The sequence below is a fragment of the Pristis pectinata genome, chromosome 21 (assembly GCF_009764475.1).
Source record: "Pristis pectinata isolate sPriPec2 chromosome 21, sPriPec2.1.pri, whole genome shotgun sequence".
Taxonomy (NCBI): Eukaryota; Metazoa; Chordata; class Chondrichthyes; order Rhinopristiformes; family Pristidae; genus Pristis; species Pristis pectinata.
The window spans coordinates 28,420,388-28,492,476 of record NC_067425.1 but is presented as its reverse complement, the minus strand read 5'-3'; positions in this window follow the sequence as shown (position 1 = coordinate 28,492,476).

Genomic DNA, 72,089 nt, shown 5'->3' with positions numbered 1-72,089 from the left:
TGGGCAGGGGAGTCAATGGTAGTCGGACAGATTGGCTTATAAGAGTCAGGATCTCCTTCTTCTTGCACCATGGAAACAGCCACTATACCAAAGATTGGAACTGAACAATTATTTTCATTATATATTTCTAAATGTCATGTGACCTGGCATGATATCAAAGGAGAAGGTTCTGGACTTCAGTAAAAGGAAGACGTCAGGATTTTTTAGAATAGTTGCAGCCTTTGGGGGAAGACCAGAGAACTCTGAAGCTGACTTATCAACCTGAAATGCCAGCTCTGTTTCTCTCTTTTCAGAGACTGCCTGACCTACTGATTATTTCCAGCATGTTTTGTTTTGTTTAATGAAAGTAAAAAATGAATTTTGATCTCAACAAAGTTCCAGTTAAAGGTGAACTTTCAACCAGTTGCTCCTGTGAAGGCCCCAGTAACACTGACATCTGAGAACTTGACCATTTTCTAAGGAGGAGGTCCTAATACTGGGAATGCACTGAGAATGAAGCTGCTGGTGACTTGAGGAACGAGATCCTATTTGTTTGTTCTCCGTAAAACTTTTCCAATAGGACGTAAGACGCTATGGCATGGATTCTATCTCTCTTGGAATGAAATAGCAAGGTCAATGATGCAGGAGTTTATGTTTACAATCATACATCAAATCACGATGTTTCTAGCTTTGAGAGAGTACTTCTGAGGGAAGCCTATGCGACCTTCAAAGACACAGACTCGGTCAGGATAAGTGTATAAAAGTGTACATTTCCTGTGTGTGTAGTTAATTTCCACATCCTCAGGCAACAGGAGATGAATGTGACTTCCCCCACTAATGGGCACGGTGCCAACATTGGAGACAGTGCTATCCTCAAAGCTGTGACAGCATTTACTTGATAAAAATGATAAAAGCAAAACCCTTCTCATGTTTGTTTCAATGAGTTGTCATCTCTCCTCATGGTGTGAGGAGTTGAATCTGGTACTTTTGATTACAATCAGGACACGCTGCTCAATGCACTTGTCCATCTCTTTTGTTCTTCTCCACTTGTTGTTCGTCAGATACTTTTCCTTTCACATGGAATGTAAAGGAAGATCTAAAGTGCTTTATTCAGCATAAGAAAGTGAAATGAAAATTACTAATGTCTGGATATAAAGGACGTTCTATTTAGGTCAATGTTAACCAAAATATAATTTATGGATGCAACTTAATTGCACAGTTGGTAATTTATTTTACACACATGGTCTTTTCTCATTGCTCTGACCTATGTTTGCTTCACAGTTCTAACACTAAGTGATGGTGCTCTCTGCATGGCTAATGCCATCATAGTGCCTTCTAACCTTCCTCCTCCTCTTCGGCTTGGACCTCTGGGAATTTGTGACATTGTCTGATGAATCTACAATGATAACAACAAGCAATAATGTGGCAAAACTGCAGCATGGTCCATTTATGTAAAGTTATGGCTCATAATTTAGACAGAAGGTATTTTAATAAGAGAGGGAGTGTTATGGATGAAGCAAAAGATACTTGCACATCATGAGACTGCAAGCCTGCTCTGTTGACTGCGGGATGTGGGGCTGAGCTGCTTCTCTGTCCAATGGGGGAGGACCCCTCCTTCCGGCTGGTCAGGTATAGCCTGAGAGGGATTTTTCCTGTGTGTAGTCACAGGTGGAGGGTTTGTGCAACCTGGGCTGTAAGACAAGGAGGCAAGTTTGTGGTGTAAAGTCAATACGTGGCTGCTTTATTTGATGAACTGCCTGCCTGGCAATTAATGTGTGGTGGGATGGGGGAAAGAGGTGTCACTGGCTATCAGTCAGTGTGGGGTAGTGAGAGCTGATACTTGACTGGTCATAGTGTTGCAGCTGAAGGAGCATAGGCCAATAGCACATGTAGATGTAGTGGTCTCACCTTCACATACCATATACTTTGTCCAATGTCACTCCATGGTTCAGTGTGTGTCACTTCTGGAGGTCTGTTGCTTCCTTCACCCATATGTGCTTGATCTTAGTTGGTATCCTGGACCTTTTGACTCAAAGATGGAAGTCTCCATCAATGAATCTGCAGGTTCACTCTCCCATCCCTCCTATCTACTTCTCTGCCACTTTTAACACAATAGCACTCGGTACAAGTTACATCAGTGTTTCATGGTTCACTTCAAGGGCTGGAGCGTGGATGTCACAGCTGCCTGGCTGGAGATGAACTGAGTAATTTTTTGTGCAGTGCCCAGTTTCATGTAAGGCAGTTTATGTTCTCACACAAGGATTGAAGATTATGGCCTTTTGGCAACATTTAGTTCTGCATTCTCTGGTTTCAAGGCAAAGGAACTTCTGGGCCACAGAGTCACTCAACCATCCTCCCCGCAGTGTGATAGCAATGAATATCTTCACTGGGTGGGTGTTCTAGTCATTCACAGGAGTACAAAGGTCACCGCTGCAATTATCAACTCTTTGCACCAATGAACAACTGATGCTTTGATCCTGCGCCAACAAACGTATATTTTAACAAAAACCACCAACATCCAGCAGCAAAGGTAACCATGGTTTCAATGTACTTCACCCTTCCCTGAGTACAGAGCATTGTATATAAATATTCACTCAGGTCATCTGGAATGCTTCCTGTAAATATAACGAGAAAAGGTGATTATTGCCTCAGAATGGAAATACAACCTTCAGCAGAAGGTAATACACGTCAATCTACAGCTCCCAGGGACTCTGCGTGATGTTTTCATTCTCAGGTAATCAAACGTGAAATGAAGAAATGATGGACTGCTGGTTCCTTTAAGGTGTGAGCTGCCTGATAACCCCTCTTCTTAACTTCTGTGTCCAAGAAGGAATTGATTCAATGAAGCCACTGAATAGAGACAGTTTATTCAAAGTAGGGTCCAGTAGTATGCCCAGAAGGAGTAAGCTAAATTATACTCAGTACCAGTTGTAACTGCAGTCCTGAGCATAGGTTTGGAGGATCAGCAATTGTTGAGGTGAACTAGCAGGCTGTTGGTGTATAGCAACAATCTGCAGCAGACCAAGCATGAAGACAGGCAGAAGGATCTATTGCCCAGCTCCCTCTGTAAGCTGTGCAATTGTATACTGTTATTTCTATTGAACAAATTTACAGCCAGTGAACTGCAATTTGTTTTCTCTGTCTGTTATTGAATCAGAATACATATGTTCTGCAAAGACAGCACACTTATCTATATGGATGCAGCAGTGATATTTATATGTACTCATATGCACTTAGGCACAATACGCTTGTGGACAGGGAGATATGACAATTTGTCAAAATAACAGAATATCTGAATATTTGTTATTCCTCTGAAGGCCTCTCACAGCCAACCATTCCCTTATGAACAAATCTATAATAGCTCTTTCATAAGTTTCACACTCACATTGCATGCAGTGTGAGCACAAATTACATAGAGTGCAGGGCTAGAAACTTAATATAGCACAACGTTTTGTGCACTGTCTAAAAGAAACCAGACTGCTAACCGCACTGATTTCAGAGAGGTATGCCTTCATTCAGAACTTTGCTTGGCGTTTGCTTTGATTAGGTTGTTATTGATTTCTTTCCATCTTCACCTTCCTGCTGAAGTCCTCCTGTCTCCTCAGATCATCTTCCTGACACTCTCCAATCATCCCCCTCGGGAATCACTGCCTCGCTAAAGCAGCCAACATAATCAAAGGCCCCTCCCACCCCAGTCATTCTTTTTTATCCCCCTTCCATTGGGCAGAAGATACAAAAGCTTGAGAACACGGACCATCAGGTTCAAGACAGCTTCTATCCCACTGTTATAAGACTCTTAATCGGACCTCTTGTATGTTAAAGATGCATCATCATGTTGTTTTCCAGAACACTGTTGATAATTAGATTTCTAGGCTCAGATCTTTGTTTATTCATCCAGATTTCATGCTAGATGTTTGTTGAATGTTCAAATGTGTATTCAGTGTATCAATAAATGACACAGTACTGCAAAATGCATTTGGGTTGGTATCCATGCATCATGAGGACACCGAAGCCCTGAGTTAATGGTACCACCTCACAAGCTCCTACCCATCTTCCCTTGCAGGAAGCTCTTTCTGTGTAAGAGTCCACGATTCCCACATTGGCACCCTCAGTCACCTCAAACTCCACAAAACTGGCATGTAAGCAAGTTATCCTTGATCCCAAGACACTGCCTAAAGAGAACACAAAGTCGTACACCTGCACCACATTCAATATTAGGAGAGTGAAATATATTCAATAATACGTTATCTTCTGAACAGGAGAATCGATTCCTCGAGTCTTCTACAAGCAAGGGTTCTGCCACATCCTGTCCAAAGTTATTGGTGACAGAGATCTGCCACCTTCTGTAGGCAGGGATCCCGTCCCACCTGTGCCTGGCTGGCTGTGGTTCTGGATATAATAGTCACTGTCACCCTTGGGATCTCTCCTGGTGGTCCTGGCTGTTATTTGCCCAGCTATTGCAGCTTGAGGCACGTGACTGCACTCATGGTGCTAAGGAGGCCCTTTACTTAATGCGAGGAGAATTCATCTCATTCTTCTTCAGAAGCAGAAGGCAGTGTGGGCACGTGGAGCTGCTCTGACTGTGGAACTCCCAGAGCTTCTGGTTGTGATTGTGTTTGATAACATCCAGAGAAGATTGGCAAGGATTTTGCCAGCACTGGAAATTTTTAGCGGTGAGGAAAAATTGGATAGGTTGTGTTTGACTTCTTTGGAATAGAGGAATGATTCATAATCCATGCGAGCGTGATAATGGTAAACAATGGCTGAACTAATGAGATGTTCACCAGGGTGGAGTTGAAATATCGCCTGAGGTCTTAAATTGTAACGGCAATATTGACCACCAGAGGTAATGAAATTGAGTAGACTCTGTTAAAGACCATATATGGACATTGAATGAGCGGCTTTTGAGGATTAAACGATGAGCTAAGCATGCAGAAGGAAGATTCAGGCTTAAGGACTACATGGGAAGATTGAAAAGAGGAAAACAGACTGAAGACAACGTCACTCATTTCTGACGGTCCCTGAAGACCAAGGGCTGTGAGCTGCCTGTCAACAATTGCCTCTTGCTTAATATAAAATTTTGTACTAAATAAATTCTCAATCCTTTACAGATATTACTGATCCCTGTCCATTTTGTCTTGTTCAACATCTATTCCAATCTCTCAATGATGGGAATCAAACTGTGCGCAAAGACCTGTGAAAGGTTGGAAGTAGTTTGCTGTATGTTTGTTGAAGCCTCCACCATATTTTCAGGCTGCCCAAATAATGCATCATGCACCTCCATGTGTATCTACATAAACCTGCATTTCAACACTGAACCATCAAAAACCTCATCAGAGTCTTCAAGAGCACAACTGCTGTGCCACTTCTTCCTCTAGGATTTCCACAATTCACCAGGTGGACCCTGCCCAGGTAGGATGTCCCATGATTGTAAAATTAAGAAAGGTTCAGAGTATGGAGGAAGTGAGGGAAGCAGACAGAGGAGAGGTTTAGGTTAGAAAGGTTTAAATGTTGCCAGACAGAAGGGAGCATATGATAAGGGATGGGATGTGGGATGGTTAATTAGATATGTCCATACCCTCACCTACAATGAATTCTGATCCACAGAGCTATTGGCTGTGTGGCAGCGATTGCAAACATAGTCTCTGCTAAATGACGGTAGTGTTGAGCATGTTTGTAGCTGAAGTTGCTGTTGCAAATTCCTGTTACATGATTGAGAGTAGTCACGAGCGTGGTTCAACATGTGTCAATGAAACGGCTGGTTTATTTGAATAGTTGAACCGTCGAAGAAGCAAATGCGACATAAATTACGAACTGAGGAATGCAAGAGAAGGGTTGATACCTTTAGTTACAGGCCAAACCAGTGAGTTTTTATTAACCTCTTGTTTAACCCCCATAGAAGAATACTGCAAAAATGTGAAACTAAATCCAGCTTCACTGTATGAAATATTTATAATATTGAAATGAATTTCATTTATCTTGTGCTGCTATAAAATTCATTGTGAAGAGAATCTAATATATTATTGATCATTTTATTATTCTCTGTATTCTCTCATAATTTTACACATTTAGTTTAATAGACAAAAGTCTATCTAGATCATTCAGAAAGTAAAATGTCCCACAACAGTCATCTCAATCATGAAAGGTAACAGTACACATTTTATCAATGAATTTATAGCCTGTTAAAGTAAGATCATCCATCTATTTTACAATTTTCTGTATTTACATTTTCCAGTCATGACCTGGATCTTGATTTAACATCGTTTCTGAAGGTTGCATATTCAACAATACGGCTCCTTTAATACTGGAGTGTCAGATCAGATTATGCACTCAGTTCCTGAGGGGATTTGAGATTATCAATGAAATGCTCATTAATAACAGAGTATTTAAATCCCGATAAGCAAAAGACAAAACAGGATGCATTTAAATGCACAAAGAAATGAGGTCACAATAATCCTCAAGACATTCAATCCAGAAATATCTACCATAACTCAATAAATTCAGGGTCAGTTGCTGAAGAATGGAAATTAGGTTGTGTGGCTCTAACATTATTAAAGTTCAGGAATGTGATCTGGAGTATTACAAGCCTAATAGTCTTATGTTTGTCTATAGGGGACATATCACAAGACATTGCAAAGGAAGCAAGTATATTTCACTCGTCAGAGAAATTTGTTCCAAACCAAATGGATGGATGAAAAAAAACAAACTTATTGGATTCTCTGATTTAACTGCATAGCCTGATACAGTTGAGTGTTTTGCAGTGACAGGGTTAGAGATTTACATTCGGTATGTTAAACATCAGAGGACAAAGAACAATGGTGATAATCGGTCATCTATGCCTCCAATATGTGGCTAGGATGCACTTGTGCATCTCCCAATGCAATGCAACAATGTAATTTAACTGGCTTTATAAGAAGAGGTAAATGAATAGTGTGTAATGCACAGGCCTGAAATTGGTTGGTAGGCTCTTTGAAGGAGCCTAACACACTCTGCAAAGTTGTTTTGCCTCTGTGAAAACAGTCCTGAGGAATAAGATCTATCAAAAGGGTAAGTTTTTGAAGCTTCCTCAGCAGCATGTGGAGCGGAAATCCTTGGCCTTTAATCTTGCTGGCCCTGCCATGCCCACTTTCAGGTTTTCTGCTCATTCTATTTATGGGAGCTTGCTGTACTCGAATTAACTGGCTTGATTTTCACATGACCACATTGACTACATTTAAAAGGTATCTCATTGGTTGTAAAGTATTAAAGGACATTCTGAAACAAATGCAAAAAGCATCAAGTAATTACACATCTTTTTTCTTCCAACTATTCTCCTTCATTGCCATCCTCCCTCTCTCCTCCCTTATTTATTCTTTTAACCACACTTATTTTTATCCATTAATTTGTATCCTATTTTTGCACTTTATCTTGTAAAAGAATTCAAAGTAACAGATTTCTTTTTTCTGCTAGTTACCATATTTGTTTTAATTTGCTCCCAGCACTGTCAGCTTTGGTTAAATTGAAAGCCAGCTGCTTAAGGCAGGGGAGCAGCAACCTGCTCAATGCACCACCCTATCTTGCGTGTCACTGCAGGGTGTCCTTACTACTCTGTGGGGCCCACACCTGCCTCAGGCATCATGCATGCCTCTTTTGTGTTGACACTGTAGATGTTTTGCTTTCTTTACACTGATAACCATTCTGAACATATCTGATTAACTGGTGGAGAGTTATTATTCAGGATTTCATGCACGTACATACTGGAAATTCATGCAGTTATTAGACAGTCTCTGGATCTGACAGAGACAAACTGCACAGACACTTCTTTTCTGCTTATCTGGACTCCAGTAATGGAAATAATAAGTCTTGTAACATTTTTTTTGTTGTAGTACTTGAGAATTTACACCCTCCCTCAATGAACCTTACCTAAACCTTTTCAATTTAGATTTTAAAATCCATACTCGCTTTATTGTGTAACATCGGAATACAAATGGTTTGTGTACCTCGCTGGTGCTGATCTTTAAAAGAGGAGAAATGGGAGATTGTGGATCACTTTATACTTCATTCAGTAATCCAATGTATTGTTGTTTTGAGGGACTTGAGAAATGCTGCTGCAAATTTTTAAAAGGTTAAGGTCTGCAATTTTCTTCCATTTGACAAGCACAAAATAGGGTCACGGACTGACACAAAGGAGCCTCAATCTGCGCCAAGTTTACGATGAATAGTACAAAGGGAGAGTTTTTTTTAAATATTCTGGTAGCTTTTCAGTGGCAATGTGCCCAGTAAGTTGAATGATGTTTCGTTCTGTCAAAGTTATTATAGCATGTAATTCATAATTTTCCGGAGCCATGTTTACATTAGCCTATCTTTCCAATGCCAGATGGCTCCTTCAAATGCTGAAAATAAACATAGACTAAGGTCACTCTGATCTTAATTGCTTGATCAAGATTGGAATATCTATTTCAGGATACTTTGCATTTTAGGATTCTTTTGCATCTCTGGGAGAGTATAATACTTTGAGCGTGAGTTTGCACAAGCTGGCATACATTAATTTGTCACAAGTGTAGTCATGGCATTTCTCATGGTAAATGGGTGAATATGCTGGGAAAGTTTTTGATGAGGATGCAAGATACGTACAATATTGACAATGCAAGTGCCAGAAGGTTCAAAGCACTTTCAGGTTTGGGCCTTATTAATATTTTGCCAGTGACCTTCAGACATTACACAGACATCTCACTTATGTTCAACAATTTCAGCAGTAGCACTGGTAAAGAAGGGACAGAATATTGGAAGGGTACGAAAGGGGTGGCAGAGTTGGAGTAGGAGAATTGACCAGATGAAGGAACACGTTCACGTCCGTGCCAATGCAAAGTTGCTTTAGTTCACTCAGAGAAGGATGAAGAGAAATAATGTTACACAGATTAAATCCTTGTGATTGAGAACATAAGGGGTACCAAGGGTTATATTTATTTATGGTTAATAATTTATGTTTCATTTACATTTTTCTCATGATCACTTTGATCACTTTGCACTAAAATGGACTTTTTTTGTTCTAACTGTGTTCTTTCTTGTAAAATTGTAAATAATTTATGTTTAACTTATGTCTTTTCTTGTGAATGCTGCTTATATGATGCTGTGTGCCTGTGATGCTGCTGCAAGTAAGTTTTTCATTGCACCTGCGCACACATGTACTTGTGCACACGACAATAAACTCAACTTTAGACTTTGACTTTGATCAACCCAGGATCAGATATGATGACAAAGCTGGAGAAATGTCTGGCTCAGCCAGAGACAGTGACCAGGGAGCCAAGTGTAGGGGTTGAGATGGATGGGGTGAGATGGAAAAAGAACAGATTCTGTTTTCCGAAGGCTTAGCTAGAGGAAATTGGGACTCATCCATGGTTGGATATTGGACAAGCAGTATGACAAAACTAAGGCAGTGTACAGAGGCTGGAGAGTTGGAGGATGGTGGCATTGCATGGAGATATGAAAGCTCTCATCGTACCTGTGACAGATCTTGCTGAGGAGCGACATATAGTGAAAGGAAGGAGCCTGGGATAGATAATTGTTGGGTTCCATGAAGCTATGGGGTAGGGATGGAAAAAGAAATCATTGGTGCTGGTACTTTATGTTTTGATAACTCAGAACAGAACCAAGTGAGTCAGAGTAAGGAAGAATATCAGTGCATCAGGCTGGTGTGCTTGACTGTCAAATTTGCAGATGGATTGAGGAAGAGTATGTACCACCCATACTGATCTTTATCTCTTGTAGATAATGTAGCTCAGTGACCTCAGTGACCACATATGAAATGCAGATTTCATCTAGCACAGAAAACTGTGCAAAAGCATGTATTGAGGAATAGTTCTGTTAAATCAAAGATTCAGATGATATATAAAAAAGCAGTTAGTTTCCTCTAACCATATATGTTGGGTCAAACCTGCTCTTTTGAGGAAATTAGTACCATCTTTTGATGAATGCTATTTGAGGTGGAAGGGGTGCTTTCATATTGAAGAGTTCTGATTTAGAGAAACATAGAAAATAGGGTTAGGGATAGGTCATTTGACCCTTTGAACCTGCTCCTCTGTTCAATACAAACGTAGTTGACAGTCTATATTCAGTAGCGTGTTCGTGCTTTCTCCCTGTGTCCCTTGATCTCCTTCGCCTTTACACAGCATCTAATTCCTTCTTGAATATATTTAATGATTTGGCCTCCATTACCTTCTGTGGCAAAGAATTCTACATGTTTACCACTCTTCTGGGTGAAGAAAATTCTCATCTCAGTCTTAAATGGCTCAACCTCTATCCTGAGGCTGGAGTCCCCAGTTTTGGATTTCCCTGTCACTGGGATCATCTTTACCCCTCAACTTCTAATCATCTGGGCCACTTTTGATTTGTAGTCTTGCAGGACTATCCACCACAATCCCTTGGCTTCTTCTGTGGTTGTTGGTCTCCAGTGTTATTGCTGTCTGTTATCCTGTGAGGCACCTTTTTATCCACTTTATTGCATACCTCCCAGACATTGCATTGGTTTTATGGTCAATTGCATGTCTATAAATCCATAACTTTCCTTATATGTACTTGTTTCTTTTAATTCCTTCAAAGTCCTGCTGGCTTCACCTTAGCCACCTGGTCCACAACTATCAGAGATCAAACTTGTACAATTTACTGGACTGTCCTTGGTACACAGTATCCCGTAATGTTAGTGCACATCATAATACCCTGGTCTGCAGTCCTCTGTGTTCAGTGATAGTAGGATGTTCTCAGGGCTGTAAAGCTGTCTCAGCTATGTTCCCATGCCAACACTAACCAGATGTCCAAATGTCAGAATGACTCCGTCTCGCAATCCCACTTCTTGCTGACCTGTCCTTTTTGTTTCTAATTCTTCCGCTTAACTCTTCTTTTCTCTTGACTGTACATCCCTAACCCCATTTTTCTGATTTTCTTCAGTTCCTCCCTCTCAATTGACTCTAGATTCCCTGAGGGAAGTTGCTGGTATCCTCCTTTGTGTAACAGTGTAATGAAGACTGAACCAAGTATTTGCTCACTTGGTCTGCCATTTCTTTATTCCTCATTTCCTTGTTTCTGACTGTAAAGGGCTTACATTTTTCTTCATTAATATTTCTTGCTTCACATATCTAGAGAAGCCTTCACAGTCGGTTTTATGTTCCCTGCAACCTCACTTTCTGTTTCCCCCTTTAATTAATTCCTTGCTTCTCACGCTATCAATAATTTACAATCCTAAATATGGTGCTCACACCTATGAATGGAGACATCCATTATAGAATTTTTAACAGAATAATGATGTCTGTCAAGGAGGGCCACATACTCTGAGCCCAACTACCTTTTCCACCTAAGACAGGTGGAGGGACTGAATGGACAGGATCTTCAGTCAGATCATGAGTGTCACACACTTTGAAGACCGAGGACTCCTGAGCCCTGATTCCATGGCAGGGTCAGTTATACAATGAAAATGGAAGATATCCTGACCTCTCATGATATCAATGTACCTGAACTCAATCAACTATCCCAAACTCATACCAGCCATACTGGTGATAGCTCAGCTAAACGACCTCTGGGCCAGAAAAGTTGGCAGCCATGCCTGCCCTGGCTGGAGCTCCAAAGAGGTCATTGATCAAGGACCTAATGGACCCTTAACTGAATCACAGCGGCCTTTTGCCATCTGTCCAGCAGCCACTGGGGAGTGGTATGTAGGGCATTGTGTGGGTCAACAACTGCAAAGTTGGCACTAACACTTCACATCAGGGTGTCAGAATAAATGTAAAAGCATTGCTGTTAGTCAATAGCATCAGAAGGTTTTGTGAAATCTTTGTGTGTCTGGGAGTGTTGTTGTATTAGCTATTAAGCTGCAGTTATAGTTGATTTGGTTAACAGTCTTAGCCTGAAAGCAGATGTAGTTTCTTGGAAGATGGAAGAGCTGAGAGATGTTGAACTTCCTTGTAACAGTTAGCAGCGGGGAAGTAGGATTGCTCGGCTAAAGTACTCCACTGATCTGCTGTCAATTAACTGATTACCAGTAACCTATCTGTAATTATCTGTAACAACAAGCAATCTGCTGGAGGAACTCAGCGGGTCGAGCAACATCTGTGGGAGGCAAGGAATTGTCAACATTGCGGGTCGAGACCCTGCATCAGGCCCTGCATACTAGCTTCCGTGAGCTTCATGCACATCCTGTATTCCCTCCATATCCACCCACAATACTGAAAGACCCTGTCGAATAGCAAACAATTTCCTTTCCGTGTCACATTATTGCAAAGCAGGCAGCAGCTGTGGAGGGAGACTCTTAGTTAACGTTTCAGATCAAGAACCTTTCATCAGAACTGGGAAAAGTTAGGAAGGAAACTTTTAAAGTTGCGGTGAAGGGGATGGGTGGAAGGAACAAAAAAGGAAGGTCTGTGACAGGGTGGAGACGAGGAGGGCTTGCCTAACTCTACATTCCAACATTTCACTTGTCTCTATAATTGCTTGTTATACCTATATTTCTTTTTTGCAAAGTCCACAACATCATAATTCCCTACTTTGTACTCCATCTGCCACCTACTTGCTAACTAACTTAATTGGACTGTTTTTCAGTTTTTGCAGACTCTGTGTGTTCTTTTCATTTTTCCATCTATGTTTGCATCATCAGCAAATTTAGATACATTTGTCTTCTTGTAATAGTCATACATACACAAATCGTGATTATCTGAGGCTCCAATACTGAACTCTGTGACATCCTACAATTAATACTCCACCAGACTGAGAAACACTGATTAATTCTGACTCTAATTTCTGTTCTTTAATCTATTTTCTAATGTAATCCCCAACCGTGTGAAGCTTTGTGATGTAATAGTCCATCAGAGTGGAAGGTAGCAAATATAACACTGCTATTTAATAAAAGTGGGAGAGTAAAAGTAGGGAACTGCAGACCAGTTAACCTGATATCAGTTGTTAGATAAATACTGGAATCAGTTATTCAGGGTGTGATAACAGTGCAGCTAGAAAATCATAGTATGATTACAATATGACATCATAATATGACAATCAGCATGGATTTATGGAGGGAAAACCATGATTGACAAATTCAACAGAGTCCTTGAGAATGTAACTAGCAGGATAGAAAGGGGCATAGTAGGTGTAGTATATTTAATTTTTTTTAAAAGCAATCTAATAAGATATCTAAAATGTTTCCTGAAATGGAGTGATCAAAATTGAATGCAATACCCTAGATGCAGCCTAACCAGAGTTTTATAAAGCTGCAACATAACTTCCTGACTCTTGAACTCAATGCCTCAACTAATAAAGGCAGGCATGCCATATGCCTTCTTTACTGCCCTATCAACTTGTGCAGCCACTTTCAGAGAACTATGGACTTGGACCCCAAGATCTCTTTGTGCATCAACATTCTTAAGGGTCTTGCCGTTAACAATGTACTGTACCTTTACATTTAATCTCCCCAAGTGCAACACTGCACACTTGGCTGGATTAAACTCCATCTCCCATTTTTCTGCCCATAACTGCAACTGATCTATATCCTGCTGTATCCTTTGGCAGTCTTCTACGCTATCCCCACTGCCACTAATCTTTGTATTGTCTGTGTATTTACTAACCCACCCATCCATGTTTTCATTCACGTCATGTATATAGATCACAAACAGAAGAGGTCCCAGTATGGATCCCTGCAGAACATTACTAGTCACAGACCTCCAGCCAGAATAAGTCCCATCAACGATTACCCTCTTGTCTTCTATGGATAAGCCAATTCCGAATTCAAACAGCCAAGTCACCATAGATCCCATGAAACTTAATGTTCTGGATGAGCCTACCATGAATAATCTTGTCAAACGTCTTACTAAAATTCATAATGCATCCATTATCTCTACAGCCCTTTTAGAATTCTGGGAAGCAGGTTATCAGGTTCAAGGGATTTGTTGAGGTTTAATCCCCTTCATTTCTCTTTAGAGATATTAATTATCTTAAGTTCCTCAATTTCATTAAACCCTTTGTCCCCTTCCATTTATGTTACATTTCTCGTGTCCTCTACAATAAAACAATGTAAAATTCATCTCCCATTTCTTTAACTCCCACAATAATTTCACCCTATCTCAAGGGACCCAGAATTATATTCGCTACTTTTTTTCCACATAGCTGTAGAAGCTTATATTTGATTTTATATTCCTTGCTAATTTATCATAATCTATCCATTTGCTGTCATTTTTTGGATTAATCATTGCACGTTCAATGAAAGTTAAAGGCCTCCTTGATTGTTTTATTAACTTTGCCATAAGCACTTTGTGAATTATTTCTCTCTCCACTGCATTCCTATTGTTGGGGCCCTATAAACCCCCCCCCCCCCCCCATTCAGTGTTTTGAATCACTGATTATCAATTATCCATCCATATTGATTTTATATCCATACCTTAGGGCAAAGATCATTGGTCACCATGTAACCACATCTATTTTATTGGGTCAAAGCCATTTATCAATATTTGTACCATTGATTTATCTACTTTGTTTAACATGCTTTGCACATTCAGATATAGCACCTTTTAACATTTTATTTTTTTTCTTTGAACTGACTTTATTTATTGGTCATTCTATTAACACATTGCTAATCAATAGCTAAATTATTATTTTGCCCTCTCCTTTTATCAGCTACTGACTTTAACTGCAATCTTGATTTACATGAAGCACCATCAACAGTTTCCACCCACCACACTTCATCCACCCTTCACCCCCTACCCACCTCCTTGATTAGTTTAAAGCTTTGTCTATATCCCTAATTATCTAATTTTTCAGGATAGTGGTCCCAGCCCGGTTTAAGTGGAGCCCATCCTAATGTAATAGCTCCCTCTTTGTCTGTTCCTGTGACTCACCTCAAGATATTTTGGAAGGTTAAATAGAGTTTTATCGTTGTTGCAGTGGGATTGAGCAAGACCCGGTGTAGAGAATGGTGTACTTACGAGGATACAGATGGTGAGACAGAGCAGTTCAATAGCATAGTAGTTAAGTTACCAGACCAGTATCCAGAAGCCTGGACTATTCTTCTGACCACACGAGCTTGCGTGGCACATGAGAAATGTAAATTCATGAGATTAAAGAACACCTGGATTTAAACAGCAGATTTAAAATTTGCCCCTTTTCATTTTGCCTCAGTTTTTTTCCCTTCTCCCTAATGCTGTTCCTGTTCCTGAAGTGGAAATCTCTGCAGGAATTCTGCAAAGTACAAAGAAGAATGGTGGAAGAAGCCTCCTTTATGGCTAAGAACATCCCACTGAATCTTGGGAGCCCTCTCAAAGAACTGAAAGAATGGAAATACAAAGGAAGGAAATTGCCTCTCAAATACTCCACAGTTTTACCTGGGAACAAATGAGGTTTATCTTAAATATTCCTGACACCTGATTCATAGTGCCTATGCTAGGTAGGGCTGGGGGGGGGGGGGGGGGGTGTGGGGGGTGGAGACGGGAAGCATTAAAATTAAGCTGGGGTCCCTATCCCTGTCATTTGAGCTTCCTATCTGGATCAGGTTGGAACTTGGGATGCCTGGGTGAGGTCTGGCTGGGAACTCAGAACAGAAGGTAACTGCAGTAAGTCTGCCTTGTCATTATTCAGCAGTAATCCAAAAGCAAAATCCTGCAGATGATGGGAATCTGAAATCAAAACCAAGCATGCTGGAAATCCTTAGGGGGTCAATCAGCGAGAGGAACAAAGTTAACATTTCATATCAATGAGCTTTGAACAGAATTCAGTAGTAATTTTTGTTCCTTGCTGCCTGCTGTACAAGAAGCAGAAGTTACGCTCCAAGTGAAGTTCAGGACTGTGCATTGTATAGCACTGTTGGTCATTGCACTGATTGTTTGACAAAATAATTAATTGCACAAAGCCAGGCCATACCTTATGTTGGAAAAATATTTTCCTGCTGGCTTGGGTGGTTAGTGCATTGTGGAATTAAACTGAACAGCCCATAAGAATCTGTGGTGCTGATCTAGCACGAAGCCATGTGTGCCGTAAGGGCCTCCAGAGGAGATGGAAAATTCAGGGTACTAAATCCTGTGCAGCAACATCTGATGGAGAATAAGCTCCAGACACACGGAGCAGGCAGGAGCCAGGATCGGCAATGATGCCTTCGTAAGCAAAATAGTCAAAGTCAAAATGGAGTCAAAGTCAAGTTTATTGTCATATGCACAAGTACATGTATGCACAGGTGCAATGAAAAACTTACTTGTAACAGTGTCACACGAACATAGCATCATATAAGCAGCATTTACAAGAAAAACATAAACCAAACATATATTATACACAATTTTTACAAGAAAACACAATTAGAACAAAAAAAACCAAGTCCACTTTAGTGCAAAGACTTGGGAAGGGAGAAGGGTGGATTGAAGGCAGCAGATTGAAGAATTTTGTGATGTAGTTCTGTATTTATGTACTTCAAATGTTGAACACCTGCTCTCTGGTGCCAATGGGGTCACTGAAACGCAATGGTGAATGACTGCCAATTTGTACAAGCTGAGGTGTGTTGGGTGTGGGGTGCAAATTCACTTCCTTTGTTCATTTCCTCAGCAATCGTTAAACGACAAGATATATTTTCATCAATTTGCTTTTACGTCAATGACGTCTGATGATCTTGTAACATTTAATCCGACCCTTAAATCAGCCACACTTCCACGACCTCGGAATGTTTTTGCCTAAGGTTTGTGTTGGAATTTCACTTCATTTTATTTCAAGCACATGTCTGTGCAACGTTTGCTCCCTGTGTGATTCTTTTCATTCTTACAGTGTTTCAGACAAGTGGCTCATTCAAATAGAAAGTGTTTGGCAATTGTGTCATGATTTACATTGAAATGCACTATTGCATCTCAAATCATCATTGTGCCACTCATATACAATCTCACCATAATGAAAGCAATGCAAGGTTACTCTCTCTTTTCTTGCTCTCCAACAGTCTACATCTTGTGCAAAAAATCTCTAAATTTCCAGTGCCTCACTGAAATATCTGCAGTAAGGGACAGTTTGCTGTAATACACTTCCAACTCAAGTGAAATGACCGCTGTTCCTCCTATACATTGTGGAGAGATTTGTCTGCCCTCTGTGATCCGTGGTTTAATTTTAATTAAGTCCTTGGGTAGTGGAGTAGATAACAGAAGAGACTGGGCTACAGATCCTGCATTGAAACAAGGAGGTAGTTCAGAAGCTGCCTTCAAGTTGTGACAGTGCCCTCTTTTACTGCTTCCCAGCTCTTGAACATTTATTATATTTAGCCTTGATACATATCAGAGTGTGTGCTATAAACTTTTTGATAATCCTGTTACAGAGGTTGTGTGTCCATAAGGTTCAACCGACTTAATCCAATTCTGTGGGTGGATGATTTGTACTGAGTGTCTTTCTCTCTGTCACATGCAGACATGCACAAGATTTTCTCCTATGGCATTGCATACAAACCAAAATCTAAAGGAGCTTTCAAGTGAAGTAGGTTAAAAGGGGAGTAAGTGGCTTAAAACATGTAGATGACATTCAGTTTCCATTTCAATATCAAACAGTCTCTTCTTATCCTTATTTATTCAAAATTATTCTATCCTTAATAATGATGGATATCCTATTTAAATGTCCTCCTATCTGCCAGTGGTGGAGACTGAACAGGAAGAGGAGGGAGGTAGCTGAACATGGTAAGGCAAAGACAGAGAAGCAAGGTGGTGAAGGGGGAATGGCAAAAGTTTGGGAAGAAGAAACAATGAAGAGGGGAAAGGACAATAGGGACAGGCCATAGGAGATGGGAAATGAAGGGTGCAGGGAGGAGAAACAACTGAGGAATGAGACAAGAGGTGGGGCAGGAATAGAGGCAGAAGAAAGTGTGGAATTAGGCGACAGTGTGCAGGAGATAATTAGAGAGGGAAAGAAGAAAGGGAATCCTTTGCTGTAGAGAAAATAGGAGAGAAGGGCAAGAGCGTGGTGTGGTTGTAAGAATGTCTTAAAAGGAGGAGGAAGAAGATGGGAGAAATGATGAAGTGAGGGAAAGGAAAGAACAAAGAGTAGGAGGAAGAATGGGAGAGGTGACAGGGAATAAGGAAAAAGAAAGTTTAGAAAAAGAAGAGAGATCACTGGCAGAGGAGATGGGTGGCCTGAACTGCTCACAGGACAGATGTGGAAAACAAGGTCTCAAGGTCTTTGGGAGCCACACACCTGAAAAAGGGTTAGTGAGATCGTGGGGCTGGCATGAGCGGTGCCTCAGATCCAGCAAACTCCGGCCTGCTGATTTACCTGGGTGCAGGACTTGTGCTTCTGGGAAGTGATTCCTTAAAACTCTACACATTGAATAGCATGCCTTGGCACTGCTGAGTCTGCTGTGAATGAATCGAGAGATTTGCTGACAAAGTCTCACCAAGAGAAACAAGAATATAGATAGCAATCCAGCTGAAGGTGTAAAAACATTAATCATTGCACTTCTCTCCGGGAATCTTTAATGAGACAAATTGATTGGGTTTAATGATTCTATGTTGAGAAATCCTCTTGAGTATAGCTTTTGCTGAGAAATGTATCTCTGTATTGCTTTTGTAAAGTCAGAAGCCTTAGCATATTTTGGCTTTTAATGTAAAGAATCCTTTTCAAAGTAAGGAAGTGATTTTTTTTCCATATTCCAGAAATGCTTGAGAAATGGTAAGGATTGGGATAACGTTGCTGGTCATAGTCAGAACAGAGGAGGTGGGTTGCAGTTTTTTCTGCAGGTACTGATCAGAGACTGGAAAAGTAACTGTTGATGAGGTGTCCAGCTGATGGAGCCCAAGTTATGCAATAAGGTTTTGCCATGGGGTCTTGGACAATGAATCCAAAAACCAGCTTGAGTCGAGACAGGCCATCATTTCCCCAAATACTGGACACAAAACCACTGGAGTAGGGTCCTCAGAGAATCTGTGGGTAGAGGGTCTCCTTCCATCACTACCTGCCAACACTCTGCTCCCTCTCTGCCTCCACCACCTCCTCTGCTCCTGTCAGTGGGCCTCAGACAGGGGCTGAACCCCCCTGAAGACATGTTCAGGAGCATGCACCAGGTGACAGTGACCGCTGCCCCTGGAGACTATAGCAGGGAGCATTGAATATAAATAGTAGGAGCAGGAGACAGCCATTTGGCCCTTCAAGCCTGTCGCACCATTCAATATCATCATGAATGATCTGGCGGCCAGGCCTCATCTTCTCTTCTGTGCCAGTTCCCCATAGCCCTCAATTCCCTGATCTTTCAAAAATATATCTACTTCCTCTTTAAATACCCCCAGTGATCTCACCTCTATCACCTCCGGGGTAGAGAATTCTAGAAAATCAAAACCCTCTGCCAGATGAAATTCCTGCACACCTCAGTTTTAAATGACTGATCTCCAATTATGTGACTGTTTTCCCCATGTCTCCCACTGGTGGAAACATCTCAACATCTACCCTGTTGTGCTCCTTAAGGATTATATTTGTTTCAGTTAGATTTCCCCTCAACCTTCTAATTGCCAAAGAATATAGATCCAATTTCTTTAGCTGCTTGTGATCGAAAAAACCTCTCGTTCCAATGGAATCTCATCTTCAGCATTGACTCTCTTCCAGGCTCCGTTGGTCCCACGACAACTGTTATTGAGGCACTCAACCTGATCAGCTTAAACAGTTTCTGAAACTAAGGATGGAGAGGAACCCCCTTGTCCTCCAGGACTCAGTCCTCTGTGCAGGATGGCAGTTGAATTATGGCAGATGACATGAACTGTCGGAGGAGAGATGTGCAAGTGCTCCAAGTACCTTGGTTACAACGTTGCTGATTAGCCTATCCTGTGGCAGTTTATCAAAAGCCTTTGGAAGTCCATGTACACACACTGATGTCATTACCCTATCAAACTGTTAAACATAATTTTCCTTTAACAAATATGTGCTAGTTTGCCTTAATTAATCCATTGATATCCAAGTGACTATTAATCCCAATCTAGGTCAATGATTCTACATGGTTTCCCACCATTGAGGTTAATCTGACTGTCCTGTAATTGCTAGATTTATCCTTACTCCTTTCTTTGAACAAGGGAGGAACATTTTCTACTTTTGAGTCCTTTGGCACCATGCCCATATTCAAAGATCATGGGAAAGTTATGATTTATGTTCTTGCAATTTCTCCTCGTACTTCCCTCAAAGTCTGAGGATGCATCCCATCTGGTCCTGGTGATTTCTCCACTTTAAGTTCAATTTTTACAATACCTCAGTGCTGTCAGTTTTTAATGAATCTTGTTTCTTTATTCACATGTGCACACAGCAGGTGACCTGTCTAGAGGACATCACAAGTCTCTGTCATCACCGAGGTCTGGGACCTCCTCCAGAAACATTGCTCCTTAGAGGGTTGGAACTACATGGGAGAGGATCTATTGACATTAGCATTTCCCCTTCCTTTGGAGCCTACCTTGTGTGTCCTACCTTTGCCTTTCTCTTTAGACATTTATGCATAAACATTGCATTCTATGTCTGACTCCCTGTGGCATGCACTGCTTTGGGTGATGGTGGAGGCAAATACGATAGGGTTCAAGAAGCTCTTAGGTAGGCACATGAATGTGAGGGAAATGGTAGGATATGGACATTGTGTAGGCAGAAGGGATCTGTTTAGTTGAACGGCACAGTAGTGTAGCGGTTAGCGTAATGCTATTACAGCACCAGCGACCCGGTTTCAATTCCGCTGCTGTCTGTAAGGAGTTTGTATGTTCCCCCCGTGTTTGCGTGGGTTTCCTCTGGGTGCTCCGGTTTCCTCCCAAGTTCCAAAAAGACATGTAGGTTAGTTGCTGTGGGCATGTTATGTTGGCGTTGGAAGAGTGGCGACACTTGCGGGCTGCCCCAGCACATTCTTAATGCAAAAAGATACATTTCACTGTGTTTCGATGTACATGTGACTAATAAAGATATCTTATCTAACTAATGTAATAGGTTCGGCACAACATTGTGGGCTGAAGGTCCTGTCCTTGTGCAGTACTGTTCTATGTTCTATGTTCTATAACAAATGGGGCAGATTTTCTGTGGACCCTGAAGTCGTGGTCAGCCTACTGTAGACCATGGGGTTCCCTCCAAAGTGGCTCCAGGAGCAGTTTACAGAGGGAGACATTAATGTTACCCAGGTCAGTGCAACATAGCAAAGGGACCTCTCCTAACATTGGTGGCTGACTGCAACCACAGAATGGCCTTCTCAGACAGTGAGGCCCCTTCCCTTCACCTCCCTTCCACCAGGATTACCACGTCATTTAAAGTAAATGTTTGGGAATGTCTTTGACAGTCACAAATGTTCAAAAAGACCTAGCAGGTACTAAAAGTTGTAATACTTACAAATTAAAATTATTGTATGAAAAAAATGAAACATTAAAAACATTCATACAAAACAAAAGATTTAAATTACAATAACTAAGTTAAATCAAATTAAAGAAGGCTGTCTATCCTGCTGCCCGGGTAGCAGTTTTTTTGCATTGATTTTCATGCCACATAAGCTCCAGTGATCCAGTATAAACCTGCCTCCAGGCTCTATGCGGAGTTTACACGTTCTCTTTGTGACCACATGGGTTTCCCCTGGGTGCTCAGGATTCCTCCCACATACCAAGGACATGCTGGTGGTTTAATTGGCTGCTCTAAATTACCCCTAGTATAGGCCAGTGGCAGCAATATTGGAGTAGAATTGATGAGCATGGGAGAGAAAGTAATTACGGAAAAATAAATGGGGGAATGGGATTGCACTGAAAAGCATCACAGAACATAGAACATAGAACAGTACAGCACTGGACAGGCCATTTGGCCCACAGTGTTGTGCAAATTCTGATGCCAATTTTTACTTAATGTCCTCTTCTTGTGTATAATCCATATCCCTCCATTCCTTTCATATTGTTCATAAAAGCCTCTTTAACTCAACCACACTGCCTGCTTCCACTATTACCCCTGGTAACCCATTCCAAGCGCCTACCACTCCCTGCATCTCAAAAACCTTGCACCTCATCTCACCTTTAAACTTCCGCCCTCTGTCCTTAAAAGCATGTCGTCTGGTACTTGACATTTCTACCCTGGGGAAAAGATTCTGACTGTCTACCCTATATCAGAATTTTAAAAACCTCCATCAGGTCTCCCCTCAGTATCTGACGCACTAGGGAGAACAACCCAAGTTTGTCCAACCACTCCTTTTAGCTCAAAGTCTGTAATCCAGGCAGCATCCTGGTAAACCTCTTCTGCACCCTTTCCACAGTCACCACATCCTCCCTATAATGGGGTGACTAGAACTGCACACAGTACTCCAAGTGCGGTCTGACTAAAGTTTTATACAGCTGCAGCATGATTTCCTCACTCTTATACTCAACACCTCTGCCATTCTGCCCCAGACTTGATGGGCTGAATGGCCTCTTTCACTGTCATAGGAGAATATAAGAATATGAGAAGATTGCTGTGACCAGGTACAGGAATGGATGGCAGATTTCCCAACCAAAAGCTGTAAGTCTGCAGCTCCCAACAGTGTCCATGGGGAGTCTGCTGATACAGGGCAGGGTCAGCCAACAGAACTGGCAACACAGTGGAAGGTACCATCTCCAGCTTAAGCCTGACCTCAGGACTGCTGGAACAATTGAAACACATGATGATGCTGGAGGAACTCAACAGGCCAGGCAGCATCCGTGGAGAAAAGCAGGTGGTCAATGTTTCAGGTCAGGACCCTTCTTCAGGATTGAAGATAGGAAAAGGGGAAGCCTAATATATAGGAGGGAAAAGCAGGGTGGTGATAGGTGGACAAAAGAGGGGAGGCAGGGTGGGCACAGGGTGGTGATAGGTAGATGCAGGTGAGAGATAGTGATAGGCAGGTGCGGGGAGGAGGGGAGACTGCTCACTCAGACTCAGTTCCACAACAATGTGACCTTCCTCACTCTGTGCCTAAGCCGCCATCTTGTTCCATGTGGATTCCAGGTCCATCTCTAGGCCTTCCAGTTCAGCTCCAGCCTGGATCTCTGGTATGTTCACTCTATCCATCTCTCCCTTCCTCCCACGCACCTGCCTATCACTATCGCTTACCTGCATCTACCTATCACCACCTTGTGCCCACCCCGCCTTGCCTCTTTTGTCCACCTATCGCCACCCTGCTTTTTCCTCCTATATATTGGGCTTCCCCTTTTCCTATCTTCAGTCCTGAAGAAGGATCGTGACCCGAAACGTTGACCGCCTGCTTTTCTCCACGGATGCTGCCTGGCCTGCTGAGTTCCTCCAGCATCATTGTGTTTTTCATCTAGATTCCAGCATCTGCGGTCCTTTGTTCCTCTGCAAGAACAATTTGTGGGCAAGTCCGAAAGAAGGACTGGTGGTGTGCAGGAGGACTGCCCCAATGCCGTTTAGAATTGTGGAATCGTGGAGCTGCACAACACAGAAACAGGCCCTTCAGCCCACCAAGTCAATGCTGGTCATCAAGTAACCACCTATACTAATCCCAGTTACTCGCATTTAGTCCGTTATCTTCCATGCCTTGGTGATGCAAGTGCTCATCTGAATATGTGCTAAATGTTGTGAGAGTCTTTGCCTTCGCCATCCACTCCGGGTGTTCATATGATAACGAGCGATTGCTGTAACATAGTCACAGATACTGAGATCAAGACAGTAGACGAGGTGCCGTATGTTGATAAATAGCACGCTTAAAAAAAGATGAACCAGTGTGTCAGAGAAGCGGTGTAATAATGGAACCTCCTGCTGATTTATTGTTGGTCAACCAGTGGCAAACTATGTTTGGAGCCACACACCGTATGTCACCGAAATTTGCAGGCTCTATGGGACTTCTGCCTATGATAACAGCAAAATCTTATTGCTTCTGTGTTAAGCACAGAGCATCTTGAAAAGAAATACAACTCTATTTGAAAGCAGTAAATGGCTCCAAAGTGGTTTGGCGCTTCCCGGCTCTGAAAGTAGAAAAGGCTTTGGAAAAGGGCACAGCTTACAGTACCCCGTGATAGTATGGTATATCACCAATTCATTTGTCATTCACTGTAATCAGAGATTTTGTCTCAATAGCTGCAGCTGTATTATATGAAAATAGTTAAGGAAAGATTTAGATTGTTATTTCCATTTTCTGATTTGAGTCTGTTACTTGCCTTTGCACTTTGGCTGCTTTAGTGCCCTAACATACTGGTGACGTTAAGTTGGTAAAAACAATCTCAAGGCTTATCCTCAGGTAACTTATTTATTATGCCTTTTCCCAGCAGCCTGGGTGGGATACACCATTCACCCTTAGTCAAACTACAACCCCTCTCCAGTTGTGCCAGTGGCCCCCTGGAGGAAGTTAGCTGTTAGGTGGGTGTATCTCTGGACAACCTGATGTGGTTGTGTTGCTGCCCATGGTTAAACAGGTTGGTGCTGTTTATTGGGCTCATAGCTGAAGGCAGGCCCCATGTGTCAATCTCGGTGGAACCAGGTGGGAGTAGGAGACAGGTGGGGAGAACAGAACACAAACTCCCATGGAAACATTCACATTTTGATAGGAGCTCATGGCGTGTGAAGATATGGAAATATAAGTGCATTGAAATTTAAAATGAGAGTAAAAGCTGTAAATTACAGACACTTGGGAGGCTTGCTTTCATTCTCCTTTTTTAGCAAGTGTTCTTATTTTCAGAATAGTCATTTTTATATACTGACAGATACTGCAGGGAAGATCCGAGACAAACAGGGAGAAAAAGAAATCCAGTTAAACATCAGAAATTATGATCTACTGGCAAAGGTACAGTGTAGGTACTATAAACATTTTAAAATATGACATCAGGTTGTGTCCTGTACATTTTGGTATTGAAGTATTTGATGCTGTGAAGGCCATTTGTAGTTTTGTATTTGTTGGCCTCCTTTATCTTAGAGCTCCTCTTGTATATGGACAAATCACAATTCTTTTGGTGGTGTTTGGAGAGTGCATGTCAATATGTACAGTTGGCAAAATTCAGCATCATTAGCTGTTCAGAATTAGACAGTGAATGTGACAGAGTCATACAGCATGGAAACAGGCCTTTCGGTCCATCAAATCAAATCTGACCATCAAGCACCCATTTACACTAATCCAACATGAATCCAATTTTATTCTCCTTGACTTTACTCCAGATTCTACCACTTATCTATCCAATAGGGGCAATATAGTGGCCAGTTTAACCTACCGACCCACAAGATGTGGGAGGAAACCAGAGACTTAGAGGAAACACATACAGTCAGAGGGAGAACATGTGAAGTCTACTCAGACAGCACCAGAGGTCAGGATTGACCCTGGGTCAAGGGAATTGTAAGGCAGCAACTTTACTAGATGTGCCACTGTGCCATCCTAAAATGTCTTTTGTTAATAACATAAAAATATCAGAAATGAGAGCAGGAGTAAATCTTTGACCCCTTGAATCTGCTCCACTACGTAATAAGACTAATCTCAGGCCTAAGCTTCATTTTCCTGCCCAGTCACCATACCCCTGAATCTCCCATTGTTCTATCTGTCCCTGCCTTGAACATACATTATGATTCAGCATCCCCAATCCTCTTGGTAAAGAAATCCAAAGATTCATAACCCATTGAAAAAAGAATTTCCTGTTCATTTCAGTCTTAGGGGACCTACCTTTTTCACTTCAAACTGTGGCTTGTTGTTCTAGACTTTACCAGCAATAGAAGCATCCTCATGGCATCCACCCTGTCTAACCCCTTCAGAAGCTTCTGCTTCAACCAGATCACCTCTTATTTTTAAGTCCCACGGTAAAAATATCAAGGGCATTCTGTTAGAGTGCAGACAAGCTGAGTAGACTGAGAAAATGAAGAATATAGCAGGACTGCATTTGAAGTCTGAAGTCAACAATGTATTGTAATAAAATTATAGAGATTACAAAACAAGAGGAGACCACTGCTCCATTGCACCTGTATTAAAGCTGATGTTTTAGTTAGACCTTTCCACCACAATCGTATTTCCTTGCTCTTTCATAACATAAGAACATAAGAATCAGGAGTTGAAATAAGCCACAAGGTCCCTTAAACCTGCTTCACCATTCAATAAGACGATGACTTATTTGAGCTTTGACCTCATTTTCCCTTTGAATTACCTTAATATTCTTCCTCTTGAAGTATTCAGCCAATCCTCTTGGAGTAAATTCTCAGATGTCCTCATGCCAGCAATGAAGTCTTACATTTAGTGAGTGGTTTATCAGAAAATGATAGGGCTACCATTCCAGGCAAGGCTCCATCAATAGTACAGATCTGAAAATGTTATTGTCTGTGTAAGAAAACATTCCATGTCATTTACCGTTAGCTGGTGAATGAATTTAGAACCTTCCTGCTTTTCAAGGCTCTGTTCATTACAATGCATTTGCCAGGAGTAATGATTCCCTAATGACCAAACGAGTCATCAAGGAGGTAGACAGAATGTCGGAATACAAACCTTTGTCTGTTGCTTGCTAATGCTGGTGCGTGAGATTACTTTCTACAAGGCAAATTATTGTCTGATATGATTTAGGGAGGCACTTTACCCAGTTAAGACCAGGAGATGTGCACAGATCCTTCTAAAGTTTCCTTCAAAATATGGAGCAGGATCAAGGATGCAGGATTAGATTAGGTGGGCTTCACTGAAAAAGGAACACAATCCAATGACCATGTACCTTCAACTTTCTGACAGTTTGATCCAATGACATACAAACAGTACAAGAGTGTAAGTTTGTATTCCTGACAGACCTAAGTCAGGCAAGGAGATATCAGGGATTTGCCTGGTTCTTCCCCCCATGAATTTGTCAGATTAATGTCACGATGGCTGCAGGAATGATTATATTTCATAAGGACATTGGAAAAGGATTAGGCCATTCAGCCCTTGAGTTTATTATAGTATTCAATTAGATCATAACTAATCTGCATCCTAATTCATCTGATCCATCCAAGTTCCATAACATTCCTGTTTGACAAAAAATCCACCATTATCGGTTTCAGTTGATCTCAACAGCATTTTTTTTGGAAAGCTCTGTATTTGCACTAACTGATGTCACCAAAGCTCGAGTTATTACCCTTCCTTGTTCAGCACTCTTCACCAGATTTCTTCCTTTACCTACTGAAACAAATTCTTGAATCATCTTTTCCTCCTATTAGATCAACCATTAATATTTTCTATTTAAGTCAAAGAGTCACGGAAACAGGCCCTTCGGCCCAACTTGTCCATGCCGACCGAGATGTCATTCTGAACTAGTTCCATTTGCCTGCATTTTGGCCCATATCCCTCTTGGCCTTTTCTATCCATGTACCTGTGGAACTATCTTATAAACATTGTAATTGTGCCCGCCTCAAACAGCTTCCTCTGGCAGCTCGTTCAATATATCAATCACCTTCCATGTGAAGATGTTGCTTCTTGGGTCCCTTTTAAATCTTTCCCCTCTCACCATAAATCTATGCCCTCTAGTTTTAGACTCCCTTATCCTAGGAAAAAGATTGTGACCATCCACCTTATCTATGCCCTTCATGATTTTACACACCTCCATAAGGTCACCCCTCAATCTCGTACGCTGCAGGGAAAGTCCCAGCCTATCCATCCACTCCTTATAACTCTAGCCCTCCAGTCCTGGTAACATCCTCTTGAATTCTTTCTGCACCCTTTCCAATTTAATGTCTTCCTTCCTATAGCTCGGTGACCAGAACTACACACAGTACTCCATTGGTCTGACCAATGACTTGTACGGTTTCCACATGTAGCCTTTTCAAACAATTTGTTATTACACTATAACTCTTTTAGTAACCACATCTTTCAGATAGAAGCTAAATCCTTTTTAAGGTCAATTTCCCTTTCCTAAAGTGCAGAGCCCAGAAGGAATGCATTATTCCAGATGGACTTCAACCAGAGCCCTGTTCAGTCGTACCATAACTTCCAGTTATTTGCATTCTCCATGTGATATAAGGCAACATTCCATGATCTTTTAGATTTTGTTCTGAATTTATCCAGTAGCTTTTAGATTCTTACTTTTGTTCTCATCCACAGCTCTTAGCTTCCCATCTTCTTAGGAGGCTCACATTCCCTCATTAGGGAGAATGTGAGTTTCCTCCCATTTCCCTCATTAGGGAGATGTCTGCCACACTTTTGCCCACGCATTTATTGTCCATTTGCAACTTGCTATTCTTATCGGCACCACTTACTGACATTTCTTCTTTTTCTTCTCCTCCTCATCATCCTCCTCATCATCCTCCTCCTCTTCTTCCTCTTCTTCTTTCCGGATCGAGGATGACTTGCTTCCGCTCTGCTTTTGCGGGTTCTGATGTGGCTAATGAGGTCAATGTGAAAAAAATGCAGACTCTCCCACAGATTGGGTCAGGTGGTGACGGATGGGATGAGTAATTAGCGCCACTAACTTTGGTGTCATCAGTAAACTTAGAGGCAATGCACTCCTTCATCCAATTCATTTACAAATATAATGAAAGGCTATAGCCCTAATACAAATTTTGAGGAGGAGACCAATTAAGATGAGCTGCCAATTTGAGCACATTCCCTGTCACTTTGTTTCCTCCCAGAGAATCAATTTCACAGTCCTAATAGGTTCCTTAACCAGGCCAAGATACGGGCTGCCTCTGGGTTAATAACACCCAACTTATGGACACCCCTACATACAGATGAGCTCCCATAATGTTATTAAACTCAAAGGTCTGACATACATCCATACGTTTCTTTCCTAAGAATGGCTTCCCCTCTCCCTCCACTTTAAGTAATTGTTCCACATTGGTAGGAATATTACGTATTTTTGATACCATTCATTACAATGCCACTAGTCCAGACCAACAAGAAGAAGGCCTTATCCTAATTCAAAAATAACAAGGCCCCAGGACCCAATGGTATCCCTGCTGAAATCCTAAAACTCAAGTGTTAAAGATCTTTAGTCTCATTGTCCATAATTGGGAAGAGGAAGATGTTCCAGGGGAATTTAGAGGTGCTGCAGTCATGACCATCTTCAGGAAAGGAAACAAAGTGTCCATGGTAACTACAGAAGGGTCTCTGTGCTGTCTGTCACAGGCAAAGTCGTCACCTGGGTCCTCCTCGATTGCCTCCTTTCACCTGTTCCCCGAATCACAGTGTGGATTCCACTCATATAGTTGACATGATCTTCACCATATGACAACTCCAAGAACAATGCAGGGAGCAGCCCCAGCCACTGTACATGGTCTCTTTTAGCTTACTGGAGCCTTTGACAGACAAAGAGGCATCCATCCCATTTTCAACTGCCCACAGAAATTCACCTCCATCTTACAAATGCTCCATAGTGGTATGCAAGTCACAATATTAACCCAAGGATCTACAACAATCTCAATGAAGACTGGTGTCATACAACACAACACAACACAACACAACACAACACAACACAACACAACACAACACAACACAACACAACACAACACAACACAACACAACACAACACAACACAACACAACACAACACAACACAACACAACACAACACAACACAACACAACACAACACAACACAACACAACACAACACAACACAACACAACACAACACAACACAACACAACACAACACAACACAACACAACACAACACAACACAACACAACACACACTGTGTCATTTTCCCAATGCTTTTCTCAATTATCCTCGCCACAATCTTGCACCTCACCTGCAATGATCTTCCTGTGGGGTGGAGTTAATCTTCAGAACCAATGGAGAACAATTCAATCTATGGCAACTAATCTCCTGAACCAAAGTTACTCAAACCTCAGAAGTCAGTCTGCACTATGTAGATAATTCCATGCATTCAGAGACCAAGCTCCAAGACATCATGGACCATTTCCCATAAGTCAGGAACCACCTCTTGGTGAAGGCGGAGACACCAATAATGATATTCACCACTGTCATCAAAGCACAGTCTTTGGCTGATTGAGGAAAAGGACATGTGAAAGTCATAACCTCAGACCTGGCAGAAATGGTCTATCGGGATATGGTGATCCCTGCCCTCCTATATGCTTCTCAGACCTGAACTACCTACAGCAGGCATCTCAAAGCACTGAGAAAAATATTGCACCAATGGTTCTCTGCAAAATCCACCAAGTTCAGTGGAAGGAAAAGTGAACCAAAGTCAGAGTCCTTTCCCAAGGACATCCTCAGCACTGAGGTCCAAGTTCCTCTCAATCAGTTATGTTGGGCTGGCCACATCGTTCACAAGCCCAACATCAGACTCCTGAAACAGGCATTCGACTCTGCGCTCTGTCATCAGAGGAGATTACCAGGCAGACAGAGGAAAAGATTCGAGGATGTGCTCAAAGCTGAAGAAGTGCCAGACCCCCCCCCCATGAATATTGGGCACCTTTGGCCCACATGGTAAAGGAGCATTTGGGCCGGTATTACGAACTTTGAAGCCAGGCATCAGGAGCACACGGAATCTCTGCATAGGTGATGGAAGGATCACACCACCTCACAAATTACCCATCCAACTTCCCCATCAGCCAGCACCTGCCCCATCTGTAGAAGAATCTGTGGTTCCAATATTGGCCCTATCAGCCACTTCAGAACCCATGGAACCAGTGTGGAAGCAAGTCATCCCTCGATCCTGAGGGACTGCTCCAAACAACAGAGAGCAAGGAGGGAAAAAAAAGACTGAAGGTTGGAAAGCAGGGATGGTTAAGTGACTAAGCAGACAATATTCCAAGCCAAAACAGGAATCGTGATGGGACAGGAAAAGAAGCAAAAGATGAGTCAAGGTGGCAAGAGCAGAGTCGTAACAACAGGTGATCACTGAGAAAATGGCCGTCCAAGCTGAATCTAATAATTTCAGATCATAGCCACTTCTCCCATTTTTCAGTCCAACCTGCTGTGTTTTAAGTATTTTCTCTTTTAATTTCAGATTTCCAACATCCTCGATCTTTCATCTTTGTACTGACAAATTCCAGCTGAGTAGGTGATGAGATTTTTGAAGAGAGTGCTCTGTTGCTCAGTTTCTTACCAGAAGAGAAGGGTTCATTACTCTATAACTACCCTGCCCCTGTTTTAACTTTATCTGTTCCATGACATTGCCACAGTTGGAGTGATTCCGGGTGGAATAATGTTATAGAGTCTGTTACAGCTAACTTCTCTGGACTGTTGCATCTGATAATTGTGCAAATTTCTGCTGAGGCGGCAACACTGGGTTCTGTCTCTTGGGCTTTTTGTGCATGAACTGACAGAAAGTACACTGAGTGCCATTGTACGGTAATTTACATGAACAACTAATGACTGTTTCCACCCACGGCACATTGATCATAAGGATCAATCACTGCCTTAGCGCCAACATAAGGCATTCTTGAATCCCATGTTTCAGACAACCCCAGTCCTGTCTCCTTCCTGCAGCTTGCAAGCATTCAGCAGGTTGAATAAATCCCCCTTCCCATCACCCAACTTTACCAACACCATTTATGTGGCTCATGACTTATAAATTAGCTTCTGGATTATTCCTTCTAGTATTTAGTTCAAGTATATGTGTTTTAGATCTTTCCTATAGTTGACTTAAGTTTCACTAGAATGTAGGGAGTGGTAAGGTTCAAAGAAAGTTTCGCAGATTTTGAACTTTGCGCTCAAACTAATTGCTTACAGACAGATCAGGAGGCTAAAGAAATTTGGTTTGTCCCCTTTGACTCTCACCAACTTTTACAGATGCACCATAGAAAGCATCCTATCTGGATGTATCACAGCTTGGTACGGCAACTGCTCTGCCCAGGACCGCAAGAAGCTGCAGAGAGTTGTGGACACAGCCCAGCGCATCACGGACACCAGCCTCCCCTCCTTGGACTCCGTCTTTACCTTTCGTTGTCTTAGTGTAGCAGCCAGCATAATCAATGTCCCCACCCACCTGGGACATTCTCTCTTCTCTCCTCTTCCATTGGGTAGAAGATACAGGAGCCTGAGGGCATGTACCACCAGACTTAAGGACAGCTTCTACCCCACTGTGATAAGACTATTGAACAGTTCCCTTATACAATGAGATGGACTATGACCTCACGATCTACCTTGTTGTGACCTTGCACCTTATTGCACTGCACTTTCTCTGTAGCTGTGACACTTTACTCTGTACTGTTACTGTTTTACCCGTACTACATCAATGCGCTTTGAACTAACTCAATGTAACTGCACTGTGTAAAGAATTGACCTGTACGATCTGTTTGTAAGACAGGTTTTTCACTGTACCTTGGTACAAGTGACAATAATAAACCAATACCAATACCAATACCAAATGTGGTCCTGTTAAGTTCTCCCTCTTGGAACACTGCATGACCGAGGCAATGGAGAAAGCAGAGGTGAGGAGGAAGAAAAATTCTCTCTGCAGAAGGCCATATCTACCTGGGGTCCTTGGAGAGCAATTCCCACCCTACCTTCAGAAAGCAGGAACCTCAGCAAGTATGTTGAAGGTGGAGTCAGGAAAAGCCTTATTAAGGGTCTTGCTTTTATCAAACTTTCAGCAGCATAGGGCACTGCCAACCATTGTACACTGTTTTAGAAGATCTCTTCTTCCTTCTTCAGCAGCCCCTCAGCATCAAGGTTGACTTGCCTGCATTCCATGTGTATGGGTCTGAGGTGGCTGATAAGGCTAATGTGGAATCTGCAGATAAGAGGGGCAGAAGGTGCTTGATAAATGGTGGCTTCCTTCTGCTGCTTTGAAGATCTCTGATGTAATGAGAGAGAACAGCTGGATTGCATGACTAAATATTAGTAGAAGACTTTTGCTTTTATCTTGAACCCAGAGGAAAACACAGTTGCTGGTGTCTGCAATGCATTGATCACAGCACCCATCTCAGTCTCTGCAAAAGCCCAGTGCACCTTTAATTATCCCTAAACCCTATCTTTGCTTATGAGAAAATGTAAAGTCAAACTAATGCCCAGAATGCCATCATCTGGAAGCTTGCAAATTCAATATGGGGGGTCACGCCCACCCACAGTTGGGGCCTCTGCACTCCCTCCTGTAACTCAAATGTTGAGTGTGTTTGCCCAGTGTGCGATCAACTGTGCCCATACAAATAACAGCTGCAGAATCATCATGGGCTGCCGCGCCCACAGCAGCAACAGCTTCTATGTCCTTGCTGGAGAAGGACGTCAGACAGAGACCTGTGACCAGTCACGGAGAATAGAAGCAGCAAACAGATGTTCCCAGACACCTTTAAGTGTTCGCAGCACTGCGGGGAATGCTTGAAGTTGACCAAGAGCCTTCCTGCTGTGATCTACCATGAGAAGCAGTGGCTGTGCAGACCTCGTCAGTGCATTCAGCATGACCGTTAGGGTAACTGAGCAGCTTCCTGTGGGGCAGAGGAGAAACGGACCATCTAGAAGACCCTAAGCTTCTTGTGTACATGTTTTGAGCTACTGGGCTACAACTCTTGTGACCATGGTAAGAGACAGATTCTGGAATGACTTCCACTCACATAAGGCCCATATACGGTGTAGCATCTTGCTAGGGCTGGCATACAAGCTTTGTGTTTTTCCCTTCTGTGGAAAGATCTATAACTCTGGTGAATGGACGTGAAAGGAAAGATGCATGAAATGTTTGCTTTACCTAAGAGGTCGTGATTGAAGTTTACCACCAGCTTCAGACCCAACCACAATTTTAAAGCAAGGCATAGACCATTTTGTCAATGGTGGTCAAGATGGTTCTTACCTTCAATGCATCTGCCATGCTCTAGGTAGATCCTAAAGATTATAGCACATTTTACAGTTTTCAGTATATTCCTGGATAAATGAGGTTATGGAATCACCTCAAATACATTGAAGCAGCTTACTCTCATTTCTTCTCGCCTGAGACTATCAGGTGAAACGAGCCCAGGGCATTGTAGGTGACAGATTTCCCAATGTGATGGGGACCATTGAGACCACAGTCATTGCTTGTGTGTGTCTGATCACTGTGATCCCTGCCTCGGCACCTACCTCCAATGAGGTAGTCTCATCAACCATCAGGGCACGGAGTTCCCACTCAACAGCAAAGCTGCCCTAAAATGCCTCAATTAGTTGAAGTGGGTGCTCTGAAGGTCCAGCTCCGTGATAGGAGATTGGCCAAGGAAGGTCATGCTTCACACCTAACATGTCGTTAATATGCAGCCAGGAGTTGTGATGTGCTCACATCCTCACACTCTCCTGGTGCAGACTGTCTCCACAGTGCAGTTGAAAGAAGTTCTATTCTCTCCATTGGCTCCCCAATTTAATCACTCCTATCTCAGCTATCCTGTGAATTTAACCCCTTGAGAACCACATTTAACTCAATATGATCTCCAGCATTTAATTCATTCACTTCATGGTTATTACAGGTAACAATCTATACCGCTGATTTTAATTACAATTGAGTGTAGCAACCCCACTATCTGCAACAGACTGATATTTCCTCCATCAATATCTGTTTAAATGCCTAATTTTAATTTCACATGGTTTACTTTGGCATATTTAAGCCCTTCCTGTTGATTGCTAAATTCAAACTGTAGCCATCTTCCACTATCCAATGAGTACTCTGTTATCTCAACTTCATTGTTAGAGACAATCTTGAATTAGAGATGTGAGCTGATTTGGTTCCCTGGCAATTGGAAATGACCTCTGTTCATAAGGGTGTGCAGTTGGCACTTGTTACAAAGTGGGAAGGTGATAAGAATACATCTCTCAGAGTCATGGAGTCATACAGTATGAAAACAGGCTCTTTGGCCTAGTTAATCTATGCTGACCAGCAAGCACCAATTCACACCAACCCTATATTAATGCCATTTTATTCTCCCTACATTCTCATCAACTCCCCTCAAATGCTACCACTCACCTACGCACGTGGGCAATTTACAGTGGAAAATTGACCTATTAACCCACATGCCTTTAGGATATGAGAGGAACCCAGAGTGAGTGGATGAAACCCATGTGATTACCAGGAGAACATGCAAACTCTGCACAATTAGCACTGGAGGTCAGAATTGAACACACGTTGCTGGAGCTGAGAGGCAGCAGCACTACCCGCTGTGCCAGCATTCTAAACGTTGATAAAACAATACATTAAATCTGAGTGATTGGTAATCTGGTAACAGTGTAAAGTACGTCATTACTTCCTGTTGGGCTTGCTCCCTGTTTGTATAAAAACATATATCCCATTGAAATTTGCACATTTATTTTCCTTCAATCAATATATAAATACATGTTTCTTATTGATTAATAACAGTACATCATCATTATACTGGATTATTATGCATCAATTGGAGCATTTAAATTATTTTTAATTTTTAAGTTCAAGTGTTGCATAACAAAAAAAGAATTAAAGTTGTTTTAATAGAATTAGATTTTCTCTGCTTTGCAATATATTTTCCTAATTAATTGGCAAAATGCAGGGTTCCAACTGATAATAGTTCTAATGGGCTCCTGCCAATGATGAAAACGTAACTCCAGCAGGAAACCAATTAGTAAATGGTGGGGTTGCAGTTGCACTGGATCATTCCTGTGGGTCTGTAGAACTCCCTCATTGAAAGGAACTTCCATCCCTCCCTCCCCCCCTCACAAAACAGATGTCATCTGCGGTGTGGGACCAGATGAGAAGTTTACTATTTTCCCGTTGTTGGTCTCCTGAGGAACACTGACAAATAATCTGTCAGCCATTCAGAACCTGGTGATACACTCAGTAGTCTGAGCTGGATCAGACCCCTGATAGTTGGGTGGTGGAGGGTAGAGACTTGCCAGGTACTCTGTACTCAAAGGGGATTGTCCATTTCTTAAAAAAAAATCATGATTATCTAGCTTAAGCAGCTTTGGACTTCTATGAACTTGATTCTAAATGCCACTGCTTAGATTTTCAATATTTTACATTGAAAAATTTGTATAGAAATTATATGGAAACATGACATTTGGCCCAACAATTGCTGTTGGGAAAAAATGAACACAGTCTCATCATCATCTCATGATGTGCAAGAGAGTTTTGCTATCATTGTAATATTTATGAAGTCCGGTCATAGTTACATGGCAGCAATTTTTTTTTACAGAGAACTCTAAATGAGATGAGTTGATAGTGTTCCTCGGGAGACCAATATTGCCCATGACTCTGGGAGAAATCTTTACTTTTTGTATAGTGTCATGCATCTTTTTTATCTTGCTGAACAGGCAAACAGGTCTGTAATTATAATATTTCATGTGAAAAATCTGCCACAGTTCAGCAACCCTTCAGGGGCAAGGAATGAATAGCCTAGACAAGGAAATGTGGAGAGTTTTTAAGGTTAAGTTCATTCATTTCTACTGTCCATTTTTAAAAAAACCTGTTATTAGTTATTTTTCTAATTTTGCTAAGTAACCATCTGGCAAATCTATCAACCACAAGCTTGGCATTCTGATGAAAGGTCATCGATATGAAATATTAATTCTCTTTCCCTCTTCACAGATGGTGCCTGACCTGTTGGGCATTTCCAACATTCTCTGTTTTCACTGGAGAGCTTTGTAGATAGAAGCAAATACGAAGCTAATGCTTCCATGCTAGATTTTGGGGCTTGCATAACATTTCTGTCTTGTATTAATTGGCAGCAAGATATCAACTAAGGGGAAATCCAGTTACATTTTCTTGTGGTGTTGACCACATCTGTTTGTGATTCTCTGCAAATTGAAACAGAATAATTTTTTTAGGTTTGTGGCTTTGAAAATTGAGTGATCTTAACTGCACTTCAGTTGCAGTCATTCCCAGTTTGCTTTCTTCATTGGTCCTGAGCATTAGCCAGCACCAAACCTCTGCAGGAGGAGAAGCTGACGGCACCAGAGTCTGGAGCCCTGCAGGCAAGGACACAGGTAACTTCAGCCATAGGGGATACAGCCACTGGGTCAGCTATATGGATCTGTTGGATACTTTTTGCTAAAGGATAATGCTGCTGGCAATGGTCACCTCTTACACTGGTACTGGCAGACAGTCAACAATTAGAACAGTTACCCCACTGAAAGTTTAGATAGACACAATCTTGAACTTCTATGTCCCATTAAGGTATGTATATCTGACCTTCACCAATTTTGCATTCCACTTACTGTAAAAATTGCCCTGTTTAATTTCCTGTCAGCTACATCAATGTGGTTCTCCTATAACATAAAGTCTTTAACAGTAGCCATGTCACTATCAGATTAAAATGTCAGTTCGTTGTCACTCAGACAGGAAGATGTACTGAAAAACTCACACTTTCCGCATCTCAGTATGTTTCACTGTATTAAATACACATTGACATTGCTATTTCTGACCTTGCTTTTTTTGGTCTACCACATGTCTTACTGAGTGTAGTTTATGTGCCTTTACTGCTAGTGGCCTTACATGTGCCCTTAGGATTATATAGGGACAATTATCTAATTCTGGGTCATCCAGGAAAGTTTGGTGCTGTAGCTACAGCAATAATACAACTTTCAGAAACACCATGCATCACTGCAGTGACATAATGGTGTGAGACCTATGAATTCAAGGCAGAATTGTCTTGTAATCCAATGTTCTGCATGAGTACAGCACACTGTGCATGTACACAGCCTCTGAATCAATACAACATGATTTCTAACATTTTGGCTCCTTAACTCACCCAAACTGGTCATTTTAGAGTTTTCTCTCCCAAGATCTGAATGGCAGCTGGTGAAATGATCCTTCAGTTCAATTAGAGGTCCCAGATTCTAGTGCCACCAATTTTGTCAGCTGGCCAATAAAAACCGAGCTGTAATGTGGGTAACCATGATCTATGGAATCAGAGACCATATAGAAAGTATTGTGTGGAGGATTGAAAACCGCTCTGTCAGACATCAGCTGTGTTCTTTATTACATTAATGACAGACTCCTTCCCAGTGGCTAGTTTAGCTCTCACTATAAAAGCAAGTTACAGACTCATCTGTCAATGTTCCTGCAGAGTTCTAATTTTGAAAGTCAGTCTGATTCCACCAGCTTTTCTGGACTGCCTGCCACATTACAAAGCTTTCACTGTAACACTGGTGTTCTTCAAACTTTCATACTTATTCTCAAAGCATCGCACACCTCAGTATTACAACTTCTGTTTGAACATTTTGCATATTTGATGATCTCTCACCATCCCCTTCTTCCCAGACTCCTTCCATTGCCTCAGCCTCAAACTTCACATTCCTTATTCTATCAGAAATTTCACACTTCCATTGCATGAGATTCCTAAGGTTCTCCTTTCGTTCTAATCGGTCTCCTCAGATCTCTTTACTCTCAGATGACTGACACAGATCTCTCAGACTCCTCACTCTTTCTTACTGAGGTTCTTCACATGCTCTCGGACTCTACACAAGCACATTCAGCACCTTAGGGAGATAGCTTCTGAAGAAAGGCACAGGTGACTGAACTTATTTTTGCAAAAGAACACTAAGACATTATGAAACACAAATCTTCAGAATAATTCTTTAGTACAGAATGGTCCTAGAACTCAATGATATAATTATGAAATGTAGCAGATTATATCAAGGATAGCAATTAGAAAATTATTGTCTCCACAAGGCAGTAGGACATAGAACAGTACAGCACAGGAACAGGCCCTTCGGCCCACGATGTTGTGCTGAACTAATTAAACAAGTAATTAAATGCCTAACTAAACTAATCCCTTCTGCCTATACTATGTCCATATCCTTCCATTCTCTGCACATTTATGTGCCTATCTAAAAGCCTCGTAAACACCTTTATTGTATTTGCTTCCACCACCACCCTTGGCATCGCATTCCAGGCACCCACCACTCTCTGTGTAAAAAAAATTGCCCTGCACATCTCCTTTGAACTTAACCCTTCTCACCTTAAATGCATGCCCTCTAGTATCAGACATTTTGACACTGAGAAAAAGATACTGGCTGTCTACTCTATCTATGCCTCTCATAAGCTTATAAACTTCTATCAGGTCTCCCCTTAGCCTCTGCCACTCCAGAGAAAACAACACAAGTTTGTCCAACCTCTCCTTACAGCACATGCCCTCTAATCCAGGCAGCATCCTGGCAAATCTCTTCTGCACCCTCTCCAACGCCTCCACATCCTACCTGTAATAGGCGACCAGAATTGAATGCAATACTCCAGATGCAGCCTAACTAGAGTTTTATAAACCTGCAACATAACTTCCCAACTCTTGAACTCAGTGCCTCGACTAATAAAGGCAAGCATGTCATACACCTTCTTGTGGTGTAGCCACTTTCAGGGAGCTATAGACTTGGTGAAAATTCCAAGATTTTGGGCCAAAAATATTCTGCAGAAAACACATTAAAACCATGAGACTGAGGGCGATACAATATTAAGTAGTTTATTGTTTTGCATGAAGATCATAGGGAAAGAAGACACAGTAAATCGGATGTGTATGGACTAGACCTGGGTAAATTGACTGTTGAATATATTTTCCATTTTCTTGGATCCCTTGTGATTTCCTTTATAATCCTTTCCATTAGAAATTCCATGGTGGAATAACTTTGCTATAATAAAGTTCAAAATACCCTTTTGGTTGACTCTGTTATAGATTAATATTTATTGCAATTTCTGGGTTTTCCCAAACTGCCAAGATTTTGTTTCAACTTGGTATTCTGACTGGAAGCAATGTCAATTCCAACATTCTAAATAATCACAGGCGATCAGGAATGGTAATCGCCATCAGGAGAAGATGAGATGCTTGTTTCCTGTTGAGCATTCCAACTTTTATTTCTTCTCTGTCAGGTAGTATTCTGGAATGGTCTCAGCATTCATGCATTTGGGTATGTCAACCTTTCTCAATATGTAGTATTGACATTTTAATCAAACACCTTGTTTCTGATAAGTGCAACCAAGATGAGTTTTGGGAAGGGTGAATAAATGGAGCATTGGGTGGGAAGTTTTGCAACAATGAAGCCTTCCTGTATTCAGACTTGCTTTGTGTTTTGCGCATGTATTTCTCCAGTGTTTCTGAAAAAGTACCTGGTAACATGCAATGAAATTGGTAATGATCTAATGCAGTGAAACCAAGTAAACAAAGAATCTCAAAGTTCTTGAATGGAAAGGAATACAGGACACATTCTGATGAAACTACAGAGACTCCTAAATTCTAAATGGCAGATGGCCTTCAATGCACCTAGCCCTCTAAGACCTTGAAACACAGCTCACACAGGTCAATGTGAGCTGTAACTTAAGTCTGTGAAAGGAGCGACTTCTGTGGAATGGTGAACTCTTTCCTCAGCATCCACTATAGCTGAGAAATCACTCAATCCATGGGATTAAATGCTTGCTCAGCTCTCTCCAAGGATGGAGTGATTCTCTCCCATTTTACATGTTGGTTAAAGAACAGAGCATTCTTTATGATAGGAGGTGTCACCGACAGCATTATCAAATGGCAATTACTTGCTAATAACCCTGCTCAGCAATGCTCGGTTTGAATCTTGTCAGGACCACTCATTTCTGGACCTCATCACACCCTCAGTCTGACCAAAGAATTGTTGTGCAATTAGTCCATTCAGTTTTGGCATTTCTTGTCAACCTTACTGTTTTGTTTACAGTATAATTGGAACTCATCAATCTCCAGGCATTGGTAAAACTTCTGTTAGTGCTGCTTGACGGATTGACCTTTGAAAATTTCAAAGTCATTTTCCATTATCTCATAGTATAGTTATCTGTAAAGATATGTGAAATTTCACTTGAATGCTTATTGTGTTATTGATGCCTTGTTTAGATAGTTGAAGATTCCTTGGATACTACATCAGCTTTCCATACATATATTTACTCTATTATTCATACTCACCAATTGTACCTCTCACTGCCATATTCAGTCTTAAAAGAGCATTTCCTTTCACAGTATATGGTTCCACAAATGTGTGTATCTTAATTTACCAAGCAATAATGTAGACGTGTCAGAACCACATGGAAGCATCTTCACTGAGTTTTCAGTAAGTTGCACCTGATCTTGAAAGTGAATTAATCAATATTATTCATTAATATTTCTCTAACATTGAAAAATCACTGATGCACCTTCAATAGCTGGCACAGTTGTGTATCCTTACCTGATAGCCTGGTTTCTTTTTCTCCTGTTTGCTAGCCTACTAATTCCTTAATTTCAATCAGAGCAACTTCTTTCAAGTGTAATTTCTATAATCTGTAATGAGGATCTTTCTGGTTCCTTTTCACCATTCATTGTTTGCTAACCCATTTACAGATTAACCACCAACCCTTGTGTATTACATTGATCTCAATGAAAGGAAAGTTTTCCTTTCAGTGTAAACCTCTTGGACACAAAGAGATTGATTGGAGCTGTTTAGAAGGAAGACCTCACACAAATGGGGGGGCAGCACTGTAGCATAGCGGTTAGCATTATTCTATTACAGCGCAAGCGATCGGGGTTCAATTCTCATGTTGTCTGTAAGGAATTTGTACGTTCTCCCAGTGACTGCATGGGTTTCCTCTGGGTGCTCTGGCTTCCTCCCATATTCCCATATTAATAGGTTAACATGGGTATAATTGGGTGGCGTGGGCTCATTGGGCCGGAAGGGCCTGTTACCGTGCTGTATAAATAAAGTTATTAAAGAATATATTATGCTTTATGGTGTCAGGATGCTGTCAAAGCATGTTGTAACCATTCATAAAATAAAATTCTCTCAAAAAGCATGGCAGCCATTCTGCACATTGTGAAATACCAGAATTAAATTACATCTATATGGTGCTGTTTGAAAGATAAAACTTATCCAGTCCATCAGAAGAACTTTCTCATGCATCTGATCAAGCAGATAACACATCATTGGTGGAGTTCTGAGCACTAATGAAGATTCTATCTAGATTATAGCCAGAAGTCCACAGTTGTTTGAAACCCCAGTCTTTTGTGGAGCCAAGCTACTTGATGCCCATGAGCTAAATGATTCCCTTCCTTCACATTAACCTCGCCCAACATCCAGATACAGGAATACTAAATTCAGACATTGGCCCATCAACCTTTTTTTAGTTGTTTATATCAATAAATTATACCCAAGCGTACATTGGAATTTGCATCAAGTATTGGTAAAGTAGATATTGCAGTATTCATATTGATAGAAGGCTTACAATGATAGATATTCAAAAATAGTTACTTTGCTAAATTTGCTAACAGGGAGATGATATTTTTACCTTATTGATATGATTGTGTGGGTGGAATTATAATTGAATAGAGATGAACAGAAAACAAACTTCATGCAAAATGTTTTTTTTGTAAAGGATACAAGACAATTTTAAAATGTTAAATACATTTATGCATTTTTTTCAGGGGCACATTTTAACTTGCACTCTGCTTTCATGAAGAGCTTACTATGTGAATTATTACATTAACTGGTTCCCCTCTTCTAGATCCATTTGTAATTACATAGCTTGGTCTAGTTGGAATTATACCCTGTTCCCAATGCACTGATTAAGCTTTAAATTTGGCTATCTCATTCAAAAAGACTAGAACGGTAGTTACTCCAGAGATTGGAAAAATATTGGTTTTGGAAGGATACGTTTCTGAACTTGGAGCCTTAATCTGCAGCTTGTTATGTTACACCTGATCTCAGATGGTTCAATATGTTTCATTCCCTGTGCCAACATTCCATGCATTTGTGAGTGGATAGTGTTACAAAAATAATTCAACAAGATCACATTCTTCATGCAGGCATTTTGTTCTTTTTAGTTCTTAAACTCACCATTCTCAGAACCCACTTAGCACCAACACTTAACAAAATTACTATTCGCTCTTTCATTAATAAAATATGAACAAGAATTATTTTATTCACTGCTGTTGATGCCAATTGGAAACCATGAAGATTATCGACCATTTTTCCCGACAAGCAGTGCAAAAAAAATCTTTAGAAAGGCATTGTCCTTGCTCTTGAATTATTGGGGGTATGGGGCAGGGGCACGTTAATTAGCCCCTTTTCTGTCACACAGGGGAACCAGCAACAACATTAATATAGCAAAAGTCTGCTTCATAGCTTCGAGGGAGAGCTGAGCAGACAGTTTTAATATTAATGAGTACCGTAAGCAATTCTTGCTTCTCTACTATTAGGAAGGTGGGAGGAAAATGCTAGGGTAGCAGGCATGCATTTACTCAACAAAAATCTTCAGCACTGCACTTTGGTTAAATGAATTTTCACAATTAATTCTGCTCCCAGGTTGCAATACAAAAAGAGGAAGGGAACTAATAGATACGATGAATTTCTAGCTTCTGCTGCTTAAATAAAGTACTTGAGTTTGTATTGCAATTTAATGGTTCCTCTGGCAATATTAAAGTGGTTCACATCTTTGAATTACCTTTCTTTTTAGGGTAGTCGCTCTTACTTTACGGACAACTACAGCAGAGCGTAATTTGCATGTTATACGGTGGCACAAATAGCAAATGAGATGGATGGATGATCAGTTAATTCTTGTTCTTAAATGTTATATTGTACTTTGGTTGGATCATATTTATGTCACTAGACATTGATGCCATCATTAATTGCAGAAAGATTATGATTTCAGTGGTGCTCTCAGTTCATAAAAATATTCTAAATCCTTCCTTCAGTTCATTGAGGTTGGGAAGAAGGGGCAATAGGGAGGGGGTGTTTACTTGCTCCTTCACCACAAACATGTGAGATCAAAACTGCAAACTATATCCAGATCTGGATTTGCTATTGTTCTTCACAACTTCAAGATGACTTATTTGTGGCATGACACTCTAGGACTTAATTTGCCGAGTTCATACCAACTAGACGTTTTCAGGATTTATTTGGTGATCACTGAAGCCATTGGGTCAATAACCCTGAGTCAGCAAGTGAATGATTGGTATTTATATATTTGGACAAGGGGTGGATTTTGGATTTTGGTTATTATCCAGAGAAGGTTCTAACCGTAGGTAAAGTTGGCACTGCCACCAGTGTTCTATCAGGAATACTTGGATTAATTGAAAAAGTTGAGTGGAAGTAGCTGTATTTCTCTGTTCTTATGACATTGATTTGTAACTTCAACAAATGCCATTGTGCTAATTTGGTTATGAGGAAATAGGTGAGTGGTAATCCAATTACAATTCTCCCATATTAAAGTAGATGAGCAGTGGCAAGAAATAGGAGACTAAAGAATTGGATAAACAAAATCTAAAATATTTTCAATAACCAATTATACAAGGAAGAAGGGAAGTGATTCTTTCTCAAAATATATTTAGATGTTGTTTGGGAAAATTAGGGTATCAGAAGAATAGGTTTGGAAGGAACAAATATTGTGTTAATCTTTTCTTTCACTTTTCTTGAGTTGCTTACTGCCCCTGAACCAAAGGGCTGTGAATTAAAGTGCTACTTTCAGGCTGTGCCACTGGGTTAAGCTAATGTTTGAGCGAGAGAGGGCTCTAAAAATCATATTCTATTAGAGATAATAAACAAAGGCACCAACTATCTCTTCAGGTGGAAGAAGAATACACTTTGAACACTGTTTTTTAAAAAAAACATCCATTTTAATCCTATCAGTGGGACAATAGTTTGTGCAAATAGTCTGCAAAAATAATGCCTGAAATTAAAAAAAAATATGGTACTGAATTGGTTGAAATATAATAAGAAGATATTTATATTCTCTCTTGTGTCTGTCAGAAGCTCAGCCCAGGAATGAAAGGTTACGATATTTATTTTGCGGGCATATCAATTTAAATGATCAAACTGTTGGGGAGGGTTTAAACTAAACTGACAGGGGGATGGAAACCAGGATGTTAGGATACAAGATGTTAGGGTAGAGGAGGAGGTTTATAGAAACAAGTCCAAGATAGTGTGCAGTGAGGATGGTAAGAAGGACAGGCAGGTGAGAAGTCAGGATAATTTGCTGAACAATAGAAGTACAACAAACCAGGATGTTAGGATACAAGATGTTAGGATAGAGGAAGAGTTATATAGAAACAAGTCCAAGATAGTGTGCAGTGAGGATGGTAAGAAGGACAGGCAGGTCAAAAGACAGGATAATTTGCTGAACAAAAAAAGTACAACAAAATCAGTAGCAGATACTGGCCTAAATGTACTATATTTAAATGCACGTAGCATTAGGAATAAAGTGGATGACCTAGTGGCACAACTACAGGTTAATAAATACGATATTGTGGCAATCACCGAGTCATGGCTTTATGATGGATGTGATTGAGAACTAAATGTCCAGGGGTACACAGTGTATAGGAAGGATAGGCGGGTAGGCAGCGGGGGGTAGTGTGGCCCTGATGGTTAGTAATGATATAAAATCAATAGAAAGGAAGGACATTGGGTCAGAAGAAGTGGAATCCTTATGGGTGGAGCTAAGAAATAGCAAGGGTAAAAGGGACAATAATAGCAGTTATAAATAGGCCCCCTAATAGCAGTCAGGATGTGGACTATAAGTTGCAGTTAGAAATAGAAAAAGTGTGCCAGAGTGACAATGTGAAGATAATTATGGGGGATTTTAACATGAAGATGGATTGGGAAATCCAGCAAGGCAGTAGACCTCAGGAGAGTGAGTTTGTGGAACGTCTGCAGGACGGCTTTTTGGAGCAACTTGTTGATGAGCCCACCACGGGATCGGCTGTTTTGGATTGGGTGCTGTGTAACGAACTGGAGGTGATTAGGGAACTAAAGGTAAAGGAACCATTAGGAACGAGTGATCACAATATGATTGAGTTCAGTTTTAAATTTGAGAAGGAGAAGCTGATAACTGGTGTATCGATATTTCAGTGGAACAAAGGAAATTACAGCAGCATGAGAGAGGAGCTGGCCCAAATTGATTGGAAGAGTAAGCTAGCTGGAGGGACGGCAGAGCAGAAATGGATAGAATTTCTACAGGAAATAAGGAAAATGCAGGATAGATATATTCCAAGAAAAAAGAAGGTTTTGAATGGAAAAAAGGCACAAATGTGGATAACGAGAGAGGTCAAGGTTAAAATAAGAGCAAAAGGGAGGGCATACAAGGAAGCAAGAATTAGTGGGAAAACAGAAGACTGGGAAGCTTTTAAAAACCTGCAGAAAGAAACTAAGAAGGTCATTAGGAAAGAAAAGATGAATTATGAAAGGAAGTTGGCAGATAACATTCGAAAGGATACTAAGAGTTTTTTTAAATATGTGAAGAGTAAAAGAGAGACACAGGTTGATATAGGACCAATCGATAACGGTGCGGGAGAGATTATAATGGATGATAAAGAGATGGCAGAAGAACTAAATGAGTATTTTGCATCGGTCTTCACTGTGGAGGACATCAGCAATGTACCGGATAGTCAGGGGTCTCCAGGAATGGAACTGAGTTCAGTTAAGGTTACTAGAGAGAAGGTGCTTGGAAAACTAAATGGACTAAAGACTGATAAGTCTCCCGGACCGGATGAGGTGCATCCCCGGGTTCTGAAGGAGGTGGCTTTAGAGATAGCGGAGGCATTGGTGATAATTTTCAAGGAATTAATAGACTCCGGCATGGTTCCGGAGGACTGGAGAGTCGCAAATGTAGTTCCGCTGTATAAGAAAGGTGGGAGGCAGCATAAAGGAAATTACAGACCTATTAGTCTGACATCGGTGGCGGGGAAGTTATTAGAATCGATCCTCAAGGATGTGGTTATGGAATACCTAGAGGTGCAAGGCAAGATAGGTCCTAGCCAACGTGGTTTTGTGAAGGGAAGATCCTGCCTGACCGACCTATTGGAGTTTCTTGAGGAAATCACAGGTAGGGTGGATAAGAGAGAAGCTGTAGATGTTGTGTATTTAGACTTTCAAAAGGCCTTCGACAAGGTGCCGCACAAGAGGCTGATTAATAACATGAAAGGTCATGGAATTACAGGTAGGATATTGGAATGGGTGGAGCATTGGCTGGTTGGCAGGAAGCAAAGGGTGGGAATAAAAGAATCCTGTTCTAGTTGGCTACCAGTTACTAGTGGTGTTCCGAAGGGTTGGTGTTGGGGCCGCTTCTTTTTACTTTGTACATTGACGATTTGGATGATGGAGTAAATGGTTTTGCGGCTAAGTTTGCAGACGACACCAAGATAGGTGAAGGAGTAGAGAGTATTGAGGAGACAGGAAGGTTGCAGAGAGACCTAGATAGTTTAGGAGAATGGGCAAGGAAATGGCAGATGAGATTCAATGTTGAGAAATGTGCCATTGTACACTTTGGAAACAGAAATAAACGGGCAGATTATTATCTAAAAGGGGAGAAAATTCAAAGTACGGAAGTACAAAGGGACTTGGGGGTTCTCGTGCAGAACCTAAAGGTTAACCACCAGGTCGGATCGGCAATATGGAAAGCGAATGCTATGTTGGCATTCATTTCGAGAGGTATAGTGTACAAAAGTAGGGACGTGTTGATGAGGCTCTACGGGGCACTAGTGAGGCCTCATTTGGAACACTGTGTGCAGTTTTGGGCCCCATGTCTTAGGAAGGATGTGCTGATGTTGGAGAGGGTTCAGAGGAGATTTACGAGGATGATTCCGGGAATGAAATGGTTTACGTATGATGAGCGTTTGTCGGCCCTTGGACTGTACTCACTGGAGTACAGAAGAATGAGAGGGGATATGGGGGTGAGGCCGGAAATTGGGGCTAGAAAGGAATAGTTTTTTGTTTTTGTTTTCCTTCAGCTCACAGAGCAGACTTTTTCCCCCATTTCTCATTTCTTTTTTTCTTTTTCTTTTTCCCTTTCTTTTCTTTGGAGCAGACTCGATGGGCCGAATGGCCTACTTCTGCTCCCTTGTCTTGTGATCTTGCGATCTCCAAATTGTCATGATGTAATTGAATCTCCTTAACACAAAATGAGGGGTATCTATTTCCCCAGTATGGCTCATGTGTATTCTTTAAGATACTCAAGGAATTTGTTAACCTCAAATAACTCGCTGAAAAACACGATGATGTTGGAGGAACTCAGCAGGCCAGGCAGCATCCGTGGAGAAAAGCAGGCGGTCAACGTTTCGGGTCAGGACCCTTCTTCAGGACTGAAGATAGGAAAAGGGGGAAACCCAATATACAGGAGGGAAAAGTAGAGCAGTGATAGGTGGACAAAAGAGGAGAGGTGGGGTGGGCACAGGGTGGTGATAGGTAGATGCAGGTAAGAGATAGTGATAGGCAGGTGCGGGGGAGGAGGGGAGAGCAGATCCACCCGGGGGGGGGGGGTGGTGGGTCAAAGGTAAGGAGGGAAAGGAAGAAAAAGTAGAAAAAAAGAGGCTAGGAAGGGGAAGAAGAGAAGAAGCGTGGTGGGGTGGGGGGTTACTTAAAGTGGGAGAATTCAATGTTCATGCAAGTTTCCAAATGAAGAATGAGGTTCTGTTCCTTCAGTTTGCGCTGGGAATTCTCCTGGCAATGGAGGAGGCCGAGGACTGACATATCAGTCATAGTGTGGGAGAGGGAGTTGAAGTGACTGGCAACGGGGAGATATAGATCACGGTTACAGACAGAGCGCAGGTGTTCTGTGAAACAGTCACCTAGTCTGCCTTTGGTCTCACCAATGTAGAGGAGGCCACACTTGGAGCACCGAATGCAGTAGATGATTTTAAGGTAGGTGCAGGTGAATCTCTGTCTCACCTGAAAGGACTGTTTGGGTCCCTGGATGGAGGTGATGGAGGTGGTGTAGGGGCAGGTGTTGCACCTATGGCGGTGGCACTGGAAAGTTCCTGGGGTGGGAGCGGGATGGGTGGGGTGGGGGGAGGAGTGAACTAGGGAGTCACGGAGAGAGCGCTCCCTGTGCAAGGCAGAAAGGGGTGGGGAGGGGAAGATATACTCGGTGGTGGGATCCCGTTGGAGATGGCAGAAGTGGCAGAGAATAATGTGTCAGATACTTAGGCTGGTGGGATGAAATGTGAGGACAAGAGGGACCCTATCCCTGTTGGGTCTGGGAGGGGTGGGGGTGAGAGCAGAGGCGCGGGAAATGCCAGAGATATGGGTGCAAGCTCTCTCAACCACCATAAAGGGGAAAGACCCAGTTAGAAAAGAAGTTGGACATCTCGGATGTCCTGAAGTGGAAAGCCTCGTCATGGGAGCAGATGCAATGGAGGCGGAGAAATTGAGAAAAAGGGATAACATTCTTGCAAGAGACAGGGTAGGAGGAGCTGTAATTGAGGTAGCTGTAGGTGTCAGTGGGTTTGTAGAAGATGTCCGTGGATAAGGAATCTCCTGAGATAGAGATGGAAAGATCAAGGAAGGAGAGAGAGGTCTCAGAGATAGTCCAAGGGAGTTGGAGAGAAGGGTGAAAATTAGTGACTAATGACTGTGAAAATGATAACTCTTCTGCCCTCCTCACCTACTCCAACCTTACCCCTTCTGAATGCTGTGCTCTCCCCTCCTTCCACACCAACCTGACATCACCTCCATCCAGGGACCCAAACAGTCCTTTCAGGTGAGTCAGAGATTCACCTGCACCTCCCTTAATATCATCCACTGCATTTGGTGCTCCAAGTGTGGCCTCCTCTACATTGGTGAGACCAAATACAGACTAGGTGACCGTTTTGCAGAACACCTGCACTCCGTCCGTAATCGCAATCTACATCTCCCCGTTGCCAGTCACTTCAACTCCCCCTCCCACACTATGACTGATATGTCAGTCCTCAGCCTCCTCCGCTGCCAGGAGAATTCCAAGTGCAAACTGGAGGAACAGCACCTCATTTTCCATCTTGGAACCTTGCAGCCTAACGGCATGAACATTGAATTCTCCCACTTCAGGTAATCCCCACCCCCCTTCCCCATAACCCCCCCCCACCACCATGCTTCTTCTCTTCTTCCCTTTCCCAGCCTCTTTTTTTCTACATTTTTATTTTCCTTTCTCTCCTTACATTTGACCCATCCCCTGGTGGATCTGCTCTCCCCACCCCTCCCGCACCTGTCTATCACTATCGCTTACTTGCATCTACCCATCACCACCTTGTGCCCACCCCACCTCTCCTCGTTTGTCCACCTATCACTGCTCTGCTTTTCCCTCCTATATATTGGGCTTCCCCCTTTTCCTATCTTCAGTCCTGAGGCAGGGTCCTGACCCAAAACGTTGACTGCCTGCTTTTCTCCACATATGCTGCCTGGCCTGCTGAGTTCCTCCAGCATCATCGTGTTTTTCATCTAGATTCCAGCATCTGCAGTCCTTTGTTTCTCAAATAGCTCAATCATTGGCAAATCAAACAGAAAAAAAATGGTCCATATGAAGTAACTCATGTAGACATAAGGCGCGACAGTAGAATGTTAACAAATCTCTCACACAATCCATAGATAATGAGTACTGAAAAACATCACAGAAGCTCTATCGATTGTTAGAGAACAGCTGATCCTTTTAAGTGCATCTTCTGATCCACACAATGTTATATCCATACCTGAACCCTTTAAAGCAAGGTGATTCAGCTTCAAAACAATGCCATCATCTGAAATAAACAACAATTTTGGCAAGATTTGCTAACTAATTTATTAATGATATGATCTTCCATTTTGTAATCTTAATATGAAAACATTCAAAGAGCCTGACCTCTTATCTTTTTAATGTCTCTTGCTGTGGCACTGTTGTATTTTGTCATGATCTCTATCCACCTAGATTAGCAGAGATAAGTACGATAGGACATGGCTTTAGGGTGAAAGGGGAAAAGTTTAGGGGGAACATTAGGGGGAACTTCATCACTCAAAGAGTGGTGGGAGTATGGAACGGGCTGCCATCTGATGTAGTAAATGTGGGCTCACTCTTGAGTTTTAAGAATAAATTGGATAGATACATGGACGGGAGGGTTATGGACTGGGTGCAGGTAAATTGGACTAGCGGAATACCGTTTCGGCACAGACTAGAAGGGCCAAATGGCCTGTTTTCTGTGCTGTAGTATTCTATGGTTCTATGGTTCTATGATTCTGCTCATAGCAAGTAATTACAGTATTCTCTCCCACTTTCTTAAGATCTTTTTTGTCCCTTCATGGGGCCTTTTTCTGTGACATGAGGATACAGGTGAGAGCTGCTCTGGCTGAGCCGCTGTAAGTTTACCTCTGAACTCCAGCCTGCAGGACGTCCTGGGGAACAACACAAAGCCCCTTCCAGGACCAAGGATGGGGAATCAACATTTTGAAATCACAGCCTACATCCCATTCTGATTGATAGTGCACTGCTGGAGCTCTGCTGATGATGAGATACGAGTTACAATACAAAATTAGGGAGACTTCAAAAGTCAGTGTTTGAAAATCCCCAATTCCCCCTTCCACTCCTTTCATTACAGAACACCTTGTATTTGTACAAATATTTCCAGAGGGTACTTGACACCAGAGATATCACATTCCTTCTGAAAAATATTATGATCTACTTTCTGGTCACAATTCAATCAGAGTGGTTTATGTTAAAATAACCTGAGAGAGGTATAATATGTGGTCTTAAAAGATATCCAGCCAGTTACACATAACACCATTTTATCAGCTAAAGTAGGCCTTATCTATTGCATGGTGCTAAATCCTGTTCTGATGAAACACTATGAACTGTAGTTTACAATGAGCATTGCCAAGGGAGATGTAACAGTTTTGTGTATGTGGCCTAGTGATTCTCAGTAAGGTAGTATATGAAATGGCTGTGAAAATCCGATTACAATTTTAATTTTCAATTATCTTGTTTAAAAAGTGTGTGTTGATATCTTGGATACTGAGAAAAAAGAGCTGAGAAGATTAATACTTGAAAAAGAAATATCTGAACATTCCCATTTCTGAATGCAGGTTACCAGATTAGTTTTAACATAAGACAAATGAAGTTTAAATTTCCCCATATCTTTTGCTAACAATGCCACCTGACTACATATTCATGTTAGACATATTTGTAGGTTTTCTAAGCAAGGATGGAATGGTTCAAAACTGTTAGTGTCATGGAACAGGATTGAAAATAATAACAAAAATCATGAAACCACCAATGCCGAAATCCAAAATAAATATAAAAACTGATGGAAGTATTCAACACGTCAGACAGCATCTGTGAAAAGAGAAACAGAATTAATGTTTCAGGTCAAAGACCCTTCATCCTGAAACATTAATTCCGTTTCTCTTTCAACAGATTCTGCGTGACCTGTTGAATGTTTCTAGCATTTTCTGTTTTTATTTGAGAATAACAATACTCTTTACATTTAGCATTAAAAGGATTTGTATCTGCCCAGTCCAGGCTAGATTTCACACGAGGGTCATTGCGGACTGTCTATTTTGCTGTGCATTTGTTGGCCCAGCTGTCTTGTGAATGACATCTGGAGTGAGTTATGCACAAGCACAGTAGTGAAGTAGTTGAAGTTCAATGGTGAGGCCTCAGAATTCGTGTGTTGTGGGGCATTTTAATTAGTTCTGTTACCTAATGGAGGATAGCCATTGTTAAGGTGAAGAGCAATGAAATATTTATTGATATAGTTAGCAATTGCTTTGTTGCACAAGTTTGAAAGGATATAAGAGAAAATTGTGTACTGGAAGGTCTTCAGTAATCTAGAGATGGAATCAGACTGCCATGTGGGGAACTGTTGGAAGATAGTAGTTCACAATAATATAACTATGACTATGAGAATAAAGTTCATGAGCCCGATTGCAGCTGCAAACTTTAGCATTTTTCTGCATTGTGATGGTAACAGTCTTCCACTGTCTGTAACACTCTTCGGAATGTCCTGAGGCTCTGGAGGGCACACTTTTAATGCAATCTGACTATCTACCCTACCTATGCCTCTCATAATTTTATATACTTCTATTAGGTCACCCTTTAGCCTCAGACACTCCAGAGAAAACAATCCAAGTTTGTCTAACCTCTCCTGATAGCTCATCCACTGCAATCCGGGTAACTTCCCAGTAAAACTTATCTGCACCCTCTCCAAAGTCTCCCCATCCTTCCTATAATATGGCAACCAGAACTGCACACAATATTCCAAATGTGACCTAACCAAAGTTTTATACAGCTGCAATATGACTTCCCGACTTTTATACTCAAAGCCCCAACCAATGAAGGCAAGTATGCCATATGCCTTCTTTGCCACCCTATCTACTTGTGTTGCCACTTTCAGGGAGATATGGATTTGCACCCCAAGGTTCCTCTGTACATCAATGCTCCTAAGGGTCCTGCCATTTACTGTTTACTTTCCTCTTGTATTTGACCTCCAAAAATGCATCACCTCACAGTTGTCTGGATTACTACACTTCATGTGCCATTTCTCATGGTCTGATCTACATCCTGTCGTATTCTTTGACAATCTTCCCCATGATCCACAACTCTACCAATGTTCAAGTCATCTGCAACCTTACTAATCAGTCCACCTACATTTTCATCCAAATCATTTAGATATAACAAGCAACAGAGGTCCCAGCAGTGATCCTTGTGGAACACAACAGGTCACAGACCTCCAGTCAGAATAACACCCATCCACTACTACCCTCTGTCTTCTAAGACCAAGCCAATTTTGTATCCAACTTACCAACTCACTATGAACCCCATGACGCTTAATCTTCTGGACCAGCCTAGCATGAGGGACCTTGTCAAGTGCTTTACTAAAATCCATGTAGAGAACATCCACTGCCCTACCCTCATCAACTATCTTCAACATCTCCTCAAAAAATTTAATAAATTTGTGAGATATGACCTCACCCACACAAAGCCATGCTGTCTATCCCTAATAAGTCCATGTATTTCCAAATGTGAGTAAATCCTCTCCCTAAGAATCTTCTCCAATAATCTCCCTACCACTGATGTAAGGCTCACTGGCTTATAAATTCCTGGATTTTCCCTGTTGCCCTTCTTAAACAATTGACTATTCTCCAGACTTCAGGGTCCTTGCCTGTGGCTAAAGAGGATACAGAGATCTCTGTCAAGGACCCAGCAATCTCTTCCCTTGCCTCCCATAGTATCCTGGGATAGATTCCGTCAGGTCCTCGGGACTTATCCACCTTAATGTTTTTCAAAGTATTGAAAACCTCCTCCTTCTTAATATTGATGTGCCCTAGGACATTCACATACCCCTCCCTGATCTCACCATCATCTACATCCTCCTTGATGGTGAATTATGATGTGAAGTACTCACTTAAGACCTTTTGTTGGTTCCATGCATAAGTCCCCTCCATTGTCCTTGAGTGACCTATCCTTTCCCCAGCTATCCTCTTGCTCCTAATATATGTATAAAATGCCCTGGAAACCTCCTTAATCCTACATATAAGGACATCTCATGGCCTTTTGTTTTAACCCACTTTCTAACTCCTTGATTAAGTTCTTTCCTGCTTTCTTTACATTCCTCAAGGGCCTTATCCAACTTCAGCTTCCTAAATCTTATGTAAGCTTCCTTTTTTCCCTTTTTGACTAAACTTACAAAACCTCCCACAACATACATACTAGTTAAGTGACTCACATCCCTTAGGCAGCTCCCACATTTCAACAATGCCACCACCAACAACTAGATCACCCACCTGCCTCCCTGACGCCAGTATCCCTGACTACACCCCCTACCATTTCTGTCTCCCTCTGACCACTGGAAAAGACCCTGAACCCCAGAAATCATCAGCCAGCAACACAGACCCCAATCCCTGTCCCCCACCAATGGCCATTCATCTCAATCCCTCCAAACTGTACACCATGGGGCTCTGATATGCCCCTATCCAAAAACCACTGCTGTTCCAATCTAGCACTAGAATTTCTAGGCGGTGATGTCAAAATTGAATTCATTCAAGCATACAGTATTACAAACCAAGTCCTTGCTGAGTTTGAAGCTTTGAAGACAGACTGGACCATTGATTGTAATGGTACACACCTTGGAACACCATGAAGGGTATATTATGATTGTCACTCACTCATACGGTAATTAGTAATTGGTTTATTATTGTCACAGGTATCGAGATACAGTGAAAAGCTTTGTTTGCAAGCCATCTAGATAGATCATCCCAAACATAAGGACATCGCGGTAGTACAAAGGGAAAAGCAATACACAATGCAATACATAGTGTCACAGTTACGGAGACCATGCAGTGCAGGTGGTAAAGTAAGGTGCGAGGGTCATGACAAGGTAGGCTGACAGATCAAGAGTTCAACTGTTCAAGAGTCTTATAACAGTGGGATGGAAGCTATCCCTGAGCCTGGTGGTATGCGTTTTGAAGTTTTTGTATCTTCTGCCTGATGGGAGTGGGGAGAAGAGAGAATGACCAGGGTGGGAGGGATCTTTGTTTACATCGGCTGCTCTCCTGAGGCAGTGGGAAACATAGACAGAGTCAATGGAGGGGAAGCTGGTTTTCATGATATGGTCACTCGCTCTTACAATTAGGGAATATTTGGTTGAAGAGAGATCATGTGGTGGATTTAATATAGAGAAGGAACAAGTTGGAACTTGGAAAGCACAGACCAATCAGTTTGATATCAATCATAGGAAGCTTGATGCATTAAGGATGCATTTCATTTCCTTTTGGAAAGACAGCAGTTACTAGGAATTTTCAAATTTACTTCTCCAAATTGAGACTTTGGCCTAGAAACTGCTTCCTACTGGTTTTCTGGGACTGAAGGAGTATTGCAGCTCACCCTGCTGTTGTCTGTGGAAGTATATAAAGACCAGAAAATTCAATCACAGAGAAACATTGTCAGGTTTCACTGGGCAATGTTGTGCTGAAGCTCAAACTGTCTGTTTCAATGCGTCATTCCTTATTGATGTGTTGCAAGCTCTTGCAGTTCTCAGCAGGTAGCCCAGCTGGAGTTAACTTTTCAGCTGGTTCTTACAGGCACTACTTTCATCTACAGCAGAACGTTGGCACCAAATGAATGGATCCTGCGAGGAGGGGAGGAGGGTGGGAGTGTGCTCCCGGTGACTGAGAGGTTGCTGGACAAGATGTGGAGGAGCTGTGCCTATAGGAGGCATGTTCTTTGTGCAGAAGGGGACAGGGAGATCTTCAAAGACTGCAGCCAGTTACTCCTGGCAGGAGGTTGTCAGCAAGTTCTCTGTGAGGACATAAGTGGAGGCTATGAAAACTTGCATTTTGGTGAAGCTTGCAATGCATCCAAAAGCACTGCCTCTTTCTATGGGCCAAAGTAAAAGTAGACTATGTTTCCTCAAGCAGATCTTGGGCAATCTCTCTCCTGCAGTACTGTAGCAGAGATCAGCAGCAGCCATGAATGGTCCTGAGGCTAGGAAGCTGAGGGTGATCCTGACCTCTAAGGGCAAGGAAGACATTAAGATAAGATAATATCTTTATTAGTCACATGTACATCGAAACACACAGTGAAAAGCATCTTTTACGTAGAGTGTTCTGGGGGGCAGCCAGCAAGTGTCGCCATGCTTCCAGCGTGAACATAGCATGCCCACAACTTCCTAACCCGTACATCTTTGGAATGTGGGAGGAAACCAGAGCACCCAGAGAAAACACACGCAGACACGGGGAGAACATACAAACTCCTCACAGAGGGTGGCCGGAATTGAACCCAGGTTGCTGGCGCTGTAATAGCGTTGTGCTAACCGCTACACTACCGTGCCTGCCGTGCATTTGGTGGTGTTTGAAGTCTCAGTAAGGACAGAGAATGAAACATTTGTGTGTTGCTCTTTTAAATAATGCAGTTTGAGGGAAACAGTGTTAGTGAAACTTACTTGTTCTGCGAGAAAATATGAAAAGTTTTTTATAAACCAATCAGGTTGAAAATCTCACTGCAGATGTATGTTGAATGTTGCACTACTGTGGATGTCATTTGGGAAAGTTTCTTGCTGGAAAAAAAGTACTGGAGAGAATGAACCCTCACCTCCCCCCCCCCCCCCCCGATAAAAGAGGAAGTAAATTTCCCAAAGTGGACTTAAAGTGCGCAGAGATATGCTAACTTGCTCTGCTCTGGGTTAAGCCGATTTTCATCAAAACTGTGCTTTTTCTTCAGAAGCGTGTGGAGGAATTTCTTTCCCCAGTGTCACCAAATTAATTGAATATTTTAGAGCAATCATAAAAATGGTTGATGGTAATCAGACAGATATTATCTGCCTGAATTTCCAAAAAAAATCTTTATCTAAAGGTGTCAATCAAAAGGCTGATAAGTGAGCTCAAGTGCTTTGGATTCAAAAATTGAATTTTACATTGGATTGCTAATTAATTATATTTTTGTAAACTGAGTTTACAAAAGGTTACTGATGGGAGAAACTCTGTATGCTGTTCAACCACAAATGGAAGTCTCTGGAGATCCTTGTTTGGAGCATTGCTTTCTAAGTGATTTTGAAGCTATTGATTGTACCGTTCTTAAATACGTCGATGCTGTACAAATGCAGAAATCTGAAGCCTGGGATGAAATAAAGCAGCTTGAAGCCTGATTTGGATACTTTGTGGGAATGGTACCCAGGTGTAGAAGATGTGCTTTGATGCGGATAAACGTAACAAGATGCATTTGGGTCACAGTTATTTCAGCCCTGTACACATTACATAAGCTTAACATGAAATGTTAAAGGTATATATGTCATTGAGAGGCTTCAGACAATACACCCAAGATGCTGGGGCATATAACTAGCACAGGAAGTATCATACCATCTGCAATGGGAAGATAGGCTAATCTCTCTTGTCCAGCCAAAGGCTTTTCAGCCAGTTGTAGACTCTCTAATGCACTCATCTGGGCTCCAGCAACACATCAAATCTGATAATTAAACCTTAGAGATTACGGTCTGTTTGGTTTAGTGTTACATTGATTGCTTTTCAAAACTGCCACGATGATTGTAAATGGTTACATTCTTGGGCAGTTACATATGAGGAAAAATCTCTGTTGGATATTTTTAAAGGCCAATGGATTGTGAGAAAACACATCTAATAACAGTAGCCACTGACAACCCTCTCATTTAACACTCTCACACATACCTCACGTCAGTGCCCCTCTACATCCTGTAAGCTCACATGTGACGGCTCGACAAAATTCTTACCCACGGTCTCCCCTTCTCCACCTCCTGAAACCACCTCTGGCCTTAAAACTCTCAGAGTTTTCTGCTGTTCCACAGTTTTGGTCATTTTGATTGCTGTCGAGCTTTCAGGCTTTAGAATTCTTTCACTGAACCTCCCTACCTCTATTTTCTTCTGTAAGGCACTCATTAAATCTAATATCCTTGAACAAAGTTTTGGTAACCTATGCTCATATTTCTTTTTTGGGTTGGTCTCAATCCTTTGTCTAATTCTGCTCCTGTTGAACATTCCTGCTACTTCATAAGAGCAACAGCTTCACTGCCTTTGGGAAAACTTCAGGCTTGTAACTTTGTTTTTGCTGGAGTTATGAATGACATGTTCACCTTTGAATACTCTCCCCAGATGCTAGCATCTAGTTCGATTCAGAAAATTAATTTCAGAGGCATTGATTCTTGTTTGAAACTGATTAAAAATTTAGCTAAAATCTCGGTAACAATTTAAAAGGGAAATGTAAAGATTGTAGTCTCATGTGTATCAAAGTAATAGGGGCTTTCTTCCAGAGATTACAAAGTCTCATTAACAGTTGCATAATCCATAACTCCATTAATAATAGTTAATTCTAATAAAAGCTTTTTATAAATCGAGAGGGAATGCAGGAGCCATCTGGTCCCTGCTTCCCCATGCGGATTTTTGCGGCTGCTTACTCTGTCTCTGAAACAGAAAATGTAACAAGCTTTCCTGTCTAATAGTCATTTTTAATGTCACTGATTTTAAAGTTAATGTGGTTGGTGTCAGAATCAGACAGACTTTGGTGCAAGCAGTATGCGCTAAGCCTAGACATTATCATCATGGGATTAGTGGGTAAATGCTTAAAGCTTTTGGATGATATTTCTTTATCCTCTTTGTTATCAGAGGCATTAACCCATTCCAAGTAAATGAGTCGATGCATATATTAAAATCATGGAGGGTGCAATATCTTTCCGTTGTCCTAATTGTTCATACATCAACATTGCCATCCATAACTTCAGGGATATGGCCAGATACATTTTTAGACTTTTCTGGTAATGTCAGGTTACTGGCAACCATGACTGAAAAATATTGAGGCAGATTAATTGGATAATTTGATTTTAATAGTCCGGATACAACAGAAAGAAAGGGGATAAATTGATGATTGATTGTCTCTGGGCCTGTACTGGATGGAGTTCAGAAGGATGAGGGGGGAATCTCATTGGAACCTATCGGATACTGAAAGGCCTGGACAGAGTGGACATGGAGAGGATGTTTCCATTCATAGGAGAGTCTAGGATCTGAGGATACAGCTTCAGAATAAAAGGACATCCTCTTAAAACTGAGATGAGGAGGAAATTCTTCAGCCAGAGGGTGAATCTGTGGAATTCACTGCCACAGAGGGCCGTGGAGGCCAAGTCATTGGGTGTATTTGAGGCAGACATTAATAGGTTCTTGATTGGAAAGGGGGTTAAGGGTTACGGGAAGAAGGCAGGAGAATGGGGTTGAATAACCCCATTCAACCCAGATAAGTGTGAAGTGATACACTTTGGGAGATTGAATTTGAAGACAGAATGCAAGGTTAATGGCAGGACTCTTAGCAGTGTGGAGGAACAGAGGGATCTTGGGGTCCACGTCCATAGATCCCTCAAGGTTGCCATGCAGGTCGATAGGGTTGTTAAGAAGGCATATGGTGTGCTGGCCTTCATTAGTCGTGGTACTGAGTTCAAGAGCCGTGAGGTAATGTTGCAGCTCTATAGAACTCTGGTTAGACCACACTTGGAGTATTGTCTTCAGTCCTGGTCGCCTCATTATAGGAGGGATGTGGAAGCTTTAGAGAGGGTACAGAGGAGATTTATCAGGATGCTGCCTGGATTGGAGAGCATGTCTTATGAGGATAGGTTGAGTGACCTAGGGCTTTTCTCTTTGGAGAGAAGGAGGATGAGAGGTGACTTGATAGAGGTGTACAAGATGATAAGAGGCATAGATCGAGTGGACAGTCAGAGACTTTTGCCCAGGGTGGCTATGGCTAACATGAGGGGGCATAATTTTAAGGTGATTGGAGGAAGATGTAAGGGGGATGTCAGGGGTAAGTTTTTACACAGAGAGTGGCGGGTGTGTGGAACGCACTGCCAGCAGAGGTTGTGGCGGTAGATACATTAGGGATATTTAAGAGACTCTTGGATAGACACATGAATGATAGAAAAGTAGGGGGCTATGTGGGAGAGAAGGGTTAGTTAGATCTTACAGCAGGGTAAAATGTCGGCGCAACATTGTGGGCCAAAGGGCCTGTACTCTGCTGTAGTGTTCTATGCTCTATGTTCTATATGTTCTAAAAATCAGCCATAATTGAATGGTGGAGCAGAGTTAATGGGCTGAATTACCTAATTCTGTTCCTATATTTTATGGTTTTATAGTCTTATGAATGGTATTGGTTTATTATTGTCACTTGTACCAAGGTACAGTGAAAAACTTCTGTACCGTTCATACAGATCAATTCATTACACAGTGCAGATACATTGAGTTTGTACAGAGTAAACAATAACAGAGAACAGAGTAAAGTGTCACAGCTGCAGGGAAGTGCATTGCAGGTAGATCATAAGGTGCAAGCTCATAACAAGGTAGATTGTGAGGTCAAGAGTCCATCTCATCGTAGAAGGGAACCGTTCAATAGTCTTATCACAGTGGGATAGAAGCTGTCCTTGAGCCTGGTGGTACGTGCCCTCAAGCTCCTGTATCTTCTGCCTGATTGGAGAGGAGAGGAGAGAGAATAACCGGGGTGGGTGGGGTCTTTGGTTATGCTGGCTGCTTCATCAAGGCAGCGAGAGGTGTAGACAGAGTCCATGGAGGGGAGGCTGGTTTCCATGATGTGCTGGGCTGTGTCCACAACTCTCTGCAGTTTCTTGGGCAGAGCAGTTGCCATACCAAGCCGTGATACATCCAGATAGGATGCTTTCTATGGTGCATTGATAAAAATTGGTGAGTGTCAAAGGGAACATGCCAAATTTCTTCAGCCTCCTGAGGAAGTAGAGGCGTTGGTGAGCTTTCTTCGCTGTGGCGTCTATGTGGTTGGAGCAGGTCAGGCTGTTGGTGATGTTCACTCCTAGGAACTTGAAGCTCTCAACCCTCTCGACGTCAGCACCATTGACTTCAACTCATTGTTATTTGTGGAAGAATGTGGAAGATATTCAAAGCCTTCAGCATGTGGAAAAGAATAAACTTAGAGAGGGTGTCACGGTTAATTTTAACAGTCATGGCTCAGGGAAGTTCAAAATAGGTTGAACTGATGAAAAGCCATTGACCTCTATCACTAACCCTGTTTCTCTCTCTGCAGATACTGCCTGACCGATGAGTATTTCCAGCATCCTCTGTTTTTATTTCAGATTTCCAGCATCTGTAGTTTTCGCCTTTAAAAACAATGATCAAGTTGAAGCTCAGAGATGTGACCACTGATTAACATACAAATACTTTCATGCCTCCAGCTATCAACAGCCTTCAGTAGAAATAACGAACTCCCTTGTACAATCTCTGAAATGTTGGATTAATCAGAGGTAACCAACTCAGCTGTTAGCCTAAATCATTCAGATAGATTTGATCAGCTGTTATTGAAGACAAAAAGCCTGTCATTTACCTGGCTTATCTCTTCACTTATCTTGCTCAAATAAAGCAGGGATTCTCAGGATTGAAAATTTTAGGCTCTCTTCCAGTTAATGCCAGTGACCTCCGTGACCCTGGCTTCTTTGGTCTTCCACTATTCTAATTTCCCTGGCTAGATTGCTGTGTCACTCCTGTGTCCCATGCTAGTCTCAGGGGGGAAGGGATAGTGATGTGTGGTCTCTCCTTGATTCTGGTCATCTGAGAAAGCATGGATATTCAGACTTCAGACATTGCCCAGTTTTCAAAGCCAGTTATTCTCTATGTATCAAATAATAGACAAACAAAAAACTCTTCTGGGTGAAGACACAGAATGGAGGAGAAAAACAAGAGCAGAAATTAAAGCTGAACAGGGGTCTGATGTTCTGCTGATTTAAATGGGCCCAAAACTTAGGCTGAAGACATTTCTCCAGTCATGATTTTAATGTAGAGAATTGTTTTTATTTAGGACATTGTGAATCAAAATGTTCCTTTGGCATGACTTGATAGTTGTTGAACTAATTTTGCCAACATACTCGATTTAAGTTTCTAGATTTTCTCACATTTTAAAAGCAAATTTCCTGCCATTCCTCCCTTTCAAAATTGTCCCTTTGCCACTCAAAGTCAAAGTTGAATTTATTGCCATATGCACAAGTACATGTGTGCACAGGTGCCATGAAAAACTTACTTGAAAAACATGAAAAACATAAATTAAACACAATTTTTACAAGAAAGAACACAATTAGAACAAAAAACAACAAAGTCCTTTTTAATGCAAAATGATCAAAATGGCCAGTGTTGCTAAACTCCAGTGATTCGGGTCACTCTGGTAAGCTGACTCATCACTCTCCGTGATTTGCTCATGGTATTAAAAAAACAAGCAGTTGATCTGATTGAATAGTTGTCATATGACACAGGAGGAGGCCATTCAGTCAGCTCTCAGTGTGATTCTATCAATTATATCCTGATCCTGAAAAACTCTGCTTTATTAAGGCCATGTTAATGATGACCACATGTAACCAGGCAAGAACTGATTTGGTCTGTTATGACCTCCCCTTGCTTTGTTTCATTGTGTTATTGTGTTGCTCAGAATATAGATAGGAGCTCACCAGGTAAGGAGAGAACTGCAGCGACTAGCATCTGTATTTCTGACCATAGCGGGAGTTACAGCATGGAAACAGGTCCTTTGAGGCAATGCCAACCACCAACCTCTCACGTACACTAATTCTACATTTATCCCATTTTATTCACCCTACCTTTTCATCAACTTCCCCATATTCTACCACTCACCCACACATTAGGGACTCTTTATTGTAGCCAGTTAACCCACCAACCAACATGCCTTTGGGATGTGGGAGGCAACTGGAGCGCTGGAGGAAAGCCGTGTGGTCACAAGGAGAACCTCCAAACTCCACACAAGTGGCATCAGAGGTCATGATTGAACCTGGGTCTCTGGCTCTGCGAGGCAGTGGCTCCACTAGCTGTGCCTCTGTGCTGACTAGAAGGAAATATCAGGGGCTGTAACTACTCCAGAAGGCAATCCTGGCAGCAATGCAGAGAATGTGACTTCTGTCAATGACCCTGATGAAGTATTTGGGCTCAGGGTGAGGGTTTCCCCTTTGCACAGGAACTGTAACTTCCTTTACCACAAGGTGCACGTCTGGGAATCCGACTTACCTCACGGATTGAAATGGCCTGCTGGTCACCTCCCCATGGACCCACATTTTCAGTGAAGGCGCTCTCACTTCAGGGTACCCATGTCTCCACATGTGCCCCAGTCCCCATTGCCTCTTAATCTCTTTCTGTCATCATTGTGACTAAGCCTGGGTCCCTTTACAGTCGCCACGTTAAGAGAAATCACTGAGAACAATCAGATAAAGCAAAAGCAGTTTATTGAAAGCAGATTATCTTCCCAGTGTATCCAGGTCACAAGCTTTACTTGAATCAAGCTCGGCAATACACGTAATTAAAGATCCAATCTGCACATGGCAGGTCAAGGCAACTGTGTTAAAAATTTGTCATGAGTTCTTTTACTCTTGTGACATCTTAACTTATTATTGGTAAGCAACCCAAGTGTTGGAAGCCCACGATGTCTTGGAGATTTCTTTTATTTCTCAAGGTTATATATAGTTAATGAGGTCTGGTGGTTGTGGTACTGAACCAGCAATCCTGAGATTGCAAGTCCAAATTCCATCAGGGGCTGTAAATGCTGCTTAATTGTTCACCCAAACAATCAGTTTGAAGAGATACAGGCTACAGAATTCAGTTGTGCATCACTCTTGACTGTAAGTGACAATTTCTTTCAACCAATCGATAAGGCATCGAAAGCACATGATCACCTTTGCAGAACATGTCACACCAGCCACCATGCTGGGAATGTGTCTCACTTGTTCCCATATTGGGAAGGCCTTTAACCCACAGGAAGCAGGCAACTTGCTACCTTAATTAACGTATAAAAGATGAGAGATTTTAGCATTGGCCATCTATAACTTAAAGATACATATTCTAAAGTGTGCTTCTCCAGAGTAATTGTTTACGTACTTTTTAATTCTATTTCTGAAGCCCAGGGTCCCATATGCCCTTTAACTGCTTTTTCAACTGGCTCACCACTTTCAATGATTTATGCATGTAGGCCTCCATATCTCTCTGATTCTGTGCTCCTTTTAGAATTAATTGGTCTCTAATGGCATTGTATAAAAGGGGAAAAAATAAATTGTTTGTTTGTGTGTGTATATATGAGAGCAGCCCGTGTGCTGCATGTGCTTGCAGCTCTGTGTGTGTGTGTGTGTGTGTTTGTGTGTGTGTGTGTGTGTGTGTGTGTGCATGTGTGTGTGTGTGTGCGAGTGTGTGCGTGTGTGCGTGCGTGTGTGTGTGTGTGTGTGTCTGACACCACATACCTCTGTATACAATGCCTGGTCTCCAATTGTCATGGACCTCTTCGCCACTTTAAGTGTATGTACAGATGAATGCAAGCGTACATGTGTGTTGGTGTGTGAGCTTTTTCTTTAACACTGATTTTAACCCTGTATTTGATTGCTTTACAGACAACTGCAGAAATCGAGGAGAAGGGTGAAATTGGGATGGGTTAAGGGGTTAAATGGGTACAGTTAAATGGAAGCCCCTCAATATGGAGAAGCCTGACAGGGCCCCATAGTGTGATTGGATTATTCCATAACTTTCAGCAGGACCACAGATCACAATGTTACAGTCCTTTTACCTCTTCCCTTCCCATCATCCATGTATCCATGTGATCCTCACGCTGAAGCAGCGATTGACTTCTTCCAACTTAATGTACTGTATTCACAGTATGGTCTCCCCTACACTGGAGAAACCAATGCAGATTGGGTGTTTGCTTTGCAGAACACCTCTGCACCACCATCAGGGTGACACTGACTTTCCAATTACTTGTTACTTTTATTCTTCATCCTGCCCCTACTCCAAATCCTTTGTGTTTGACCTCCTGTGGTGTTCCAGTGAAGTCCAGCATAAGCTCAAGGAATGACCTACAGCCCCAGGGCTCAATATTTACTCCACAAAGTCTTTACTGTTTATGTCAGAACTAGAAGGTTCTGATATAGGCTCATCAACCTGTGACACTAACTGAGTGTTTCTCTCTCAACAGATACTACCTGACCTCCTATGTATTTCTAGCATTCTCTTTTATTTCAGGTTTCCAGCAACTGCTATGTCTTGAACCTCACAGTTTCTGCATAGTTGTTTATAGAAGCGTAGAGTCACAGAGCAGGGAAACAGGCCATTGGCCCCACTGATCCACGCCAACCATGAAGTACAATCTCTGTATATTACACTAATCCTACCCAAATCCCAATTTATTCTTTGTCTCTTCCCACTGAGTTGTTAGGATGCAAATCATTACTTTGCTTTTGTTTCATCTACTGTCCCTTCACTCTCTGCTCCAAGCTGGACCTTAGTAAACGCACAAGTTCGTTCAAAGTCTGAGAGGCGTCAACAACTCTGATGGGCTGAACCCTGTAGTAGAATGATATCTAAACAAGTTGCCAGCTGTCTGATTATTCATGGTTGAACTCAAAGGCCTTGAAAAACTCATCACTGCAAGGCGTCCTTAAGAACATGATCAGGTCTTTAAGCTGTATAGTTGCAGATTAAGTGGAAATGGGGAATTAATGAATGTTTGATCCTGCTGGATCTCGTGAAATCTTCATACAGATGTGATATGAAATGAAGTCCATTACCTGACACCAACTCTTGAGGTATACCATGCGTTGCAAGAATCAATCTCAGTTTACTTTGCTATGGTGCGTGATGCTACATGACTAAATTTAATCCATTTAGAAAGAATGTTGATGAGGGCTGCAAAGTTGTCATAGCCTTGCAGCCAAAAGTCACCATGGACTCTCCGAAATGGTTGCATTGGCCACCTCCCTGTCTGTAAGGTTGTCTTTGTTTTTTTTTCTTCACTCTTCATGAACTGAACATATTCATATTAAATCTTCTGGATCTTTGTTAATACCTGGGTAACAGAAGAAGCTTCTGGCAATAGCCTTTATATAATGGCAGTAATGTGTGAACGTAGCTCATCAAAGACCTGTCTTCTCAGGACATTGGGGATCCGGCTCCACTTCAGACACCATTAATCACTGGGCAATTTAAATTTTCTCTTGTAACATGTTTGCAAATCCACATTTCAACACTGATCAGAACTGGTCCAATCTTTGATATTTTTCATTAACTCATTTCAGAAGTGTAGTTTGTGGTGTTGTTTCAGTGATTTTTGAAGCTGTGACTGGATTTGTAAGCTAAAAATTGTGTTCCAGGTTCTTGGTTCAGGATCTTTGTATTGCAGCTTAGACAGAGTACTGTAATTGCATTTTCTTTGGTACATTCATAATGGAAAGGAAGAGTCATCCATCTCTATTCTAGAGGTTGGAATCACCAGTTCAGCCCCACAATGGCTCTGAAGGGTTTGTGATTTGTTACACAAGTGGAAGATCTCCCCAAGAGAAAACTTCTTCACACTAAAAATGATGCCTACCAAATTTATCTCTATCTGCATATAATTTTGATCACTTTTGTTTAAAGTGCTGGATGCAAATGTTCTTAGCGTTTCCTCACACATCCACCTTATAGCATAGAATACCAATATGTCCCTGTCATGTCACTCTGTACTTATAAGGATTCGATGCATAAACCCTTTGAATGAGGTATATGCTTCCTGTTGATCCTCAATCCATCTCCTGCTCTTTGATTCCTTGTGCCAAACCTATAACTCTCTGCAGTATCAAATGGCCGTGGATTGAAATAATCCCCCATCTTCTTCAGTAAAAGGAATGTCTTTTACTTTCCTTCAGGCTGCCAGGTTAATAAGCACGTGATTGGTCTCACAGAAAATCTCTGTCAATAGAACAGCCTTCTTACGCTCTCTTATAGCAGTAATCAGTGCCTGCACATTTTCATCACCATGCTCTGCTTTGAGAATATTTGTGGCTGTAAGTAACACTTCCATCCTCCCCATGTGCTGTGTGAAAGATTCACATGCTCGACTGTACACCCCTAGGCTTCCAATATATCCTGTCTCTGCCTGAGCCACTATCTTATCCCGTGTTCTGCCTAAACAGTGATGTTGCTGCACTCAAGGCTTCTCCCTCTGCTCACTTCCCCTGAGTGTTAATTCTCCTGTAGTCAGCATCTCTCCACCCTATAGGGTCCCACTGCCTTTCTCTCTATTCCTCAGTTGCTGTTGCCTGCACGGGTTCACCGACTGACGGGCCTCCAATGTCCAAGCTGGTTCCTCCTCACCGATTGTGGAGTTCTGAGATTGGGTGGACAGTGCCGTCTGTCAGTAGCGCTCCACAGGTGATCTGGGGTTTCTCTTCAAACTGCTGTTTTCCTGATACAGCGTTGTGACTTTCCTGATTGCCAGTTGTAGTATAATGGCAGGTACTCTGTCAGCCAGTCTTGCACAGCTGGTAACCTATAAATAATCTCCAGCAGACCCCAGGACATCCACAACTTGAATGTGCATGTGAATGAATCTGGAGCAGGAGTAGGCCACTCGGCCCCTCGAATCTGCTCTCCTGTTTAATAAGATCATGACTGATGTAATTGTAACCTCAAGTCTGCATTCCTACCTACACCCGGAAACCTGTCACTCTCTTGCTGATCAGGCTGAACTCTGCCTTAAAAGTTTTCAAAAAGTCTGCTCCTACCACTCTTTGAGGAAGGGAATTCTAAAGACTCACAACCCTCCAAAAAAAATTCATCTCATGTTATTTGTTAAATGGGCAACCCCTTACTTTTGAACAGTGACCCCTGCTTCTAGATTCTCCCCCAAGAGAAAAGTGTCCTCCAAATTCAACCTATCAGGACTACTCAGGACCTTACACTTTATAGCTTACACCTTAGACTTACAGCTATTAAGCTTGGACTTATATATGCGATAATGTCATGTACCATCACAGACAATTCATTTACATGCTCAGATTCAAACACACAACAGAGAACATATATTTTGCCGATATTTTTTAATTTACAGTATGTGGGTGCTTCTGGAAAATCCAACATCACTTTCTGGATGTTGTCTGATTAGCCGGGTGATTTCTAATTTTACAATGGAAACGTGCACTGTTGTTATTTGTGGTTTAGGAGGAAATTTTCTTAGTTTCATACCAACAGACCTCTCGCGAGTGAAAAGGTGTCAGAAGCTCTCCGTGGTAACTCTTCTTATTCTTTTCAGGACCATTTTATCCTCTGCCATGTTGAACAGCGACCCTTGGTTCTAGATTTCCCTTCATGTGTCAGAGCTGCTCACCTGCATGCTACAGGCCCAGAGAGTAGAAATATAAGTTACTTATTTATAAGATATTTATTTATTAGTCACATGTACATCAAAGCACACAGTGAAATGCGTCTTTTTGCATTACTGAGAATGTGCTGGGGGCAGCCCGCAAGTGTCGCCGCTCTTCCGGCGCCAACATAGCATGCCCACAACTCCTAACCTGTACATTTTTGGAATGTGGGAGGAAACTGGAGCACCCGAAGGAAACCCACGCAGACACAGGGAGAACGTACAAACTCCTTACAGACAGCGGCGGGAATTGAACCTGGGTCGCTGGCACTGTAATAGCATTACGGTAACCACTATACTACCATGCCACCCCAACTACCGACGAGAAGGCAGCTGAATCTACCATCACGCTGTAACACAGAAGATGACAGACTAACCCTAATGAGATCTCTCTTAAAATTATAAGGTGCTCTCAAGGAACTTGCTGACTTCCTATTCATTAAAAATTTGCAACCTCATGTGGCACTTGGAAGCTGCAGTTCCACCCATCACCCAGTGCCCAGCCAAAGCCACATTGGCATTCTACATGGCACGTCATTTGGTCTCATCCATGATACTGATGTTACTGCAATGAGCAATATCTCTGTAATACCTCAGCACCTTTCACAGTGGTTTCACTGCATGATACAACAAGGCTAATATTGAAAAAAATTGTAAAGATGCAATGTATTTCCACTCATATCTCATTCATTCTATTCAATGAATAAATGATTAATAATTGGACTTCAAAAGAAAAAGCAACCGATAATATACTGTCCCATAAATGTAGGGACAAAGTCTACAATCAGGTGATTTTGCACTTTTTAAGATATATTCCCTGCTAAAATTGCCTGCCATTCTATTCCAAAACTAAATTTATGGAACACAAACAACCTCCTGCTGTATATCTGCAGCTCCACATTTATCATTCATATAACCTGAATGGTATCTCACTGCAATTTTTCTTCAGACAGAACAATATTTAAATAAAAAGGAGCCAGAAAGGAATGAAGGATCAAAAACAAACTGCTGGAGGAACTCAGCAGGTCAGATGGTTTCTGATGAGACCCTTCATCTGCACTTGCTAATTATCTGAATCTGTTCCACAACCTTGAGAGAGTGACTGGGTTTGGGGCAGTACCCAGCTCTTGGTCACTAGTGAGCTACACACACAATATATTATTGTTTAAACTGGGGAGGATTTTGCCCAAAACAACATGGGAGCAGGACAGAACTGTGTGCACTAATTTAAATTTGACCACTTTTTGTACCGGTGTATTGAATGCACACATGTTAGACACAAGCTCTTGAAGGTGCATGTCTGATACATAAAATCAAAACTGGCAGAGCTGTTTTCTCTCTGGGCTCCTCCTCATCCCCACACTTACTCCCACTCTCCACAATTCTGTAACATGCCCCTGAAGGAGATGGTGAAGTCTTCAGAATTAAAGCAAATGGTGAAGTCAGGAGTAAGTCTGGAGTTGCAGGAAGTTATAACTTGCATCTTTTACTTGCATTATTTGTAAGAAGTAGATTTACATTGCTAAGGTCTTTGACCCAATGGTAATGTCACACTTCATGATTCTATACATAGAAGAAATTTGATGTATGTTTTAATCAACATTTTGCTCTTAATTTAGTTTATAAACTAAAACATATGTATGATATTATATTATTTGTTTGTTGTGTTCAACAGATTAGATATGACTGGCAATCAACTGAATCTTTACATATTTTTAATATAAACATTTCTGAATTGGGCACTGGAATCAATGAGTGAAAAGGATCAATCCACAACCACAATTAAATTCAGGATGATGGGCTGGAGTTACAGAGGTGATCTCACACAGTGCTTCTCACATGGGACATTAGCTTGAAACAATGGAGTTCTGTTAAAAACAATGGAATGAAAAACAAAAAATTCTATTCTCACTCAGCAGCTCAGGCAGTGTCAGTGGAAAGAAAGAGAATTAACATTTCAATTCCAAACACTTCTTTGACTTGAACTCTTAGCTGTTTCTCTTTTCATCAACTCTGCCTGACCTACTGAGTGCTTCCAGCATTTTCTGTTTTTATTTCAGATTCCTAGTGTCTGCAGCTTCTTTGATTTTCATTTTTTCAAGCAGAATAGAACTAGAGAAGATCAGGGTCCTTTGCATTAAAAATAAACCATTCTGTGAAATAGAGATGAAGAGAGATTGGTATCTTCAGATATAAATTGTTAATGCAAGAATGTTTTTTATTCATCTTAAGAGAAATACACATGGGTTAAATTAATATATTGGGAAGTATAAAAACAGAGATAATGTTAAATCTACCAAAGTTATTGGTCAGGCCACAGTTAGACCTGTGTTTAGTTTTGAAATGACAGGAATAATTTAGGAGAAACCAGGAAACTTGGGCCTGTTTCATGAGAACAAAAAAACTTAAGAGTGGGATTAATAGAAGTGATGATAATTCAGAAATGTTGATAAAATAAATCAGGAAATATTATTTCCACTGGCTGTTAATTTGGTTCCCAGAGAGCACCAGTGTGTAGCCATTGACCCAAAACATTGAGGAGGATAGTACAGTTATCTTTTATGCAAAAGATTGTTGGGATGAGGAAAGCAGAGATAGCACAATTCATTCGTATTATAAATGGAAGCATGTCAGCGTTGTGCTAAGTAATGAGAACTATTTCAGAATAGGGCATATGGTCTCTTGTAGCAGTGTAAAATTTGGTTGCACAATTAGTCTGTGTTACTTGTTGAAAATAAATTACAAAGATTTGAGGATGACTTTTCATGTAAGGTGCTTCAAATCAAAGACAGGATCAAAAATGCCCATACTGTGGCAACAACTGAGCTGAATGCAGATCCACACCTTCCCCAGGCCTCTCATATTTAATTACAGCTTTCATGATGCATAACCATAGATAACTGATGGACCAGCCAATACAGTATCTAAACTAGCCGGCATCTATAAAAAACATGGTTCTGCCATCAACTAATCAGTTGGATGAGAAGCTAATGTAGGTCATCCTTTTCTTCAATATACTTAGAATTATAGGAGAAGGTATGTGGTTTATCACAAAAAACAAGGATCAATGGGTTATACCAGTCAACTGACTACCCAAAATAATGTGATGATTTACTTTTGGGATAATGTATCATATGTAATTTTCAGTATCACTGTGTTAATGAACTTTCCTTGCATTAAACAATGAAGTGAGTTCATTAATGTATGGACACATGGTGCACCAGCAAAGTCTTAGCATAAATGACCCAGGAAACAATGCACCGAGGCACTCTCACCCCGTAAACCAGCAGACACAGGATCCATCTTTAAACTCTTCATTTTCTGCAACCATCAGATAGTTTTATAAACATATAGAATATGGACCCCTTAAACAAGGGGGTCCATATTCTAAATGAACTTGATACACCCTCTGAATTGATGTAGATCAATTTAAGATCAATTTAAGAATAATAGAGACACAATCAAGAAATCTGTGAATTATAAACTACTTTCACATAGAGGAACCATCCATTAAATCTTCATTCCCCTTCAGGTAAGGCAGTACATGTTGACCTGAAACATTAACTCTGTTTCTCTTTCCACAGATGCTGCCTGACCTGCTGTGTGATGCCTGCATTTTCTGTTTACGTTAATGATGCATTGATATTTGTCATAGAATGAAGGCAACATTAGAGCTTCTGAAGAAGTGAGAATTACCTTACATGGTTCTGCATTGCTCATTGCTTATCATGTCCCTGTTTGAACATTCCATTTGGATCACCAAAGGCCCAGCATTATGCACAGGGTTACAAATCATAATACAGGCGCAGCCAATGATTCTGTGAGCTGGTTGTTCTGTAGAATCACTGTAACTCACTTGCTGCTACCATTTCATATTAGTGCTCTTGATAAACTCATTGATCAACTCACTGGCCCTACTGATTGATACATGTGATTCTGGTAATGCTTCTCTGGATAATAAACAATGTTTCAGAATTCTTGAGTACTACATGAGGGATATGGAGGCTTT